General features: G+C 37.3%; 1 protein-coding gene and 1 pseudogene across 1 annotated transcript in view; both read left to right on the top strand.

Moving 5' to 3' along the window:
• LOC123629090 (ubiquitin-like modifier-activating enzyme 1) overlaps positions 1-6,995 on the top strand; it is a 15,011-nt gene extending 8,016 nt beyond the window's left edge. Inside the window, 12 exon segments of the mRNA XM_045539048.1 lie at positions 1-63; positions 182-378; positions 1,905-1,969; positions 2,276-2,471; positions 3,124-3,198; positions 3,311-3,500; positions 5,161-5,249; positions 5,498-5,590; positions 5,714-5,905; positions 6,390-6,491; positions 6,592-6,692; positions 6,860-6,995. The exon segment at positions 1-63 is cut by the window's left edge and continues 103 nt beyond it. Of these exon segments, the coding sequence (XP_045395004.1) occupies positions 1-63; positions 182-378; positions 1,905-1,969; positions 2,276-2,471; positions 3,124-3,198; positions 3,311-3,500; positions 5,161-5,249; positions 5,498-5,590; positions 5,714-5,905; positions 6,390-6,491; positions 6,592-6,692; positions 6,860-6,995 (1,499 nt within the window).
• A 5,729-nt stretch (positions 6,996-12,724) lies between these two features.
• LOC123629036 lies at positions 12,725-28,667 on the top strand (annotated as a pseudogene).
• Positions 28,668-72,089: the final 43,422 nt, after the last annotated feature.

Genomic DNA, 72,089 nt, shown 5'->3' with positions numbered 1-72,089 from the left:
ATGATGATGACTTCTTCCAAAATCTGGATGGTGTGGCCAATGCCCTGGACAACGTCATTGCCCGTGAGTTGGGAGGCGCGTGAGGACACGGGCAGAGTCATTTATGTGTATGTTGGTGGTTCCTGTCCTGTCTATCCTAATGTTCTTTCCCAGCTCTCACGCCATTTCTCCCATCCCCCAGGCTTGTATATGGACTGCCGCTGCGTATACTACCGTAAACCTCTGCTGGAGTCAGGCACACTGGGCACGAAGGGCAACGTGCAGGTGGTTATTCCTTTCCTGACAGACTCTTACAGCTCCAGCCAGGACCCACCTGAGAAGTCCATTCCCATCTGCACATTGAAGAACTTCCCAAATGCTATCGAGCACACCCTGCAGGTGATCAGCCTTTAGGGCAGTGGGAGGTGAAAGAGACTGGCTGGCACTTGAACTGCCTTTTGGTTATCAAGCCCCTGTGAATTCTGATGCTTAAGGCCTTGGGATAGCATGTGTATTTTCTCTAAACTTCCTTCCTTCATTTTATACCGAGCAGCCTAAGTTCAGAAATGATTCATTTCTTTCTTTTTATTTTTTTTTTTCTAACTTAAAAATTTTTATTTTGGAAACATACAAGGATAGAGAATGTGATTTATTATCTGACAAGTGAGAATGTGTTCCTGTCTAAACATCCTGCTATTTTCTTACTGAACAAAATTAATTTCTTAATATTCTAGTTTTTAAAATTATGTCTAATATTAAGTGCATATTTAAGTTTCCCTGCCCGTTGCCCAGAATGTGTCAGGATGCTTCTGTTTGTATAGTAGAGAATAATGCACATATCATCTAGCAGCTGGACAAAGTGAACATACCAGGGTAACTGGCACCCAGAACCTAATCCTAATTCCGCCCCCCCTTCCAACTCGAGAATAACCTTTGTGTTTTCAGAATGATTCTTGTGCAGCCTTGAGGCCTTGTTTAAGAGTATGAGAGGCGGAAGAAGGAGGGGAAAAAAAAACCACAATTCCATTTGTCACTTCTCTTTCAAACCCAACAGTTAACAGAATGAGTATGTTTATGTTTGTGCACTAACCACTGTCTGTTTCTCTCTCATATGTGACTACATAAATCTGTGTCACCTTTACTAGGCTGTGATTCTCTTACTGTCTCCTAACATGGAGGGAGGCCTATAAAACAGGTTTGGAAACATATTTGCTTTGTAACCTTGGACTTAATCTCTCCTTGCCTCAGATTGCTGATCCATAAAATGTGCATGATGGTAGTATATCTCACAGGGTTTGAGTTGACTTAGCACTCAGTATGTACTGGGCACACTGTTCTAAGTACACATTAAATATACTTGTGTTTGCTCATTCCTTTTTAGAAATTCCATAAGATGTGGGTATTACGGTTGCAATATCCCATATTGCAGAAATGATGAGGCAGGGATATAGGTGTTACTTTGTGTGCCTAGAGTTGCAGAACTAGGTATATATGAAAGAGCTGGGGTTTGAATCTGAATCTTCAGTGTCAGGATGCTCCAAATGAATATGTATACAGACCTCATAATTCTCAGGGAACAAAAATAAAACAACAGTCCTTATGCAGATCTGTCTTATTTTCTGCCTAGTCCTGGAGATCTGCATGGGAATCCTTGTTTTATTTCTGGTGTTATTTTTTTCTTTTCATTGAAGAAAATTACAGTTAGAGTAATGACGTGTTAAGGATAAGTTTTCACAAGTTTACACTTACGTAACCACTTTGCAGATGAAGGCTGTTGATTTTTAAAGTTGAGGTGGGAAGTTAGAGGAATTTAAGGGGCCATATTTGGGAGCAGAGCCACCATGCTCTTCCTGCTTACTGTATTCACAAATTCCTACAGAAACCCACAGTGTCTACCATTGTAATTTTATTTGTTCAATCTGCAGTGGGCTCGGGATGAGTTTGAAGGCCTCTTCAAGCAGCCCGCAGAAAACGTCAACCAGTACCTCACGTGAGTAATTTAGATGCTCTCTCACCGTAAAATCTGTCTGTTAGCCAAGGCATCCTATCTACTTTCCTAACCACTCAGCACCACGCACACTTTTTGAATGAATTAACGAATGCTTGAGCCTTGCCTGAGGCAGGTGAGGACAGTGGTAGAGTTCTGTATGTGTGCATTTAGGGGAGCTTGTCTTTCTGTCTGTCCCTTCCTGTTGGAGGTCAGGACTGGCCTACCATAGAGGAAACGGGCTTGGCAAGAAGCTGCTCCTGGGTCTGCTGATTAATCGTGTGCTTTACTTCCTTGGATTTGTTACAGAGACCCCAAGTTTGTGGAGCGGACACTGCGGCTGCCAGGTACCCAGCCATGGGAGGTGGTGAAGGCCGTGCAGCGCAGCCTGGTGCTACAGCGACCAGAGAGCTGGGCTGACTGTGTGACCTGGGCTTTCTACCACTGGCACACCCAGTACACTGACAACATCCGGCAGCTGCTGCACAACTTTCCCCCTCACCAGGTAATGCATGCTTCCTAGGTCTGTTTGGCATTGCATGCTTCCTAGGTCTATTTGGCGCAATGCATTTTCTGGAAATACAGAGCTTGCTGTAGACTTTTGACATGGCTTATTCTAGTTAATCCAGCTAGGGCAGGCACCTAAAGGAATGAGGAATGTCAGAAAAATAATTGGGCCAGTATTTTATGCAAACTTCTGTTCTTGCCACATTTCCTCAAGCAAGGTTATTTGGTTTCTTTTTCCTTCTCCTATGGTGTGGGCTGAGTTATACCTGATTTCCCAGTCAAGGCTGTAGAGATTACAGGGGGAAAACGTTTGGAGGTAAGAGCACAAGAACCAGTGTGGGTTCAAGTCCCTCTTCCTTTTGACATAAAGGCAAGTCACACATTTTCTTCTGCACCTCAGCATTCTCATCTGTGAGGTATGAATAATGGTGACTCATCTCATCAGAGTTTTGTGAGGGTTCATTTTTGTTAGTGTCAAATTAGTAATAGTGCCTGATAGTCCATAAGAGTTTGTTACGTTGCTGTGTATCTGGCACAAAGTTGCCAGGGATAGTGAGTTTACACCTCTGGGACTAACGTGAGGAGTCAGGATTGCCAGAGAGTCCTTTGCTCTCAGATCCTGCTCCCTCAAAAGCTTTTCATTTTCTTAGCTCACAAGCTCGGGAGTTCCATTCTGGTCTAGGCCAAAACGCTGTCCACACCCACTCACCTTTGATGTCAACAATGTAAGTCTCCTGCCTGGGATCTGGTGTCAGGTGGAGAGCAGATGGGGTGGGAAGTAGGCAGAGGGTTCCCAGTGAAGGGCTGGTGTTCACCCTTCCCTGTCCTGTCTTCTAGCCCCTGCATCTCGACTATGTGATGGCTGCTGCCAACCTGTTTGCCCAGATGTATGGGCTGACAGGCTCTCAGGACCGAGCTGCTGTGTCCACACTACTGCAATCTGTGCAGGTCCCTGAGTTCATCCCGAAGTCTGGTGTCCAGAGCCGTGTTTCTGACCAGGAGCTGCAGAGCACTGGTGCCTCTGTTGGTGAGGGTGTTTGCCTAGGTGACTGGAGTCAGCACTCTGCTCATACCCTGTCCAGCTAAGCCTCCTTACTAATCTCCTTACTGGCCTAGGGCAACCCTAGGCCTAGCATCTACCCACATCCCATCCACTAGGCTTCACGTCCTATACGGAATGAGAATGGTTGGTAGAGACGTAACACTTTTCACTCCTTTCTTCTTTTCACTTTGGCTGTCAGGAGAACTAGTTGTTCATCCCTTTTCCTGCGTGTGTGACTTTGTTCTCTTTCCTCTGTTTCTTCTTGATCTGTTTCTGTATGGGTGAGAGAGACCATGATCAGCACTCACGGTCTCTCTCCCTTTATTAACTTAACCTGCTTTTATCTCCTAGTTCTCCCCTATCTCCCTATCCGTATACCTACCCAGCTTCCCTGTGTGCCTCCTTGCCCTAGTATTACCCTCCATATATCTGCTCATCTGCTCAAATCTCCTCAGCAACTCCCATGTCCTCCTTTTTCCGCCCTCTCCTGTCTCATCCTCTTTATCTCCCCCTCAGTGTTTGTCTTTTCTCTGAATGTCTTTGTGTGTGTCACCCCACCTCATGTATTTTCCCATTTCCCTTTCTAAATACCTGTCCCGTTGTGTTCCTCTTTGCGTGTTTTTCCTATATGTGATGTTTCCCCTTCTCGTGTATTTTCCTGTCTTACCTTCCATACATACCTTTAACTCTGCAGTTCTTCTTCTGTATCTCCCTCTTCAAATATCTTCCAATTTTTCCCTCGCAATATTTCCCCTCTGTTTTCCTGTATGTGAGTTTGTCCTCAAGTTCCCTCATGTCTCTTTTCCCCCCAACTCTGTCTTTCTCATATTTCTCCCCCATGTCTCCTCAGCTTCCTCTCATTCTTCCTCAAGATTTTCTATGCTATCTTGGTCTCTCTGCCTACAACTTCCGTGTCCTTTTTTTTTTATTGTGGTAAAAAATTCATAAGATTTACCATCTTATCTATTTCTAAATGTGCCACTCAGTAGTGTTAAGTACTTATACATTGCAGTGCAGCCAATGTTGAGAACCTTTTCATGTTGCAAAATTGATGCTTTATACGCATAAACAATTCCCCGTTTTGTATCCTTTCAGTCTCTGGCAACCACCACGTACTTTCTGTTGTCTGTGAATTTGATTATTTCAGGTACCTTATGTAAATGGAATCATGTAGTATTTATCTTTCTGTGTCTGGCTTCTTCACTGAGAATAATAGTGTGCTTAGGGTTCATCTCTGTTGTAGCATGTGCCAGAATTTCCTTCCTTTCTAAGGCTAGATAGCATTCCATTGCATGCATATACTACATTTTGTTTATCTATTATCATCCATTTGTGGATGTTTGAGTTGCTTCTATAGTTCGGCTATTGTGAATAGTGCCTACATCTGTCTTACGTCTACGTCCTGTCTTAATATCTTCATCTCTCTTCTTGCTTGTCTCCAGAGTCATGTTTCTTTATGTTTCTCACGCTTGCATATTCTCCATTTTGGGGGGTGTTTTCTCTCTGTCTCTCCTGTTTGTCAGATGTCTGTCCTTTTCACATCTTTTATATGCCTAACACTTTCTGCCTCATGCTGGGCTCCTGCTTTTACTTCAGACACTGGCTTGGGATCTGAAAGCTGATAGTGTTTCCTCCTTTTCTGCAGATGACACCCGCCTAGAAGAGCTCAAGGCCGTGCTTCCCAGTCCAGACAAACTCACTGGGTTCAAGATGTATCCCATTGACTTTGAGAAGGTGCTGGGCGGGGTTTTTGGGCTGGAGAGGGGCATGGTCTGAGAGTGGCTCAGCTCTAGGCTGTTGTCAGGATTACAGAGGAGGGAAGGACAGTGGGGAAAGGGTCTGAGGAGCAAAAGGTTTCCTGGCTACTGGAGAGTCTCTCAGGCAATTGGGGTGAAATATACTGTGTCTCCAGTAGGCAGGAAACCTTTTCCTCCTCTGACTCTCTCTACTGTCCTTCTTTACTGCCCCCTCACTCACAACAGGATGATGACAGCAACTTCCATATGGATTTCATTATGGCAGCATCTAACCTCCGGGCAGAGAATTATGACATTGCCCCTGCAGACCGCCATAAGGTAATGGCAATGTAGATCTGACCCTTAACTCTTTCCCCAGGCTTGAGTCTCCCATACTGGAACCATTCTGTAGACCTTAACTCTGTCAACAGGTGCCTCTGTTGTTTATCTTCTGTCTCACAGAGCAAGCTGATTGCAGGGAAGATCATCCCAGCCATTGTGACAACGACAGCAGCTGTAGTTGGCCTCACGTGTCTGGAGCTGTATAAGGTGGTACAAGGACACCAACAGCTTGAGTCTTACAAGAACAGCTTCATCAACTTGGCCCTGCCCTCCTTCAGCTTCTCTGAGCCACTTGCTCCACCCCATCACGAGGTGGGGTGGAGCATGCATGAAAACTTTTGATACTACCCATTAGTTAGGCTGTATATGTGGGTAAGGGTTGTGTGTGTGTGTATCTAAGTACAGCCAGCTCTAGTCCTCATCGTACCCTTTGAGGCTCTCTGTAATTGGGTAACTGCACTGTCTGTGTACCCCTGTTGATGTGTCATACAGTTTTTTGTACCTGCGCAAAGTTGGGAGTGTGACTGGCACGTTTGAGAACCAAAAAGGAGAGGCCCAGTGTACTTAGAGGACATTATATAAGAAAGTAAAGGAATGCAAGGTGAAAGAGATAGCGAGGACTAAAGGGTATGTGGCTTGGTCGGTCCTTATAAGCATTTCAGCTGCTTACGCAAAATGTGATAAGACCATGAGAGGATTTTGAATACAAGGAGGGATCTGAGTTTAATCCAACTAGACATACCAGGTTGACGCCCTGTATGGCCCCTGTTGTATTCTCCTTTGATTTGTCCCTTAGTACCATGACCAAGAGTGGACATTGTGGGATCGCTTTGATGTGCAGGGACTGCAACCTAATGGGGAGGAGATGACCCTCAAGCAGTTCCTAGACTACTTTAAAGTAAGGCCCTTTTCTCCATCACTCATCGTACCTGGAAATGGTGTTTATGCAGGTGAATAGTGCTGTCCATCTCATGGACACCATTGTCCCCCCTTTCTAGGCAGAGCACAAATTGGAGATCACCATGCTGTCACAGGGTGTGTCTATGCTGTATTCCTTCTTCATGCCAGCTACCAAACTTAAGGAACGTTTGGATCAGCCGTGAGTTGGCCACTGGGCAGGAAAGCAGGCTTGGGGAAGCCCTGAGTGGCATGGGGATCCTGTTTCCAGCAGTATGCCTCAACAGTCACTTCCCTTCCTGTCTTCTTTGTCCCGGCAAGTCCTTTCTCTTGTTTTCTGCTTTTTTGACTCTCTGCTCTTTGTTTCAGGATGACAGAGATTGTGAGCCGTGTGTCAAGGAAGAAACTGGGCCGCCATGTGCGGTCCCTTGTGCTTGAGCTGTGTTGCAATGATGAGAGTGGTGAAGACGTCGAGGTTCCTTATGTACGATACATCATCCGCTGATCCCTGGCTACTCCTTTATGTCAGCCCTTGTCAATCTACTTCCATATACCTTCTAGTCGTGACAAAGGCTGAGTTCAGCCAGGCACATTAAGCCTTACTTTCTTCTAAGAATGTTTTCTTTTTTTTTTTTTTTTTCCATTTTGTTGCTGCATTCTAATGTGTTTATAATTGTAATTCAAATAAAGAGTTATCCATAAGTAGCATTTCGTTGTTTATCAAAGGCCAATGCCCTGTCATCTCTAGGGTAGAATGGGCTCCTGTATTTCCCATAGGTTAAGGCAGTAATGGAAAAGATCCATCCCCATCCCAGCAGCATGGAACTGGCCCATAAAGGATTATAGGACAGAGAAGATGAAATCTGACTGTTTTTACAAAAGTGGGGCTTGCTAACTATTTGCCCGCTCTGCTTATAAAAATAATAAAGACACCAGCAAGACTATAGAGCAGGTCCACTCTTGGCCCATGTGTTAAATCTTTGAGGTTCTAATTCCGTCTTTCCTACTTGCAACTACCTGCCATACTGATTTGGAGAGGTAGTAGACATTCTCAGTCTGGACTGTAGATGTGAATCCTAAATTTTGCTGGGGGGTGGGGAGGGGGGATAACCTTTGTCACATCTTTCAATCGTTTTGTTCCTCAAATTTCTGGTGGGTTTAAAAAAGGAACAAAGGGTAAGGAGGAATAAAAGGGATTTAATATTTGTAGAGTGCTTAGTACTTGGCACATATGTGTTGCACATGCATTTACTACAGTGTGCCCCAAAGGTCGCCATACATAGGGAAAATGGGGAATTTGTAGCTAAGTGTGCCATTTAATTTTATTATTTTGTTTTAGTTTTTTCCTTTGAGACAGAGTCGCACTCTGTCAGCCTGGCTGGAGTGCAGTGGCATCATCATAGCTCACTGCAACCTCAAACTCCTGGGCTCAAGCCATTCTCCTGCCTCATTCTCCCTAGTAGCTGGGACTAAAGCCAAGGGGCCACATAGAGCCGATTATCTCTATTTTTGGTAGAGAAGAGGTCTCTTGCTAAGGCTGGTCTTGAACTCCTGGAGCTCAAGCGATCCTCCCGCCTCAGCTTCCCAGAGTGCTTGCATTACAGGCGAGAGCTACTATGCATCCAGCTAAATGTACTTTTATTTACAAAATAATCTTTACAAAAAATTTTTTTGCATGGAGAATTTTGGGACATCCTGCATTATTTGAGCAGGTACTTTAGCTTCTTGAAACCTTGTTTTCTGCTAGCACTTGGTTTTATCCCGCCTTACTTGATGTGTTCATATTCTGGCCAACTCTTTATAACCGTGGTTCTCTGCTGTAAGGAGGCCATAAAGTTTTGCTGGAATGAGAAACACCAGTGCCTTCAGATGGATGTCATGTCTATCAAATTATTTGCCGGGGAACATCTGTAAAAGAAAAGGCTCTTTCAAGCTCCACCTTGCCTTTCTAAAGCTCAAGTCTGCCGGTGCTTACTTTCAGTATCGTCAGACCTACCATCAAGGAAAGAGCACGTTGCAGAGGGTAAGGGGGCTTTATCTGCTCAGCAAGAGGCTCACCATTGGCCCCAAACGGACTGCCAAGACCTACCCTGGGTCTTGACGGCTCTCCAGAGAGCTGAAGGCACCATTGTTTTCAGTCACCTCCACATTGTGCCTTCCCCATTGGTAGCAGCTTGGGGTGCCTGAAAATAATATACCTCTGTATGTATCTCACCCGGCAGAACTTCGTTCCTCTCCCACTTAGAAGTCTTATTCCTCCCCTCAAAGCTGAGTGGCAGCCTGGTCTCTGAACCTGTCTTCTGGTCTCTGAACCTGTCTTGACTTAGCCTGTCCCAACCCCTTCTGGGCCAGCCCAGGCACACTGTATGTCTTTGCACACCTCCTTGATGACCACATTATTTCTGTCCTCCTTTGGGTGACCTCATTCTCCCATAGTTCTTCTTGTTTGTTTCTAACAGGAAAGTGAAACATTAGAGACAGAAGTCTCTGACTTTACAAAGTCAGATATCTTTATTTAGTGGTGATGTTAGCTGTCTAGATCAAGTTGAGAGGTTTTGCCAACCAACATTTTTCCATCATTACTGCTCTGGAGTACCCGTGACTCTGGCCTCGGTCCACTGTTTCCACCGTTATAGCATCTGAGACCTGTGTACAAATTGGATTTTTCTGCCCGTTTCCTCCTGCCTCTACTATCACAGCTCCAAAATTCTCTAATCTAGTACTGTGTAGAACTTTCTTTTTAAAATAATTTTTATTGACACGTAATAATTATTTATGGAGCTCACTGCAGGATTTTGAGACATATGCAATGTACAATTATCAAATTAGGGCGATTAGCATATGCATCACTGCAAACGTTTATCACTTCTTTGTGTTGAAAACAAAATCCTCTCACTGAGCTATTTTGTTTCTGCAGAGGAACTCACACTGAATTTCTCTAATTATATCTGACATCACCACAGTTCCTGAAACCTTCCTCAGCCTGCTTTCTTAAAGCCAGAGAGCAACTTCTGTGTTTGCCTACCATCATTACTCTTGAGTGTCTACTCTGAAAATATTCTAATTCTCTGTTATAGCTCCCAAATATCCTTGAAATACAATTTACCCTTCTGTTCCCTTTTTCTTTTAGTCTGTGCTGAATTCATGTGCATGCACACAGAGAATGCAAAGCTCTAAAGTGAAAATTTAACAGGGAGTTTTATATTTTATCCGGCAATCGCACGTGAAAGAGAAGCTAATAAAAAATGAGGTTTAACATACATCTGAAAGGAACACCAGAAGAGGAAATACATAGCAAGGGGTGATGGGCAGAACGTAATTTCTACACAGAATTTTATTCCAGATAAATTATCATTTAATAAAAGAACATTTTCCAACTCAGATGAAGCAAATACTAACGACTTATAAAAATCCCAAGGAAAATAGCACGAAAACCATTTTTTTGAAAGAAGAAAAATAAATCTCAAAATGAGAAAAGTATGTTTCAAAATGTTACGGCTTTTTTGAAGGGGGCTAGAAATAGATTTCACTCTGTTGGAAAAATGTCAACTAACTGAGTACTTTTGAGTAACCACCAAAAGTGTGGAAATAAAATGATTAACCTCGAAAGTATAAAAAATTAATATCACTCAGAAAACAATCATCACAATAGAGAAGAAAGGATAGGAGAACAAGGAAGCAAAGAAAAACAGAGCAAATAAAACTTTCCAATAAGATGTTAGAAACAAATAAACGTAACGAGTACTCATACTAAATGCAAATTGTTTAAGCTCGTGTATGGAAATATAAAATACTCTAGATTAAGAATTTGTACACCTGTGGGAATAATCACCCTGAAATGTTGAAAATAAAGGTTTAGAGGAAATTACATGCATATATTATTTATCAAAAGAGGAGGGTGCAAATATGGTTATTAGATAAAAGAGAATTTAAAGGAAAATGCAAGGAATAAAGAGGGGCAACAATAAAGAATTACTCAAAGGGAATATAAAAATGACAAATTTGCATGCCCCAATAACATTGTGCCAATTGTACACACGAAGCAAAATTGATAGTAAAGTGATGTTGTCAAATGTGCAATTGTAGTGAGAGATGTTTTTAATATATCACTAATTTAGACTGATAGATAGGCAAAAATAGTAGTAAATAGGAATACTTTGCCATTAATTAATAAATGTGACTTTTAGATATGTACAGGAACTTGGCTACACTTACTCCTAAGTAGCAACTTATTTACTGTATACATCCTGTTCACACAGGGAACATCAAAAACAAAAGATTACCTAGCCCCAAAATAATATCTCAGCAGATATCATCAAATAATTCCATGTGATCTAGTTTTATGGCCACGTGCAATCAACTTAAAAAAATTCAATGACACTCTCCCCGACACATTTTATCAGGCCAGCATTACCCTGATAATGAAACGAGACAAAGACATCAGAAGAAAAGATTATTAATGACCGATATCCCTAGTGAATACAGACAAAAATCCTTACATGCCATGACCCAGGAGGATTTTTTCTAGGAATGCAAAGTTAATTTAACATTCAAGAACCAGTTGTGCAATGCACCACAAGAATGGAATTAAGGATTAAAAACCACGTGGTACTCTCAATAGATGTAGAAAAGGCATTTTATAAAATTTAACACCCTTTCATGACAAAACTACTCAACAAACTAAGAATACAAGGAAAATATCTCCACCTGATAAAGGGCATACACAAAACCCCCACATAACATCACACTTAATGCTAAAATTCTGAACGCTTTCCCTAAGAGCAAGAATAAAAGTAGGATGTCCACCATTGCCACTTCTTGTGACATTGTACTGGGAGTTTGCCCCAGGGCAATTAGGTAAGAAAATGAAACAAAAGGCATCCATGTTGAAAAGATAAAAGTAAAACTGTCTGCGCTTGCAGATGACATGATCTTATATATATATAAAACCCTGAGAAATCCGCTAAAAAATTATTAGAACTGGTAAATAAGTCCAGCTACCTTGCAGATAACAATGTCAGTGTACAAAATCAGTTATATTTCTATAATAAAGAATAATCCAAAACATTAAGTTAAGGGAAATAGTTTACAAAGGCATCAAAAGAATGAAATATGTAGCAATAAATTTAACAAGTTTATGAAAATTATACTGTAAGAACCATAAGATATTGCCAAAAGAAATTTAAAACCTAAATAAATGGAGATATGTCCAGTATTCATCTATTACAAGACAGCATTAAATTCTTTCTGAAGAATACAGATAGAATACAGATCTCATCCAATAAGAATACAATAGACAACCGGTTTAATTTTTTATTAATACTGTCACTTTTCCAGTTGATCTATTTTAACAAACAACCAACATCATCTCGGGAAAATTTGTCTTTTCTTTCTAGAAACTTGCTTTGGGTTCTTAACTCATTTTATGGGTTTTCATTTTACTAATCAGCATTTTTAATTAGAAAAAAATTCAAAATTTTTACTTGCTATCAGTTGCCTGTTTCATTTTCCTCCTTTTTCATTTTGTTTTATATCCCTTCTTAAGTTACTAATAACTAATGTCAGTATGCTCTTGCAGTTTGTATAGATAAAACCTAAAATAAACTACTTTTCCAAGTAAGTACATTTGGATCTGTTAGCACTACCTTGAAAGCATCAGATTTTCTATTTAAATTGAAACTTGACTTGATTAATAACTTGTCATAGAGTTGGATCAAGCAAAGAAATTGTATTTCAAATGCAAAGTGACTAAAATCTAACACTAAATGGAATTTAAAGGGCTTGTATCCCTCTCCTTGTTCCAGAGTAGCTACTGAATGGTTTTCCTGGTGTCATTTTGGGTAGACTTGGCTTAGATCCTGCGCCACGTTGTTCTGGTGACTGTCAGCATCAGACATTGGCTGAAAGGCATAAAAAGGACAAGGCATGAGAAACGAGTAGTTCTTTCATACGACTTTGAGATAAGACTATCATGTAGGTGTTAATGACTCACAGAAATTTGATTGTCTATTTGTCTATTCTGAGGAAGCAATATGTCAAATTAGAAATCGTGGTTCAATATTCTCTAAACCAGAAGTGGAATTCTGTTGTCATTAGGGATCCCTGTTTACCAGTTATCATTGTCTGTGAATATTGAATTATACAGGAAGAACCTTATTTTCTGCTGTTTGTACTGGATACTAAACATCACTGGATTAACTGACGAGAAGAATTTGAATCTTCAGGATCCCAAGAATGGAGACAGTGTTAGAAGAAACTCACGAAGAAAGTGCAGGCAGAGGTTCTTCTTTGGAAGAAGGGATGTTCCTTGGCCGCAGACCTCAGATAAACTTTCCGTTTAGTATTCTCTTCTCAACTATTCTCTGCTGTGGTGAGGCTGCCTGTGCTTTGTATAGGTTTGAAACTTGTCGAAATAATAATGATAAATTCTGGATGTCGTTTACCATTGGCTTCATTATTGTGGGAGCAATTTTGGATCAAGTTAGCCTCATGTTTTTCCACAAAGGCTTGCTCAGAAATAAGGCTGCATTATTGTTTTGGCACCTTCTGTTTTTAGGGCCTATCGTGCGGTAAGTGACACTAGATATTTCTCAGTCACTGTTTCCAACAAGTAAATTGAATGAAAACATTAACAAGATTAAAGATGTTACCATCATTGTTTCTTTTCTTTTCTCTTACTTAGGCATACTGTGGGGATACAAAAGTTTAGGTTACGTATATTGCCATTCTCCCCGCTCCCCCAGTCAGAGCTTCAGGCCCGTCCATCCCCTAGACCATGCACATCTCACTCTTTATGTATGTATATACTCATCCCCTCCCCCACCTGCATCAGCCTGACACCCGATCAATGTTATTCCTAAATGTGCGCTTAGGTGATGATGAGGGAAACCAATTTGTTGGTGAGTACATGTGGTGCTTATTTTTCCATTCTTGGGAAACTTCACTTAGTAGAATGGGTTCCAACTCTTTCCAGGAAAATACAAGAGGTGCTATATCACCATTGTTTCTTTAATGGAATGTTTCCCTTTTCATTTTTTTTTAGTTTTCGTATGTTTGAAATTATTAGAATGTGATTGTCATCAGTTACAAGGCAATAACAGGTTTTAAAATCAAATAGGAGAAATCAATTATTTCTTCTGGTTTTTTAATGTACTTACTGCCTTCCAGTCTTTATCATTTTTTTCTTTCAGCCCATCAGGCATTTTAAATGATTATGAGAATGGCGTGAGAGAGAAAACCTTGAAAAGTAATTTTACAAATGTTCCTGAAACTGAAGGCTTTTAACTTTTGAACTGTACATTCTTAAGACATCATTGAAATTGTGGCTGAAACTTGGAATATTAATACATTGTTAAGCAGTTCATTTCTATGTCACCTCTGTTACTGTACTGATTGCACAAGCACTATAAATTTTATAAGAGTTAATTTGCGCCAGCTTTATAGTTCAGGTTCAAAGATACTAAAATATATAGAAAAACCTGAAGTGTAATAAGTCAGTAAAAACTTCTTTAGTGTCAAAAAATTAATTGCATTGACAGTGTACAAAGTGATTTGGGGTCCTTTCCTTGAGCTAATTCAAGTTTAATAGACTATATCTCCCAAAAGAAAAGGACTCACGCATATACAACAAAAAAGGAAAAACACGTTAGCCACAAAACTCAAATAAAACCCCTGACAACATTAGGAGCAATAATCTGTACGTAATAAAACATATAATTTTTAAAAGATCGTAATCATATTTTATGGACTTTGAACCAATAAAAAAGTTAAAACAGAAATAGTTTGTAGGAGTATGCCTAGAGGTGGCATAAGTGAAGAAAATGGATTGCCCATTTCCCAATTCCTTCGGAAATATCCAAATTAATGTGACTATAATCCAAATTTTCACAGTTCTTATATTTGAGGTATTATTTTCTTATTAAAAATATTGAAAATTTACCCTTAAACTGTGATTAATGAATTTTTTAGACATATTCTCAGTTTTTTACTTTTGACTTTTCCATCTTTTTATTCCTGTTTTTTGTTGTTTTTTTTTTTTTGGTCATATAATTTGAACTGATAAGTAAGTTTATCTGTTTATTTGTTTATTTTGAGATAAAGAAAACCTCCACTGGCTTAGGATTTAAACTTTCTCTTTTACTTTCGTAGGATAGCTCTCCCTGTAATTTTACACTACATTCAACCAATTATGGACTGCATTTTTAATAATTAAAGCTAAATATCTTAATTCCCTTCACAAACCATATTTTAAAAAGCCTAAACCTTTAATCGTATATTTTTAAAACAACCTTAAGATATAATATATTTACCACTCCTTTCACCCATTTAAAGTTTTCAATTCAATTATTGTTTTGTATTTATTTTTTTAGAAATTCAAAGAGTTGTAAGTCCATCACCAGAATCAGTCCTAGAACTTTTGCATTACCCCCAAAGAAACCTTTTCTCTCTTAATGTCAACCCACAAATCCCAGGCAACCACTAATCTGTTTTCTGTTTCTATCTATGTACTTTCCTATTCTGGACATTTCATATACATAGAATAACAAAATTTGTGATCTTTCACTACTGGCTTCTTTCTTATTTTTACTTTTTGCCTCCTCTTATAAAGGTTCACATACCTGTGTCATTCACGAGTACTTCCTTTCTTTTTATGGGTGGATAATATTCCATTTTATGCACATACCACATTTTATCCATTCATTTGTTGATGGATGCTTGGGGGGGTCACTTTTTGACGATTATGAATAATGCTGCTATGAACATTGTATACATTTTTCTGTGTGGACGTATATTTTAACTTCCCTTGGGCATAGAGGAAATAGTTGAATCAGATGGTAACTCTGTGTTTATCTGAGAACTGCCAGACTGTTTCCAAAGTGGCTGAACCATTTTACATTGTTGCCAGCAGTCTCCATTTCCTTCTCCCCCAAACTTGTGATTTTATAATAGCTCCTAGTGGATAGTAAGTAAAGTCTTGTCGTGATTTTGACTTATGTTCCCTCTTGGAATGGTCTTGGCGGCCTTGTTGAACATCAACTGACTGTAAATATGGGGGTTTATTTTAAACCCCTAATTCTAGTCCATTGTACCTATCCTTATGCTACTACCACATGCCCTGAAGAATATAGCTTTGTAGTAAGTTTTGAAGTGGAAAGTGTGAATTAATAAATTAATTCAGGATTTGTTTTTTTCAAGATTGGCTACTTAGAGTCCTTTACATTGCCATATAATTTTAGGGTCAGTTGTCAATTGAACACTTGTCAGGTTCTTCAAAAAAAAAAGGCAACTGAAATTTTGATAGGAAATGAACTGAATTTATAGATCTCTTTGGGAAGTATGTTCACTTAACAAAATGAAGTCTTCCAACCTATGGCTGTGTAACGTATTCCAATTTATTTAAATCTTTAATTTCTTCTGTTGATGTTTAGTATTTTCAAGTGTTACAAGTCTTGCACTTTGTTAAACTTATTCCTAAATCTTTTCTTTTCTTTTTTTTTAAGGCTATTGTCAATGGAATTTTTAGCATCATATTTGATTGTTCATTGCTAGTGTTTAGAAATACAGTTAGTTTTTGTTTACTGATAATACAGTCCTTGATAAACTCGCTTATTAGCTCAAAGTTAGTATGTGTGTGAGAGAGGATTCCTTAGGATTTTCTATATGCAAAGTAGTGTCATCTTGAAGTTAGATTCGGGGTCTTCTTTTACATTTCTGAAGATGTGGATGACTCGATAAAATTTCATTTTAAAAAGCAGATAAAATCTCTTAGCTAAGATAATGGAAGTGGGACAGGGGAAAGAGATGCTTTTATGTTGTCAGAAGCAAAACTGACAGAGAGATAACATTATTGATACTGTGTACTTAAAGGTCAAAAGTATCTGAAGCATATAATGATAATGATCTTATATTTAGTTTATCTTATATTTAATAGCTACTAAGGAAAAGTTATTTAATACGGTGTAGTGAAATTATAAGTTACTGCCTTTGGTTTATGTGGTGAGAGAGAGATCCAACAATGGAGAAAGATTGGAGGCTTTGGCGATGCTTTTTTTACATTAAATTATGCTTTACATATTGTTTTTTGACTGTAGTTGTATGATAACAGAAAACTGTCATTGTACTGTACTAGAAAATAAGCCCTACATAGTAAGATGCTCTGAAATTAATTGAGATACTTTAGTATCTAAATGGTTATATATTTGTCTTTCAGATTTAAAAGGTGGATTTGTTCATTTTTCTATGATTTTGGGTGTACAGAATTTTTTAGTGATAAGTTTTCCTGACAAATTAACACTCTGTTTCTTGGCTCCTTTTATTGCTAATGATTTCTTTTTTTTTAATTTTTGCCTTAAGATCAATTTATCTGATTTCGTAAAACTGCTGACAGCTTTTCCTATTATTGGTTTAATGTGGATTTTGTTTTTATTGCATTCTTTCTTTGCTTTCATTTTTTGTGCCTCAGCTTTAGTTATAACTCTTTCAGAAACATGTATCTGACAATTTATACCTGTTAACACATAAGTTAAGTATATTTATGCTCACTGAATTATTTTTAAAATGTACAGTTTACCTTTTGTATGTCTTTTCGACTTGGGATGTATAAGACTTCCTTAATCTACAGATTTATGATTTTAAAAATTTGGAAATTTTCCAGTCATTTTTTTCTGAATATTGTCATTTCCTGTCTCTTTTTGAATTCTGATTAGAAGTGTTAATTTTTTCATCGTTTTCTTAAGTGCCCTAAGCTATCCATCTCACGTTTCCCACCTTTTTCTTTCTGGATTACCTTTTTTAGAATTTTATAAAATTTACTTTCAATTAACAATATTTAAAGTATTTAATCTGCTCCATTTTTTTTACTTCAATTATTATATATTGTTTTCTAGAAGCTTTCTTGATTCTTTTTAATATTTGTTTCCTCATTGTTTTTTTCTTTTTTGTAGTTGTGAAATGCTCTTTTAGTTCTTTAAAAATATTAAATATCTCTTTTTCTTGGTTTCATAAGTTTTATTTATGAAATGTTTGGGGGTTTTTATACTTCTTGCTCATGATACCATGTTTTATTTGGTTCTGTAATTTTTTTTACAAGGATCTACTCATTTTCCAAGAATTTTATTCGTGGAAATTCTTTGAGGACTACTTTTGAATTTAAATGCCACCGGAGAGTGTTCGTTTTTGTTTTTGTTACTTACCTAGTGAGACTGCTTTAACTTTTAATGGCGGTTTTTTAGCCCACAGTGTTTGCATGGATGCTAAGTGAGCTACAGTGCATCACTAGAAAAAGTAATAAAATATGTGACTATGAAAATTTTGAGTCCCTTGAGGCAGTCAAAATTAAGCTAGATTTATATCATGGGAAAACATCTAAAACATTGATATTTTCAAAAAGTTGTCAGAACAATATGTAGAATAACATTTCTTCTTAGAAAAATACATATGTGTATAAGAACATAAATGCATGGAAAAATACTGGAGTGTTAAATATCAATCTGAAAATACACACTAACCTTGAATAGTCAAACTGAATTTTGTATGAATGAAGGGATCTTTGGTTTTATATCTTTCATTTGAATGTTTCTATAAGAGGGTAGTTATGTGCAATTTTAAAGAGACAGAACTAAAATAAATGATAAAATGAGAAACTACGTAAGTTAATGTTTATTGTATTTAATAATATGATTAGAGATTCATCTAATAAGTAACCTTCAAAAATTTCTACACGTCTGTCACCAAGAAATGTTAATCTTGGATGCTATTTCATGTTAAGAGGTGTTTGCAGACCATGATAAGTTACTCTAAATTGTTGATAAAACTTAAGCAGAAGAAGAAAGAGGCCCAAGCTACCATCAGAAGGACAAAGATGATGCTGGGAACGGAGGTTGTTCTCTCGAGCTGGGATATTTTCATGGAGCATGAGGCTTTCAAGTGCATATCAGCGATCCAGGCCTTTCTTACTTCTTTTCCACAATCAGTTTTTCAATGATATATCACTCTCACTATAAAAGAATGGCCGTTTGGTAGAGGTAAGTTGGCTTATTTAGTGCTGAAAGCCAGTTTTACAAAGGTAGGTAGGGCATAATAATTTGGTAACAGAAATTGAGAACTTGAAATATTTATTCCCAAATCATGACTGCGTTAACTTTTGATAAGATTGATTTTATTAATTCTTTCGGTTACTAAATTGTAAATGGGCGATGGTGGAATCTAAAGGAAATTAATATGAATGAAATTAGCATCAATATATTTTATTGATTTTTAGGGGTTAAATTAAGCTTGGCGTATACTATTTTAGGGGCCTGGTGGAGGTACAAATTTTCATCTGACACCAAGTTTGTTACAATCTGTGTTTTAGAAATAGCAGTACTTCTAGTAGAGTTAGAAACTGTGAAAGAGAGAAAATTACAATGTGCATAAGATTATAAAAGTTTATGAAGGTCACCAGGCAAATAATTTTGTACCTTTATTGTAGTGGCATTTGCATGAATCTACACACAGAGAAAATTTATAAAACCAAACACACTCCTTAAACCAATGTCAGTTTCCTCTTAACTGTATTGCGCTATAATTATGCAAGATTAAGAGGTAATCTTTCGGGGAAATTGTAAATGTGCACAGGACCTCTTTGTACTTACTGTATTTGGCACTTAGAGAATCTATGATTATCATTATTATTCTTTTTTTAGTGCTAGGGGTAATAATCTTTATTTAAATTTTTTTTTATTTCAGCTTATAACGGGGGTACAAATGTTTAGGTTACATATATTGCCTTTGCCCCACCCGAGTCAGAGTTTCAAGCATGTCCATCCCCCAGATGGTGTGTACTGAACCCATTCGGAGTGTATATACCCATCCTCTCCTCCCCCTCCCATCAAATTAAAAAGCTTCTGCACAGCCAAGGAAACCGTCACATCAGCAAATAGAATGGGAGAAAATATTTACATGTTACGCATCTGATAAAGGGCTGGTAACTAGAATCTATATAGAACTCAGGGAAATCAGCAAGAAAAAAAATCAAACAACCCTATCACAAAGTGGGCAAAGGCCATGAACAGAAACTTTTCAAAAGAAGATAGACTAATGGCCAACAAGCATATGAGAAAATGCTCAACATCTCCAATCATCAGGAAATGCAAATCAGAACCACAATGAGATATCACTTACCTCCAATGAGAACGACCTTTATCAAAAAGTCCCAGAATTTATCATTATTTCAAACAGAAAGTTTTTTAAAATGTCACCAGCAATGTGTACATTTTATATATATATATATTCTTCTAATAGATTACCTGAGTAGATGAAGAGAGATGTGATCAAGGCAAGAGAATGACTGGCTAAATAGATGTTGATTAGCTGTATTTCAAAAAGGTAAGTAACCATATTCAAAATTGATTAATGCACACGAGTTAAACATCCCTAGCAGATACAGAATTTATAGTAAATTATTACAAAGATGGCATTTGACATTATCAGATGTCATTTAAAATATAAATATGAAAGAAATCCCGATAAAAATATTAACTACTTTTTTCCTTTCTCTTTCTTTTCTTTTCTTTGTTTGCACATGGAAAGTTGGTTTCAGCACTCACCTGGACAAAAAAGTAGGAAGGAATAGCCACAGTTTTGAAATGATAATAGTGAAGGTAGCCTGTATTTATCACATGCAAAGCCTATATTTAGTCTAAAAAGTTGAGTTTGTGAAAGAAGTAGTTGACACATGGCCCCTGAAACCAAATTAAAACAAATTAGATACACATTTTTATCTATATTCTAAATCATTTAATTATATAACCTTCAGTGGTAAAACAAACGTTGACTAAATATACCTGTAATTATGCAGCATGTGATACATATTTATGTTTAGGATGGTATGATCTCTAGTGGACTCTACAGTGGGAATACATTTCTACAGAAATTTAAAATATGTAAAATAAATGTAAAGTAAGTTTACACATGTAAATGTCAATGCGGACTTTAACTTCTGACTTTGTGTGTTATTTTCTTTTGTGCTATTCTTAGTAATTATACTTCTAAAGTTGCACTAGCTTCACGATATTAGAAGCAGTGTAGTTACACAAACAGATCTGTAGACAATCTGTCTGCATTTCTGTATTGACTTGCCCTCTTACCAACGAAATAAGTTTTTGACACATAAAACTTATCTGTTATTGTTATTTGTTTCCTTGTCTGGCAAAACGTTGATAACTATTTTTAAACTTGTTCTGAGTATGATATTTTCGGGGTGTGGCTGCTTGTCTCCATTACTTTTCATTTTTTACATTTACTCTACTTACATTGACAGACAACATTGTATGTTTTTATCCTGTGCCCCACAATGCTTTGAAATGTATATACACTGGGGAATAGTTAAATAAAGCTAATTAACAATTGCATTTCTTCACATAGTTTCTGTTTCATGGTAAGAGCATATCACATCCACTCTCTTTATACATTTCAATATATTAATATTAATACGTCATCATTTCTATAATCATCCTGCTATACAATAGATCTCTTAAAACTTATTCCTCCTAACTGTACTCATGTATCCTTTGACAAAACTTTGCCTATTCTCACTTTCCCCCTAACCATCCCAACCACTGGTAATTACCGTTCTACTCTCTACCTCCACGAGATCACTTTTTTTGACTCTCACATATGAGTGAGATCATGTGGTATTTGTCTTTCTGTGCCTGACTTATTTTGCTTAACATAATGTCTTCTAGGTTAACCCATGTTGTTGGAAATGGTAGTATTTTATTCCTTCTTAAGGCTGAATAATACCGTGTATACGTACAACACATTTTGTTCATTCATTCATTGATGGATACTTGGGTTGCATCAATAACTTGGCCATGGTAAATGGGAATGCAAATATCTCTCGAACATAACTGGTTTTAATTTGTTGGGATATATACATAGTAGTAAGAGTGCTGGATAATATGTTACTTCTATTTTTTTTTTTTTTTTTCTTGAGACAGAGTCTCACTCTGTTGCCTGGGCTAGAGTGCCGTGGCATCAGCGTAGCTCACAGCAACATCAAACTCCTGGGCTTGAGCAATCCTCCTGCCTCAGCCTTCCGAGTAGCTGGGACTACAGGCATGTAACACCATGCCACCAATTTACTATACGTACCACCAATTTACTATAAATTCTGTATCTGTTAGTGATGTTTAACACGTGTGCATTAATCAATTGTGAATATGGTTACTTTCCTTTTAAATGTTAATTGAAATACAGCTAATCAACATCTATTTAGCCAGTCATTCTCTTGCCTTGATCACATCTCTCTTCATCTACTCAGGTAATCTATTAGAAGAATATATATATCTACCCGGCTAATTTTTTCTCTCTCTATATATATATATGTTTTTATCTGTCCGTGTAATTTCTTTTCTATTTTTTTTTTTTAGTAGAGATGGGGTCTCGCTCTTGCTCAAGCTGGTCTCAGACTCCTGAGCTCAGACAATCTGCCCGCCTCGGCCTCCCAGAGTGGTAGGATTAGGGGCGTGAGCCACCGCGCCCGGCCTACTTCTATTTTTAACTTTTTGAGAAACTTCCATACTGTTTTCCACAATGGCTTTACTAATTTACATTCCCACCAACAGTGTGCAACAGTTACTTTTTCTCCATATTTTTTTTTTTTTTTTAGTAACAACGATTTTAACTGGGGTGAAGCAGTATCACTGTTGATTGGGTTGGCATTTCCCTGATGATAAGTGATGTTGGGAAGTTTTACATTAATATATATCTACTGGTAATTTATATGTCTTCCTTTCAGAAATAGCTATGTAGACCTTTGCCTGTTTATTAATCAGGTTATTTGAGATTCTTTGCTACTTAGCTGAGCTCCTCATGTATTTTACATGTTAAACTATTGTCAGATGTATAGCTTGCAAATATTTTCTCCCATCCTGTAGACTGTCTATCTACTCTGTTGGTTGTTTCCTTTCTGTGAAGCTTTTAACATTGCTGTATTAATAATTCAATTTGTCTATTTTTGCTTTTGTTTCCTACTCTTTTGAGGGTTTATCCAAAAAATTCTTGCCTGGACCAAGGTCACGAGTGATTTCTCTAGGTTTTCTTGTAGCAGTTGCACAGTTTCAAGTCTTACTTTTATGTCTTTACTTCATTTTTAATTTTTTATGAGAGCCGGGGGTCTCGCTGTGTTAGCCAAACTGAAGTACAGTCCTGAACATATGCACTGAAGTCTTAAACTCATGGGCTCAAGTGATCCTCCTGCTTCAGCCTCCCAAGTAGCTGGGATTATAGGCACACACCACTGTGCCAGGATCTTTAATTCATTTTGAGTTCATTTTTGTATATGGTGAAAGAGAAGCTTCTAAATGTATTCTTCTGCATGTGGTTAAGTAGTTTTCCCACATCATTTATTGAAAAGACTATCCTTCCCCATTGTATGTTCTTGTCGCTTTTGTAGAAAATCAGTTAGCTGAAATTTTAGCTGTAAATGTTTTATTCTTGGGCTCTCTATTACATTTGGTCCTTTTACATTTTTTATTTCAGCATATTATGGGGATACAAATGCTTTGGTTATGTATATTGCCATTGCCCCCCCGCACCCTCCCAGTCATAGCTTCAAGCGTGTCCATCCACTAGATGGTGTGCATCACACTCATTATGTATGTATATCCCTCCCCTCCCCTCCCCTCCCCTCCTCCCACATCTACCAGAGACCCGATTAATGTTATTCCTAAATGTGCTCTTAGGTGATGATCAGTGAAACCAATTTGATGGTGAGTACGTGTGGTGCTTATTTTTCCATTCTTGGGATACTTCACTTAGTAGAATGGGTTCCAGCTCTATCCAGGAAAATATAAGAGTTGCTACATCCCCGTTATCTCTTATAGCTGAGTAGTACTCTGTGGTATACATATACCACATTTTACTAATCCACTCATGTATTGATGGGCACTTGGGTTGTTTCCACATCTTTGCAATTGTGAATTGTGCTGCTATAAACATTTGGGTGCAGGTGTTTTTGTTATAGAATGACTTTTGTTCTTTTGGGTAGATGCCCAGTAATGGGATTGCTGGATCGAATGGTAGGTCTACTTGAATCTGTTTAAGGTATCTCCAAATTGCTTTCCACAGAGGTTGTGCTAGTTTGCAGTCCCACCAGCAGTATATTAGAGTTCCTGTCTCTCTGCATCCATGCCAACATTTATTGTTATGGGACTTTTTGATAAAGGCCATTGTCACTGGAGTGAAGTGATATCACATTGCGGTTCTGATTTGCATTTCCCTGATGATTAGAGATGTTGCTGATTTTCTGTCAGGATGATCTGTCCATTGCTGCAAGCAGGGTGTTGAAGTCTTCTACTGCTATTGTATTGCAATTTATTTCTCCCTTTGCATATTTGCTTCATACTTTTAGATGTCTCAGCGTTGGGTATGTATGTATGTATTTAAAGACACATTCTGTGTCTTTTTTCAGGTTTTTTACTCAAAGTCTATTTTATCTGATACAACTATACCTGTTCCTATTCTCTTTTGATTTCCATTTCCATTGAATATCTTTTGCTATCCCTTCACTTGAATTTCATGTGCACAGGTGAAGAAGTGAGTCTCTTGTAAGCAACATCAAATAGGCATATAGTTGGGATTTTTATTGCAGATTTTTTTTTTCATTCAGCCACTCTGTATCTTTAATTTGAGAATTTATTCCATTTACATTCAAGGTAATTATTTTTAGGTTATTAATATGCCATTTTAATTTTTTAATAGTTATTTGATTGATCATTTTCCCCTTAATTCTTCTCTTAGTATCTTCTTTGTGGTTAAATGGTTTCACTAGTACTATGTTTTGATTACTTACTTTTTATTTTTATTGTGTCTATCATAGGTTTTTGCATTGTGGTTAACATAGGGCCTATAAAAACATCTTAACAGGGTATTTTGACATGTATTTTAAACTGATAACAACTTAACATTGATGGCACAAAAAGCAGGAAAAAGCTCTGTAGCTCCACTATTCCCCACTTTTTGAATTTTTGATGTCACAATAAATTTTTTCATATTGTATATTTCTTGAGAAATTATTCCTGTTATTTTATTTTGTCTCTCATCCTTTACACTAAAGATATAAGTGATTTGCACACCATTACATTATTAGATTGTTCAGAATCTGACTGTATACTTATTGTTCCCAATGAAATATATACCCTTCTGTCTCTTTTATGTTATCTATTAACATCCTTTTCTTCCATTTTAAAGAAATCTCCAGCATTTCTTGTCAGAGACAAGCTGGTGGTTATCTATTTCTTCAGCTTTCTTGGTCCAGAAAAGTACTTATCCCTCCAACTCTCCAGTTTTGCAGGACAAATTTCTGGGTCCAGAATTGGCATTTTTTGTATTTCTGGGTGTGTTTTGTTTTTTTTTTTTAAACCAGCATTTTGAATACATCATTACACTCTTTCCTGTCCTTTATGGTTTCTTTTGAGAAGTCTGCTGGTATTCACTGTTCCTGATACATTTTCTTCCTTTCTTATAGTGCATTCTGTATCCTCTCTTTGTCTATGGTGGTTTGGTTATAATAGGCTATGTGGTGGTTTTACTGGAATTGAATTTGACTAGGGACATTTGACTTTCCTCTACCTGAATATTTGCATTTTGATCCAACTTTGGAAATTTTTTTCTTATTATTTCTTTAAATAGGCTTTCTTATCCTTTTTTCCCCCTCTACTCCCTCTTAAACACCCATGACCCGTAGATTTACTCCTTTGATGTTATCCCACAAGTACCATAAGCTGTCTATGTTTTTTATTCTTGTTTCCTTTGTTCTTCTCTTGACTCTATATTTTCAATTATCCTGTCTTTAACTTCTCAGATTCTTTACTCTGCTTAATCAGTTCTGCTCTTGATGCTCTCTACTAAATTTCTCCTTTTTGTTCATTGTAGTTTTCAGCCTTAAGATTTCTGTTGTTTGTTTCATCTTCTTTTTTCATTATTTCATTCCTTATTAAATTTTTCTGTTATATTTTTGAATTATTCTATATTTTTTTGCTGAATTTTACTGAGCTTCCTTAAAACAGTTATTTTGAATTCCTTGTCAAGAAGTTTGTGCATCTCTGTATCTTTAGAGTCAGTCGCTGAGACCTATTTTTTCTATTTGGTGACATCATTCTTCCCTAATTGATTGTGATCTTTGTATCTGTGCATCAGTGTCTACTTATTGAAGTTGGTATCTAACCCAGTGATCACAGTTGACTTTGTTTGGGAGCTTCCTTTAGCAGTAATATTGCCCAGAGATTAAGAACAGGTAGACTGTTGCATTTTTTAAGGCTGTGATAGCGTCAGCCATTGCAGTGTTAGGGAAAATTCTAAGCCCGGACTGCCACAGCCAAAATTATTTGGTCTCTAAGGCTCACTAAATACTAGGTTGCATCTGTAGCCCACAATTGCTGAGATTAGCACAGCAGTCATATGCACTAATGTCTTGCAGCTGCTACAACCTTTCTTCTACTGAGGTTTATTCAGAGCCTAAATCCACTGTGGCTGACCAGTGGTGATATGAGCTGGGACTCAGGTTCATCTGTGGTGGACCGCAGGTTCCCATCTGGTGCCAGGATGGATCTAAATGTTTGTCCCTAGGTAAAAGCCTGGTGTGAGGAGACAGGGATTCTCTCCTGTGTTGGATTTTTACTGTTACAGTCCTCATACTGGGTTCCAAGGCAAAGTCCTACTTACGGAAACAGAGGATGTCTCTCCACACTGTGCTGCCTGGGTTGCAGCAGGGGTAATATGGGTAATGTAAATATGTCTTTCTTCTCCTCTTCAGTATACCTTTTCTTAATGTTATGCTAAAACCAAATACTGTGATCTCTCGATGGTTTCCTTAGCTCTTGTGAAGATTTGTTTGTACACTGACAGTTGTTCAGAATGATGTTTCTGTGGAGAGACAATTGCTGGTAAGTCCTACTTTGCCATCTTACACTATCTCCTTATGAGTTTAATGTATCTTAATGCTCAAAACATTGTCAAGATCATAGATACACTTACTTCATTATATTTGTTATTGTCTGTATAATTTTTAATATAGTGAAGTGATTTTGGGAAGTATACACTGGTTGGGTAGAATTCCTCCAAATGATGATCTGAACTTTTACAGATACATTTTTTTAAACTTCCTTTTAATTTTTACTTGAGACAATAGACTCATTTAGATCAATTTTAATATTTATATAGTTTTCTTACAATCAGAGATTCAATTAGATGTTATATATATTTGTATGAAATTTTACTACTGTTACTATATGATCTTGACTATTTCCTGTTGATGTTTGTTTCCCTTTTTTCATTCTTAAAGTTTTATATTAGAAATAGCCTTTTCTTATTATAGTTTTCAAATTGTATCTATAATTTATAGGCACAATTTTAGTAATTAACATGTGCTTTTTATCTTTAGTGATTTCTTCTGTTATTGTGGAATTTTAATTAATTTAATTTTACCTTCTAAAATAAAATTTTAAGGTCATTTTTTGCCCCTAAATGCAGTTAAGGAAGTTAATATTTTTACTTTGAATATTCCTCCAGGTATAAATGGTGTGTCAGTGTTCATTTTCTAAATGGTGTACAAATTGAATTATGATTTTCTCATTCATCTCAATTTACATGAAGGATAACTATTTGGTTTCTCTTTTCTGGCTTATTTATATTATTCATGGAGACTGAATGAGTATCTTGGATATGTGTATATTTAAAAAGAACTTTCAATGTCTCAACTGAATTTAATAAAAATTATTTACACAGATTATCTAGTTCCTTTATATCTTTATGTCTCATGTGCTTACTTGTCTAATTTATGAGAGAATAATGTTGAAATAAAAACTTTGCTTATAGAAAATTGTCCTAGAATATTCTTTTTAAAAGTATATATACACACACACACACACACATGTATTTTTTGCCTGGAATTTGTTATCTTTCTGTTTCTGCAATACTTCCTATCCCATCACTTAGCTAAATCTGTCAGCTCCATTTCCAGAATTTATTTTAACCCCATAGCTTATTTTTCTTTTCTGCTATAACCCTAGTCTAAACTATATTTCATATTATATTAGTGTCCTACTTTCCACTCTAACCTTCTCCTAAGCTTTCTGTAAAGAACTGAGCTATCTTTTCAAGGTATAATTCAGATGATTTTTTTTATTTTAAAATTTCAACTTCTCCTTATATCCTACCACACCTTACAGTATCAGATCTGAATCTCTCCAGTTTCATTTGTGTTATTTTTTACTTAGAGAGAATGTGGCTATATATGTATAAATGCATATATGTGTCTATTTGCTTATTGCCTATTTTTCTCAGGTGGAATATGTTTTACATGCATGTGTTTACTATATCCCTGACAATAGAAGATTAATATATCCTTATTTCTTGAATAAATGAATGATTTTCCAATGCACATGCATAGGGATGGTATATATTAAAATGACAAGTTTAAAACAGAAGATGGTTATCAGTTGCCAATAACATACTCTAATACTTTTGTGTTGACTTTTAATAGCACTGCTGATGACATTTTCCCTAATATCAGTTACTTATGGGGCCATTCACTGCAATATACTGTTGATCCAGCTCAAGAATGACAATGCAACCATTAAGCTACCACCTATTGAGTTCATCTACATCATGATATGATACTGCTTGGAAATTACCTCACATGTAGTGACTCTAGTACTTTTTACCACATCTCTGAAACTGAGAGATTACCCTTTTTATTAATGTTATTTTCTGTACCATTGTTGGCACCATGGAGTTTTGGAGAAGTGGAGCTCATCTTCCTAAGAACACTGAAAATAATTCCAACCAAGTGGGTACAATTCTGATGTTTATCTTGATCACTCTACTACATGCTGCCATCAGCTTCTCCTGCTGGTCAGCAGTGAAAATACAGTGGTCAAATGAGGAAATACTTGACAAGACACAGAAGTGGGGACATATAATTCTACACTACATCTTTCAGTTTTTGGAAAATATAATAATGATATTGGTATTTAGGTTTTTTGGTGCACAAACATTATTGAGTTGTTGTGACTAATTAATTGCCATACACCTGATTGTAACCTACCTATTATCTATTGGCTTTATGCTCCTCTTCTACAAGTATTTTCAGCCAGGGTGGTCAGACAAGGAATTACCAGAAAATACTGAAAATTAGCATGAAGCAATGTGATATTATGTAAACACCTAGAGAAAAGTCAATTAAAAGAATAAAAACAAGCAGCTGAGAATTACTGTCATTGGGTGTTTTTTATTTAAGAGAGTGTATGCTATTTTTTTATTTTTTGAAAAAAGGACTTCCACGGAATAATGAGCAGAAATCCTGAATGTGACTTTATTAACATAATCTTAAGCAAAACAAATTGATTTCTCTTTTCATATACAGCAAAAGCTTGGAAGCAGTTGCTAATAAAATTGATTTTTCTCTTGTGAATGTACAGAACTATGATCTCTATCACTGCTTCAAAGGGAATAACTTCTAATTTTTGTTTTCTTAACCTAAATTACATAATTAGTAAGAAGTAAAACCAAAAATCCATCTGCATTCAGAAACTGAGCTGGAAAAAGATGTAATCCATTTTTCACCTTGTACACCTCTGGAGCCCTTGTCTTTAATTTGACAAATATTAGTTGTAATATATCATATCAGTTATAAGTTATCTGTGAACATTCACCCTTCAGAAAGAGTTCTACCACAGGTTTCATTTTAAGAACCTGGAAGAGAAGTCTTATGAGAATTCAAGGTAATTAAAGATTCTTCTCATTGAGCTTTGATTAGCAAAAAATGACACCATATTAATGCATCTAAATCTTTCTTATTAAACAGAGTCATATCACAAATATTTAAAATAGTAACTTACATTCCCACCAATAGTGTATAAGGGTTTCCTTTTCTCCACATTCTACCAACACTTGTCATTGTTCATATTTGTGATGACAGTCATTCCAACAGGTGTGAGGTGATGTCTGATGATGTTTTTAATTTGTATTTTTCTGATAATTCATGATAGTGAACATTCTTAGACTTACATTTGTTGGTGACTTGTATGTCTTCTTTTGACAAATGTGTATTGAAGTCCTTTGTCCACTTTTTAATAGGATTATCTGTTTTCTTGCTGTTAAGTTGCTTGTGTTTCTTGTATATTTTGGATATTAGCCCCTTACCATATATATTTGATTTTCAAATATTTTCTTCCAATCTGTGGGTTTTCTCTAAATTTTGTTAATTTTTTCCTTTGCTGTGCAGAAAGAAGCTTTTTAGTTTGAGGCCATCCATTGTTTTTGCTTTTGTTGCCTGTGCTTTGGATATTATATGTAGAAGTTTCCCAAAAAATTAAAAACTAGGGGGTGACAAGTGGCGGAGTAGAGGTGACCTCCTGGCTCTCTGGTCTCAGAGAAAAAGGTAAAGAACTTGGATGGCTAGGCATGAGTGGATCAACTCCCCCACACAAAGAGCTTTGTGAAACTGCAGAGAAACAGTGTGGGACGCACAACACAGGAGAAAAAAAGGTGAATAGTAGATATGATCACAAAGTCTGGAGAGTGTGAGACAAACGATAAGGGAATAGAGCCTGGGACAGCTGTGCCCACCTAGCCACGCAGTGCAGTGGGACCTGACCCACAGGAGAACATCCTGCTCCCCTACTGACCTCCACAGCCAGTCACACAGGGACATGCCTGAAGTTGGTGCAAAATCATGGCACAAAATGGTGGGCACTGTGGAGAAGGGACAATAGTGGGAAACATCTTGAACTCCTGGTGGTCTGTGCTAGGACTGCACTGGGTGGGGTAGGGACTGGGCTGAACTACCGCTGGAGGGAGTTAGGAGACAGGCACCTCACCTCTGGCAGTCAGCAGAACCAGAGCAAAAGAGATGAACACTGAAAAGAGGGCTCTACCCTGCAACCCGCTGATGATCAGGCTGGCTCAGGGTGGGTCAGAAAGAGCAAGACCTCCTGCTGGACAGGTGTCAAATTGAGGGACGGTGACACACACAAGAGTGGGCATCCTGTTGACTCAGCTCACTGATCTGGCATCCACCAACTCCTGAACAGTTGCTCCCAGCACCAGCAATCTGTGGGTTGGTGGCCACCACTTTAGGGGTCCACAACCCAGACAGTGTGGCATGGTATGGTTTGGGGCAGCACCCCTCCCCCAGCCTGGGGACTCTCATGCTGGGCACAATAGGCTCCGCCTTTCCATGACCTATTGTCACCTAGCCGGGCCTGTATCTATGGGTGAATTTTGAGTGCTTCCCCACAATGGTAGCTCCCCAGCAGTGGAAGGACACCACCAGGGGGATTCCCAGGCACTGGGTGGTCTCTGGCATCACCTCTCCCCTGGGATAGGGACTTTTGCACCAAGCATGATGGGCTCTACCCTTGAAGGCAGGGAGGGGCAGAAAAGCCATTTCCCTGTGCAACTGGAATGAATCTGTGGGGCCTTGGCACAGATCAATAGTTTACAGCCCAGTGACTGGGCCTGTCACACAGGCTTAGGTCATCTAGTAGGATCATAACTCTGGGGTCTGCTCTCCAAGTCCAGGCGGCTGCCAACAGTGGGGTTCATGGTCAGGGAAGGAAATCCTGGCCAGAGGTCCCAGCAGGTGCACCAAGTAACCCATCCTAACAGGAGCACTCTCACAAGTGTGGTGGAAGAACCCTGAGTGACATATTAGTGGCTCCCCCTAGCTGCTGATCAAGCAACCAGAGAAGCACACACATCCAGGCTGATAGGCAGCTGCTGATATCGGCCTTGCTCCTACCACTACTTTAAGGGAGAATAGGGTCCAAGTAACCCTCGAGAGTGGCAAGATCCTTCCTAAAGATCAGGGCATTAGTGTTCCTCACTCAGGGATCAGAAACCAGAACAGAGGCGACAGATTACCTCGATAACTGGCTCCTCCACTCAATCTACAACCAACAACAGAGAGGGTAACCCACAGCTCACTCCTTCACAAAGTCATGGAGATTAAATGATCTATTGCTGAATGACTGTTGGGTCAAGGAAGAGATTCAGATGGAGATTAAAAAAATCTTTGCGTCAAATGATCATGGGGACATAAGCTATCAAAATCTGTGGCATACAGCAAAAGCATTCCTGAGAGGAAAACTAGTAACATTAAATGCTCATGTCCAAAAGACAGAAAGCTCACAAATCAACAAACTAATAAACCATCGCAAGGAACTGGAAAAGGAAGAGAAAATTTTAAAAAAACCTTGAGAAGGACGGTACCCTCCCCAACTCATTCTATGAAGCCCATATCACCTTGATAGCAAAGCCAGGAAAGGATGCAACAAAAAAAGAAAAAACTACACACCAATATCCCTCATGAATATAGATGCAAAAATCTTCAACAAAACCTTAGCAAACTGAATCCAACAACACATCAAAAAAATAATTCATCATGACCAGGTGAGCTTTATCCCAGAGATGTAAGGCTAGTTAAACATATGCAGATCTGTAAATGTAATTCACCACAGAAATAAAAGCAAGAACAAAGACCAAGCGATTCTCTCAATAAATGCAGAGCAAGCATTTGATAAAGTGCAGCACACTTTTGTAATAAAGAACCCTTAACAAAATAGGTATAGATGGGACATTCCTTAAAATTATTAAGGCCATATATGACAAACCCACAGCCAACATCATACTGAATGGGGAAAAATTGAAAGCATTCCTGCTTAGACCTAGAACCAGACAAGGTTGCCCACTACCCCACTTTGATTCAACATAGGAATCCTAGCCAGAGAAATCAGACAAGAGAAAGGAATTAAGGGTGTCTGAATGCAAGCAGAAGAGGTCAAACTCTCACTCTTTGCTGATGATATGCTATTATACCTAGAAAATCCCAAGGATTCAGCCAAGAGACCTGTGGAATTGAGAAACGAATTCAGTAAGGTCTCAGGATACAACATTAATGCACACAAATCAGTGGCAGTCATATATGCCAGTAACAGTCAAGCCAAAAATCAAATCAAAGATGCAACACCTGTCACAATAGCATCAGAGAAAATTAAATATTTAGGAATATATTTAATAAACGAGGTCACAGAAATTAATAGGCAGAACTACAAAGCACTGAGAAAAGAAATTGTAGACAACGTGTACAGATGGAAATCTCTGCCATGCTCATGGATTGACAAAATCAATATTGTTAAATGTCCATTCTACCTAAAGTGATCAGCAGAACTAATGCAATACCTATCAAAATTCCACCATCATTCTTTACAGATTTGGAAAAAAGAATTCTACACTTCATCTGGAACCAGAGAAGACCTTGTATAGCCAAAGCCATCTTAAGCAAAAATAACAGATTGGGAGGCATCAGTCCACCAGATTTCAATCTTTACTATAAGGCTATGGTAACCAAAACAGTATGGTCCTGGCGGAAGAACAGAGATAGACCTTTGGAATAGGATGGAGATCCCAGATACAAAACCATCCTCATATTGTCATCTAATCTTTGACAAAGCAGACAAAAGTATACATTGGGGAAAAGAATCTCTATTCAATAAGTGGTGCTGGGAAAACTGGATATGCACATGCAGAAGACTGAAACTGGATCCCCACCTCTCAGCTCTCACAAAAATCAACCCACATGGATAACAAACTTAAACCTAAGGCACAAAACCTTAAGAATTCTCAAAGAAAATGTTGGGAAGACTCTTTTAGACATCAGCCTAGGTAAAGAATTTGTGAAAAAGATCCCCAAAGCAATCACAGCAGCAACAATAATGAATAATGGGACTTGATCAAATTAAAAAGCTTCTGCACAGGTAGGGAAACTATCGTTAGAGCAAATAGGCAACCTAAAGAATGGGAGAAAGTATTTGCTTTCTACACATCTAATACAGGGCTGATAACAAGAATCTATGTAGAAATTAAGAAAATCAAAAGAAAAAATCAAAGAACTCCATCAGTAAATAGGCAAAGGACATGAACAGAAACCATCCAAAAGAAGACAGTCTAATGCCCAGCAAACATACAAAAAAGTGCTCAACATCTCTAATCATTAGGGAAATGCAAATCAAAACTACAATGAGATACCATCTAACTCCAGTGAGAATGGCCTCTATCAAAAAGTCCCAAAATAACAAATGCTGGCATAGATGTGAAGAGATTGGAACATTCTTACACTGCTGGTGGGACTGCAAATTAGTGCAACCCCTGTAGAAAGTAATTTGGAGATACCTCAAAGTGCTAAAAATAGAAATGCCATTTGATCCAGCAATCCCACTGGTAGGCTTCTATCCAAAGGAAAAAAAAGACATTCTATAACAAAGACATCTGCACTCGAATGTTTATAGCAGCACAATTCACAATTGCAAATATGTGGAAAACAACCCAAATGCCCATCAATACTTGACTGGAGTAATAAAATGTGATATATGTATACCATGGAATACTACTCAACTATAAAAAAAAATGGTGGTCTAGCATCTCTTCTTATATTATAATGGATAGAGCTTGAGGCCACCCTTCAAAGTGAAGTATCACAAGGATGGACAAACATGCACCACTTGTACTCGCCATCAAACTGGTACTAACTGATCCACACTAGGTGCTCACATGGTAGTAATACTCACTGGGTGTCAGTCAGCTAGGGGGTGGAGGGGAGGGGCTGGAGCAAGTTGTGGGATAAACTCCCAGTTAATGGAGACAGGGCAACTGTATGGGTGAAGGACACGCTTGTGTCCCAGCTTAAGGAAGCCAAATGTATTTCATGTAACCAAAATGTTTGTATTCCCATACTATCCTGAATTAAAATAAATCCTGATCATCTTAAATGATAACATGATAATGTACAAGAATAAAGTTAGTTTCAAGATGATTGGGCACCTAGCTCAGAAAAAAAAAAAAGATTCAACGAAGAAATTAAAAGAGAAATAATTTCTTGAGACAAATTAAAATGGAAACACAATATACCAAAATTCATAGGATAGAAAAAACTGGTTCTTACAATGAAGTGTATACCATCACAAATAAAGAAACATCTCAACAACTTTATCAACAACAAAGATAAACAGCTTAGTGATAGCATCTCAGGATACAGAACCAGAAAGACACACACAAAGTATACTTTCACCACCGCAGCTGGCTCCCACATGCAAGAGCTACTAACTGGCCTGAATGTTGATAGGCATAACCCTTTACAATATCTAATGACACGGCACCCAACATTGGGGCAAGAGACAGGCTTCTTGCAATCTCTGCTACTATCATCACCCATCCCACCCTGCCTACCCAGGAGGCCATGAGCCTGCTCACCTGAACATTACACTGCTACTAACACCAACATTTGAGAAAGCCACAACACAACATAAAACTATCTCTGGAATACAATAAAAGTGGTTCTAAGGGAAACATTTAGCACATTAAATACCTACATGGAAGAGATCACAAATTAACAACTTGACATCACACGTAAAGACAATAGAAAAACTAGAGTAAATCAGAACCAAAACTAGCAGAAGAAAAGAAATAACAAAGATCAGAGTAAAGCTAAATGAATATGAGACCATAAAAACAATAGAAAGGATGAATGAAATGAGAAGTTGATTTTTTTTAAAGGGTAACAAAATGAATAGACCACAAGCTAGACTTACCGATAAAAGAGGGAATATCCAAGTAAAATTAGAAATGAAAAACATGACATTACAGCTGTTGTCACAGAAATTCAAAAGATTGTCAGAAAGCATTATGAACAACTATACATTCAGAAAACAGAAAACCTAGAGGAAATGGGTAAATTCTGGCAAAAAAATACAATCTTCAAAGATCAAACCAGGAAGAAATAGAATCCTGAGCGACTAATACCAAGTAATGAGATTGAATCAGTAATAAAAAATCTTCCAACAACAACAAAAGCCTGAAACCAGATGGATTCACAGCTTAATTCTATCAGACATACAAAGAAGTGGTATCAGTCCTACTGAAACACTTAAAAAAAAAATCAAGGATGAGGGAATCTTCCCTAGTTCGTTCTATTATGCCAATATCACAATGAAACAACAGCCAAGAAAGAACAAAACAAAACAAAAGAAAACTATAGACCCATGTCCATGATGAACTTAGTGTAAAAATCGTCAACAAAATACCAGCAAACTGAGTCCAAGGGCACAATCCTCATAGCCGCCCCCCCCCCCCCCCGCCCCGAGTCAGAGCTTCAAACATGTCCATTCCCCAGACAGTGTGCATCTCACTAATTATGTAGGTATACACCCATGCCCTCCCCCCTAACATCTCCCCAACACCCAATTGGTGTTATTACCAAATATGCAGTTAGGTGATGATCAGGGAAACCAGTTTGCTGGTTGAGTACACGTGGTGCTTATTTTTCCATTCGTGGGATAATTCACTTAGTAGAATGGGTTTCAACTCTATCCAGGAGAACATAAGAGATTCTATAACTTGTTTCTATGGCTACTGTTTGTTTTAGATCTTTAATCTCTACTGTTGTCATTATAGATTTATTTTTATTTGGGGGGGGGCAGGGATCTCTGCTTATAGGCAGAGAGAGAGTCCCTTTCTGGGGTTTAAGGAATTGTAGTTTAAATTTTTTGATGAGAGTTTTTTCCTGTTACATTAACCCCTAGACCATAGACACTGGACAGTGTGGGGGTCTGGTCTAGAGGGGTAGGACTATTAATGGCTGTGTGTATTGGGTTACCGTGTAGGGACTGACAATTGGAGCTGGAGTTTCCCGGGTGAAGTGTAACTTAGGTTTTAATGTAGAGCATCTAGAGCTGGAGGTCCAACCCTAAAACTCGGTAGTCCACAGGATATTAGTCCTGGACAGTCATGGCTGGGCATAGATCTTTGGGCAGCTTCCTTCTTTACTAGTTAGAGGAGGCCCATCATTATCTGCATAGTTCCCAACCCCAGCCCCCTCTGCAGTGAAAGGACAAAGATATTTGACAAATGAGGAAAATTGTCTCTGATTTTGTAGGGAGTCACAGGATAACACTTGACAGGCATCAAAACTGAGTACTAGTGGGAAAGAAGACATAGTTATATTAATAATAATTAGTGCTTCGGCTATGTTTTTTTTAAATGATGGAATAGAAACATCTCTAATAAACCTAGTCCCAGTCCACCAATTCCTAAGGGAATTAATATATATTTCTTCGCCAAGAGCATCCTCAGGCTTCAGTGGTGTGTAGGCCAGTCAGCTTCCTGGATGTGACTGGAGCAGTACCTGATGAGCTCTTCCTTTTCAGGTCAGTTGTAGTAGATCCTCAGGGTGTAAGTGGTCTGCCAACCCAGATCTGGAGCTGCCTTTTTAGCTCACCTGTGGTGAATCCACATTGTTATGTCTTTGCATTTTACTTTGAGGGCTGTTGGGGTAGTAAGTATAATAGTGAATGGCCCCTTTTTCTTGTCTTAAGTGGGATAGAATTTAAATCTTTTACCCGTATTTGATCCCCTAGTGAGAAGGGATGTATGGAAGTTGACAAGTTAATGGGGGCCCTCTCTTGATATCACTTAAGGCATTTTATGTCTTCCCTAGTCTCTCTATTACCCTATGAACTTCTAGTTCTCCCCATTCTTTCAGTGATCCAGGCAGGGACCTAGGGATGGCAAGAGGCCTAGTATATATCACTTTATAGGGTGAGTATCTTGTTCTTTTACTGGGGGTCTATCTGATTTTAAATAGGGTCATAGGGAGAGTTTAGACTCAGGTAAGGTTTGATGTTGGTATGTTTTTCCTAACTTTGCCTTTACGGTTTTGTTTATTTTTTCTACCTTTTCCAAACTCTGGTGCTTATAAGTGGCCTGTAGCTTCTAAGAGATTCCTAATTCCTTTGGAGGTCATCTGGACTACATCTGTTATGAAGGAAGTCCTGTTGTCTGAGCCAATCTGTAAGGGGAGTCCATACCAAGGGACTATTTTCCTTAATAGGACCCTCACTATCCCTCAAGTCTTTTTAGTCCTGTAAGGGAAAGCCTCAACCTGTTGTGAGTAGGTGCACACCAGTGCCAACAAATATCAATGCCCATTGTACCAAAGCAGCTCAGCAAAGTCTATTTGAAGGTTTTTGCATCACACAGTGCCCACTGTCTGAATTCCAGGAGGCACAGCTGGGCCTTGTTTCACATCGTGTTGATTGTAAATGGTGTTCTTTCAGTGACCATTTTCTTTATGAAAAGGACACTGACCTCTTCGTGATTTAGTCCATTTCCTCATCTCTGGTTCTTATTTTTGATTTCTCTTGTGTGGCCTGAGGTTCCCTACAAGGCAGCTGTGATCAGGCCAGCCTTTTTTTCTATCTCCCTCTTAGCCTCCCTCTTCTCCTCAACATCTCTGTTCACAAAAACCTTGTTTGTGACCTCTAAGAGCTGAGTGGCATCTATTCCTGCAAAGCCTTCCAGCTTCTGGAGCTCACAGTGTAGAGCTTTTCCAGCATCTCTACAAGTGTCAGGGCACAATGAAGAATGCTCTAGACCACAATCTCAGGCTGAAGGAAAAGGACAGACTCTTTTCATTTCAAAGAGCTCTCAAACCTCTCCAAGTCTCCATATTTACTATAGAGAAAGGTATTTGTGTTTATAGTAAAGAACATATAGATAAAATCTTTGGTGTCGTACAGTAAGCATATTGTTGTAAACAAGTCTATTTAGTGACATACATTAAACTTATAATTATTTTGTTATTTCCTTGTTTTTCCTTAAGATCATAAAAAAATGGGCAGGGACCCAACACCAGTCACGCTTCCATACATTCCAAAGCCTGCTGTGTGCAGCCAGCTGATGACAATCATATCCCAAATCCTGTTTGCAGAACTGTCAGATATCCACCTTTCTCGCAGTCCCTTCATCCAGGCCTTTATGCCTTTTCTAATATCCCCTGCACGTGGCACACATCACTTGCACTCTGACTCATGAAAGCAGTGTTGATCATTTGCTGAATTTTGAGGATGTCAGGGTCAAAAGGAGTATAAGTTTGATGGGTCTCACACAGTCTCATACAAGTTTCCTGGACACTCATCTGGCCCCTGTAGTATCTCAGTGATCTTGACTATATTTGTGACCTGCTGCCCCCCTTTGTGGATATATTGTAAGAGGGCCTCCCAATAGTCCCTGAGCTGTCTCATGTCATCACTATTGTTTGGGTCCCAAACCAGCTCTTCTGCTGGGAGTCGTTTTTGAGCATAAGTCTCAGGGTTTAGGATCCCCGGAAGGGTATTTTCTTATACCCACTTAGTAGTAGCCTGTAAGACACACCACCGTTATTTTGTGTTAAAAAGGGTCAGAAGGAGCTGTCTACATTTGGCCCATGTGAAGTTATGGGTCTGGAAGATAGACTGCACCAAATCTATCATCCCCTGGGGGCCTCTAAGTGTAGGGCAAGGTGTGATGTTTCCAATTTAACAGGTTAGTAGTTATGAAGGGTTGGTAAACCAAGGTGGGGTGACCCAGTTGAATTTGACCATCTTCTCTAACCTGTGCAGGACCTCCCTCAAGGGATATTGACCTCGTGGGTCGAATCCTGGGATGTAGGGCAAGAGTATTGGTGGACTAGGGGTTCCTCCAGAAGGAGGCGTCAGCATCAGTGGTCTCAAGCCATTGCTTAGAGAGAAGGGCAGAGCCTCTGGACTTAAACAAGACTGTTCCTTAGATTCTCCGAGGGCTCGCTACTGGAGTCTGAGCTCCAGGGTCCGAACTTGTCTCCTCTAGTGAGGGAGCCTGAGAAGAGGCCGGAGGGGTCAACTGCTTGGATGGCTGACGTCGGCTCCCCAGAGCATAGGGTGGAGGGAAATCAGGGGGTGAATTCCTCCAGGTCTCCTACGAGGATGGGTGTGCCTGAGGCCCCTTTTACTGGCCCTGGAAAGTCCCTAGTTAGCTTTTTTCTTCTTCCCTTCTTTGCTACTAGTACATGGAAAATGGGATTCTTAAGTCAAGGTGGGGGGTTCAGTACTAGTTGCAGGCAAGTATCGATATAGGTAATTGGTCGGGGTGACCTGGGTCCCCTGTCACTACGGTTCACACTGCCCGAGTGATATCCTTGTCTGGGGTGCCCTCTAGTGGCCACTCCACCCCCAAAGTAGGCCATTCTGCTTCATACAGTGTCCTCAGCTTGGGGGCGGGCGGGGGGCCTGTCATTTTAACCCCATAATCTCCAATAAATCTTCTCTTAAAGTTCTTAATCATGATCTCTGAGAAAGCGGGCTTTCCCTGACTTTCACCCATATTAGTTTCTAAAGTCCAGCTTTTACTGAGGCTCCTCAACACAAAGAGAAAGACAATTTCCGCTTCGTTCATCTCTGATCAGTCCCCTCGCGAGGATGTTTCAGGCCTCTCTTAGCATTGGCAGGCCGGTGATCCCGGCTATTACATTTCGTGCTTCCCTAAGCCGTGTGAGGTGGCCCTGGAACCGCGGATCAGAACTCAACACTCACTTAGACCGTATGAGGGGAAGGTCGGGACCCGCCCTCCGTGTCCATCTCATTTACACTTCACCCACTCACCATCCACACACTCTCTCCCAAACCTAAAGGAGATCGGTTGGTTTCTTGCCTCAAGCCATACTCGATACTCGGGAGTCAGCAGGCAGGGGGTCGGTGGCGTCGATCAGGAACCCATTTCCATTCAGTGAAATGGCTCTAAGGCCCCGGGGCTCCCTACGATGGTGCAGACGTCTGCCGAAGAGCCTTGTTCCTCCCCTGGTCCGAGCCCAGACTGGGTGCTTCTGGCGGGGGCTCTCGTTGTTGCAGTGAAACTCTCACTCGGTAGCAACAGTAGGCCTCAGGAGCGCTCTCAGTGGCAAGCGTCACCCAGGGTGGAATCCGGGACCCCCGCGGTGCAGCCAACTGGTAGGCAAGGCGCCCTGGGGCCCTTCAACCGAAAGCACTCCTGGCTGGCTCGCCAAAATGTTGCAAGATGAGAAGGGTCCCCTTACCCTAATGACTGACCCAGAGACCAGGTGAGGTAGAAGATCAGCATTCATTTATCAGTGAGGCTCAGAGGACAGGGTCCAAATTCTGAGCCACGAACAGAGTATAACAGACTTTTATGCATTTTTAGGAATGGTGAGGTGCACGCTTACAATGTTGCCATCTCTATTCCTAGTTGGAGCAGGGTCCTGAGCAGGTATATATGTCGGCCTTGAGTTTTTATCTTTTTGGTGTCAGTCTGCTGTTTATAAATAAATAAATTATAAAATTCATAAAATAAATTAGTAGTTTTAAAATCTAGATCCCTCTGTAACTTTCATGACATTACATCTTTTGTCCCTAGTACACAGTTGCCACAGAATTTTTCTCTGTTTCACAGGTCCCGGGGACTGCCACCACATTCTGTTTAAGAAGAGTAAAGCTAGAATCCCATTCTCTTCTGGACTGTAAGGCTTATGCTGCGAGTTTGCTGTTAGACTGATGGGTTTTCCTTTGTAATTTACTTGATCTTTTTATCTTACTTCCAAGATTTCAAATACCATCTTTTGTGTGGATCTAAATCTCTAGCAAATCCAGGGTAGTTTTTCTTCACCATTCCCCCCAGAAAGTTTTCCATGCTTTTTTCTTTCTCTTTTTCTCCATCAGGGATACCAATAATTCTTATATTTGGTCATCTTGAATGATGCCGTTATTCTTGAAGAATTTGTTCATTCTTCTTAATTATTTTCCTTCATTTTTGACTGACTAGGTTAGTTCAAAAGACTTGTCTTCAAATTCTGAAATAATTTTTTCTGCTTGGTCTAGTCTGTTGTTAAAACTTTCCACCTTTTCATTATTCTAAATTATTCTTTCATTTACAGGACTTCTGTCATTTTTTTTAAATCATACCTTTAGTAAACTTCTTTATTCATGACCTGAATTATTTTCTTTTTCTTTCTTTGTGTCAGTTTTCAACTTTTTCATTGATCTCACTGAGCTTACTTGTGATCCATATTTTGAATTCCATGTCTGACATTTCAAAATTTATTTTTGGTTGGAGTTCACTGCTAGAGAGCTGCTGTGATCTTTTGGGGTTTTGAAATAGCCGACATTTTTATATTTCCAGAATTCTTATGCTGGTTCACTCTCATCTGGACCATTGTCAATAAGCTCAAAACAGATAGCTGCAGTTCACCTATTTTCTGAAAGGACCTCTACCATTAATGTGGAGAAGCAGAGATACACTGCCTTTTCACTTATGCAGGTAGATACTGCCTGTGGTATTGCTGGTAATTTGGGTTGATTGGACCTCAGACCCTTAGAACTGTCTGTGTTCAGGTGCCATGATTGGTGGACTATGCTAAGTAATCTACAGATCCCAGGCCCTGAATGGTGTACTTGAGTTTGGGGTGGACTAAACTGAAATAAAGCTGCAAAACTGGCTTCAGCAGGAAGGATGTGGTTGTATTAGGAACTATCCTTCAAGGAAAGTAGGCTCCTTATAGAAGAAATAGGCAGCCCGTAGCTCAGGGAGATAACTGCCAGCCCTGCCCTCCTTCAGAGGAAGTCATAGCTTTGGTCCTTGGGGAACATGAAAGCACTTGCTGCTTCTTTATAGTGGGAAGGGAGTGAATCCCAAGCTTTATGGAATTCTGAATGTGGTAGGTGCTGTGTCATAGGAAGAACAGCTACTCTCAACTGCTCTGGCTAAATCATTTCCTGTGGACCTGATTCTGAGCAGACTCAGCCAAACTGTGTGTGTTTGGTGCCCTGGCAGAGTCAGAACAGTTGTTCCCAAATTCCTTGGCTTAATGGACTCTGTGAAACACTTATGAGTCCTGAAATAAAACTGCTATCCTGGGTGTGATAGGGGCTGTGTCAGAGGTGGGGTGGCATCTCCCAGTTGGCCTGACTTAATCATCCCCTATTACAAACAGTTTTTTTTTTATCCATTGTTGCCTCTATGGCAGTGGGCGGGAAGGAGAAGAGGGGGGAAAGTCTCCAAATACTGAGGAGCATCTCCACTGGGTGGGGTATGTACCACTTCAGATCATGAGCCATGCACTCTCTGGTGTGGGGCAGTGTGCATTCTGCCTTCCTCCGTCCTATAAAGCATTTATGGCACTTCCTAGTTCTCTTGGAGCATCCTGCCCCAGGAGTCAGAATTTTGAGAACACTGCTACGGTCCCGTGTTTCCCCATTCTTTTGTGGTTTTCACAGTCAAAGCAGGTGCTGTGGAATGTTTGTGTGGGATCCAGTGTCAACAAGACAGAGGGACTGAGACTTCCTCATTTGGATCGAGGCATCTAGCATGTATGCAGGCAATATGACACCTGTCATCTCAGCTTGGGTCCATGGAGAGGGGAATTTATCCTGCCTGGACCTGCAGCCCAATGCTCTTTTCCCAAGAAGCTCTCAGTTTGTCAGTGGCAGCAGTGCCTGGATTTGTCAGGACATAATGATCTCTCCTGTCATAGGTGTGACTGTCATAGATATGAAAGAAGGAAACCTACACTTTTTCTCAGGCTTTGAATACCTTCAGTAACCGTCTCCATTAGAATTTTTCTCCTTTTTCTGCTCTGCTACTTCTTTCCATAGGATTTCCCATAAGGGTAAGTTTTGTGTCCTTTTGCTCAATACTTTACCCAGACTATGCTTTCTCACCTAAGATTACTTTCTGTATTTGGGATGAACTGGAAACTGATGTCTTTAGTTGGCCATCTTGCCTGGCTCCCCACATTCTAGTTACTATTTTTTTTAATTGCAGCCATTAAAGTTTTCAACCTCACATTTTCTAATTGGCTCCATTTTATAATTTATAAGTCTTTGTTAATATTATATATTTTTTGTGACATTGTTCTGGTCACCTTTTGTTCTTTCTCCTTGTTTTTCTTTAGCTCTGGGAGAATAGTTAAAAAAATATTTTAAACTATTTGTCTAGTAAGCCCAATGCCTGTGATTTCTCAGTGATATTTTTTGTTACCTTTTTTTTAATGTTATACGTGGGTCATACTGTCTTGTTTCTTTGAATATAGTGGGTGCTGGTCAAGTAAACTTGACTGCATTACGGAATGCCCAGATTAAGTATTATTTCTGGGTGTGTCTATGAGGGTGTTTCCAGATGAGTTAGCTTTTGAATTGATAGTTTTAGTAAGTAGATCACCGTTCCCAAAATGGGTGGGTATTATACAGTTCCTAGAGGGCCTGATTATATCCTTTTAGCTTCCTGACTGACTGACTGAGTTGAAGTATTTGTTCTACTCTTGGACTGGAACTTACACTATTGGCACCTTTGGTTCAGGCCTTTAAATTCAGACTGAAACTGCATTACCAGATTTCCTGAATTTCCAGGTTGCTGGTGGCAGGCTATATGACTGCTTGGCTCCCATAAGTATGTAAGCTGATTTGTAATAATTAATATTGATATTATATATTCATATATATGCATATATTTTATCGTATGTGTGTATCTGTGTATATATCATATATACATTCTGTTCTGCTCTATTTATATATATACTATTTGCTCTATTTCTTTGGAAAATGCTGAGTAATACACATATATTGTAAGTTGTTGCTAAAGGCTAGACACGTTATTTTATTTTTTATTCAGGTAGAGCTGACAAATAAAAATTTTATATATTCATGGCATACAAGGTGTTGTTTTAATACATAATATGTATACAGTGTGAAGTGGTGAATCAAGCTAATTAATCAACTCATATATTTAAACATTTTTTGTGAGAACATTGAAGATGTACTTCCTTAGCAATTGTGAAGTATTAATTTATTAGTATTACATCTAGCCCCCATAGAAAACAATAAATTTCCTGAATGTATTTTTCTAACTGAAACTTTATAACTTATTTAAAGAATTACACTGTGGCAAGTCTAGCCATTAGCTTTGTTCCTTTCCCACAAATTTGTTTCTTCTTGTGAGTTGTAGTTTGTGTAATTTGTTTGACAAGTGACTTTTCTAAATTATTTTTGTAAAGACAGTAGACTTTCTTTTGTAGTTTTGAAGGCTTTGTTCCATTAGTTTAATGGACAGTACGTAAATTGACAGAAATTACTAGAACCAAAACTGAGGAAGAGAATTTCTCCCAATTATTTAAGAATGGCTCTCTGCTGGGCACTCCTTCCATACTTAGCCTATTTATCTACAACTCTGGTTTGGCCTACACTTATTTTATTTTATCATTTCATTTTATTTTATTTTAATTAATTAATTTTTTATTTTTGTGCAGCCTAAAGATTAGCTAGAGATGCAAATTTAAGTCATCTTAAATATTTTCTGAGTATGCATTTTAACCCTTAGATGTATATGGTTTTCTAGGTTCTTCATTATATGTGACACCTTTTCAAATTTCTTATTTCCCAAAGGATCCATATTTCCTTCCCAGGCTTTCAGTGTGTTTGCCAAAGTGCTTTTTTTTCTTTTTTCTTTATTTCCAAAAGCAGCAGAGGCTTGTTCTTTTAATATTTCTGTAGAATGTCCTCTACTTAGTTGATTTTCCAGCCTAAGAAAATTCTGAATTGGGAAAAAAGGCAAGTTTTCTGTCAGTCCTCCAAGAAGCCCATAAAACAGGTTAAATCAGACAAACTCAAGTCCTGATTAGAGAAGACCTATTTGCCCCACTTTAGAACCAGGCCTACACTGCAAACAAAAGTTGCCATATGGAAGACCATCTACTGCACTGGACAGCATGATGGGACAAAAGTAAATTAAATTGTCACAAAGTTCTCCTACCATGTTTTAATCACTTTGTTTTTCATTAACAATTTGCTTACTTTCTATGAATTTTTGACTATGTTTTAGAGTTCTGACAATGTTGAGTCTGGAAGTGTTTTTAGTGTTTTTTTAGTGTTTCTGTGAGGAGATGGGCCCTTGGAGTACTTTACTCTGACATTTTTACTGATGTCTTTCTGAATTCACCAGTTATGATCTTAAAATATTTTTAATGTTGTAAAATACACATAACACAAAATTTACTATGTTAACTATTTTAGGTGTGCAGTTAAGTGTCAATAAATACCTTCATAATGTTGTGCAACAGTTACCACCACCATCTCCATAACTCCTTATCTTGCAAAATTAAAACTCTTTATCCATTAAATAATAACTATTTCCCCTCCCAGCCCCTGGGAATCAGTGTTACACTTTCAGATTCCACCCATTTTTTTAGAGACAGTGTCTCACCATGTTGCCCAGGCTAGAGTGCACTAGCTATTCACAAGTGTGATCACAGCACACTATAACCTTAAATTCCATGCTTCAAGTAATCCTTCTGCCTCAGCCTACCAATTAACTGAGACTACAGGCATGCACCTGGGCCCAGCTTTCACCTATTTTTAATCCACATCCAAAAAATGCCTCATGTTCCTGAGAACAGAGGTGTCAGCTTACTCAGGTTCTTATCTCCAATTCTGAGCATGGTATCTGGCACTTAAAGGTCTCTGAATGATTACTATGAGATCTATGCAGATATCAGTGAATGGATAGGTGGACAGATGGACAGCTAGAAGGACAGGTGAACCAGTGGACACAGAGGTAGCTTATCAGTGTGGCCCTGATGACACAACAAATTGATATTTTGAGGAGAGAAATCAGATTCCTTTGTAGTATTTTGTTCATGAAGTTTGTCCAGAAAAAAAAAAAAAAAGAGTAAATCAAACAGTGATAATCTTCAAGTGAAAAACAAATACCTATGATTCAGAATAAACCAGAAAGGCCCAACACGATAAGGAGAGAAGGAACTCTGTCTGAATGATTCAAGTGTCCCAAGGTCCTTGTGATTTGAAAGGGATATGTGTAGAGACTGAGATAGTTTGATAGGACTAGCATGAACAAAGCCACTGTCACATGTTCCACATAAGAAGACATATATGTAAGACTACCAGTCGGCATGATTACACCAATCCGCATGGAGCTATAATTCCATAGTGATAAGTTGGCTTTCTGTGTATACCCTTCTCTATTTGTTAGGTTAGGTACACTTATTACTTTCAACCAGATATTATTGATCAACATCACATCTTCAATGTGGTTATGGGGTAACTTGGAGTGAAGGAGAGTGTGGGCATCACATTTGTAACTGGACTTTTTACTCAAGTGGATAGAATTACTCAAACAGAGATGACCCTTTCCTTCTAATCCACCCAACCTGCTAAGCAGGGCAATTTAAAGTAAAGAAAAATATAAATAAGTGCTGGTAGTCCTCTGCATGTATGCTGTCAAAACATCCCCTTTCTGAAAGCATTAAATTTTACTTCTATGATCTTCACAGAGGTCATACAGGCTTACTATTTTGAGACATGCTGCTGAACCACAATCACTTGGTTGAATACTCACTATTCATTAAGTTTCATCCACAAGGACATTTTATTCTTCTTTTATCAGCTTACTATGTAGGAACTTGGTACTTATTCATATATTTGCCTGGAATTGTCCAATTTCAGGGCTCATATATAAAACTTCACCTACAACTCCAATAATTATATCTATCAGTTTTTAGAAGGAAAAAAGAAATGCCAGAAAATGAAAGTGAAGTAGGGAAGACAGAGTGTCAAAAAAAAAAAAAAAAAAAAAAGACTGGTTATTTCCAATTTGAAAATGTGGTGGTGTAAAGTTTTGTGTAGACACAATTTTGTGAAAGGGACATATATGCAAAGTAATCTTGAAATACAGAAGGAGACAAGGAGCCAAAGAACAAGGCAGACAAATCCAGTTTGTTGGTAGAAAGTGACTTATTAGGGAATGTATCAACAAAAACCTGGTGTTAAGCAGTAACAATACAGGTTTATCTCACCACTGTTACCCTCCACCCACCCCATACCTACAGCTTATAACTGTAGGGAAAGAGTTAACAATTAAAGCCTACTTCAGAGCAGGCAAAAATGATATTTACACAATAGCCTGTAAATTGTGTGCACATGAAGATTGCATTGATCTAAAAGCAGGATTTATTGCAAGTACATGTTTTTCCACTAAAGAGAGTAAACAAACTATAAATTAAGAGACATTCTCAGGACTGGGTCTTATCAGAAGTCAATATGGCAGGTTAAAATCCAAGATGTAGTCACTTTTTAAAAATTTCAATAGATTTAGGGGGCACACATGAAGTTTTGTTATGTGGATACATTGCACGGGGTGAAGACAGAGCTTTTGGTATAGCTGTTATCCAAAAAATGTACATTGTACCTACTAGACACTGTTTCATTCACCATTCATTCATCATCCCCTCCCACACAGTCCCCTTTTAAATTTCCCGTCTCTATTACTCTATACCATGTGTCCTGTGTAGCCATCGTTTAGCACCCACTTACAAATGAGAACATACAGGTTTTTGATTTTTCACTGCTAAGTTACTCTACTTATAATTGTCTTCAGTTCTGTCCAATTGATGCAAAAGACATTATTTCATTCTAGTATTCCATATTGTGTGTGTGTGTGTGTGTGTATTGAGAGAGAGAAAGAGAGAAAACAATCACATTTTCTCTTTTTTCCTAATTTCAAAACACTAAGGGGGTACAAATGTATTTTTTACATGAATAGCTTTTATATTGCTTAAGTAGGAGCTTTTTTTGTGCCCATCACCCAAATAATGTTCACTGTGCCCAGGAGATAAGTTTTTAATCCTCCACTCCTTCCCCTCCCATTTCTTGATTTCCAATGCCCTTTACATCTCTTTGTGTCCATGTGTACCCATTGATTAGTTCTCAGTTATTAGAGAGTACATGTGGTGTTTGTTTTTCAATTTCTGAGATACTTCACTTACTATAGTAGTCTCCAGTCCCATCAAAGTTGTTGCATATGACATTATTTCATTCCTTTCTATGGCTGAGTAGTATTCCATGGTATACCTATAATAATACCACATTTTGTTAATCTATGTATGAATGGGTGGGTTGATTCCACATCTTTGCAATTGTGATTTGTGCTGTAATAAGCATTCAAGTACAGGAGTCTTTCTGACAAAATCACTTCTTTTCCTTTGGATATATACACAATAATGGTATTGCTGTGTCAAATAATAAGTCTTCATTTATTTCTTTTGAGGACTTTCCATTATGTTTTCCATAGAGGTTGTGCTAATTTGCAGTCCCACCAATAGGGTATAAGTGTTCCTTTCTCTGTGCATCAGTGCCAGTATCTATTGTTTTATGACTATTTAAATAATTGCCATTCTGACAGGAGTAAGATGATATCTCATGTGGATTTCATTTGCATTTCCCAGGTATTAGCAATCACATTTTCTTTATTCATAGATAGGTTGCTGGGTACTTAGATCGATTCTATATGTTTGCGATTCCGGTTTATGCTGTAACAAACATATGAGTGCAGGTAACTTTGGGATTTAATGAGTTTTTTTTTCTTTAAGTAGATGCCATTAGTGGGATTTTTGAATCAAACGGTAGATCTACTTCTATTCTTTGAAAAACTAATATACTGATTTCCAAAAAGGCTGCATTACAACAAATAGTATAAAGTATTTATTCAGTTTTCACTATGTTTGCAACAATTTATTCTTGTTTGAGTTCTTAATAATGGGGATTCTGACTCAATTGATGATTTTATTAATAATTTGATTCCTCTGATGTAAAAATTTGTAAATATTTTTATATCTTCTTTTGCAAAATGTCTACGTGTAATTTTCACTGTTTCAGTTAAGGTATTTTTTTTATCTTTTAGTATATTACATATTTTATTTTATTTTTTGGGGGGGTTTTTGTTTTTGTTTTTGTTCTTTATTTCAGCTCATCTTGGGGGTACATAAGTTCAGGTTATATACATTGACCATGTCCTGCCCATCCCCCTGAGTCAGAGCCTCAAGCGTATCCATTCTCTAGACAGTGCGATTGGCACTCACCATGTAGTCATACCTCCATCCCCTCCCCCCCGACTTCCCACCCCCCACTTTCCCGAGGCAGCACCTTCAAACATGACCATTCCCCAGAGGGTGCGCAATGCACTCATCATGTAGGCATACACTCATCCCCTCCCCCCACCTCCTGTCTCAGTGTGATATCCAATTGGTATCCTTCCCCAATGTGCATTTAGGTGATGATCATGGAAATCAATTATCTGGTGAGTACATGTGATGCTGGTTTTTCCATTCTTTGGATACTTCACTAAATATAATGGGTTCCAATTCTCTCCAGGAGAACCAAAGAGATGTCGTATCATCGTTATTTCTTATAGCTGAGTAATACTCCATGGTATACATATACCACAGTTTACTAATCCATTCGTGGATTGATGGGCATTTGGGTTGTTTCCACATCTTTGCAATTGTGAATTGTGCTGCTATAAACATTCAGGTACAGGTGTCTTTGTTATAGAATGACTTTTGTTCTTCTGGGTAGATGCCCAATAAAGGGATTGCTGGATCGAATGGTAGGTCTACTTGAATCTGTTTAAGGTATCTCCATAATGCTTTCCACAGGGGTTGCACTAGTTTGCAGTCACACCAGCCGTGTATGAGTGTTCTTTTCTCTCTGCATCCACGCCAACATGTGTTGTTTGGGGATTTTTTGATAAAGGCCATTCTCACCGGAGTTAAGTGGTATCTCATTGTGGTTTTGATTTGCATTTCCTTGATGATTAGGGATGTTGAGCATTTTTTCATGTTTGTTAGCCATTCTTATATCTTCTTTTGAAAAATTTCTATTCATGTCCTTTTCCCACTTTTTGATAGGGTTGTTTGATTTTTTTCTTGCTGATTTTCCTGAGTTCTAAATAGATTCTTATCAGTCCTTTATCTGATGTGTAGTATGCGAAAATTTTTCCCCATTCTGTAGACTGTCTGTTTATTTTCATGACTGTTTCTTTGGCTATGCAGAAGCTTTTTAATTTAATCAGGTCCCATTCGTTTATTTTTGTTGTTGCTATGATTGCCTTAGGCGTTTTCTTCATAAATTCTTTGCCTAGACCAATGTCTGTAAGAGTCTTTCCTACATTTTCTTCTAGAATTCTAATAGTTTCACACATTAAAGTCTGTTAGCCACCCTGATTTGATTTTTGTGAGATGTGAAAGTTGTGGGTCCTGTTTTAGTCTTCTACATGTGCCTGTCCAGTTTTCCCTGCACCATTTATGAAATAAGGAATCTTTTCCCGAGAGTATGTTTTTGTCTGCTTTGTCAAAGATTAGATGGCTATATGAGGATGGGTATTTGTTTTTTTTCATTGTGGAGTAGTTCGAGTTCCTTGCAGATTCTGGATATTATTCCCTTTTTTTACACATAGTTTGAAAATATTTTCTCCCATTCTGTAAGTTGTCTATTTACCCTGCTCATTATTTCTTGTGCTTTGCAGAAGCAGTTTAGATAATTGTGTCCAATTTGCCCTTTGCAATTTTTTTTATTTCAGTATATTATAGGGATACAGATGCTTAGGTTATGTATACTGCCTTTGCCCCACCCGAGTCAGAGCTTCAAGGACATCCATCCCCCAGACAGTGAGTGCTGCATCAATTAGGTGTATGTATACCTATCCCCTCCTCCCCCTCCCATTTGCCCAGCATGCAATATGTGCACATAAGTATTGATCAGTTAATACCAGATTGATTGTGAGTACATGTGGTGCTTGGTTTTTGTTTTGCTTTTCTTTTATATTTCAGCTTATTATGGGGGTATAAAAGTTCAGGTTATATATATTGCCAATGGCCCCCATCCCCCCAAATCTGAGCTTCAAGCGTGTCCATTACCCAGACAGTGCACATCACACTCATCATGTAGGTATACACCCATCCCCTCGCCCCACCCCCCACCTCTGTGTGATACCCAATTGGTGTTATTCCCAAGTTGCGCTTAGGTGATGATCAGGGAAGCCAATTTGCTGCTGAGTACATGTGGTGCTCATTTTTCCATTCTTGGGATACTTCACTTAATAGAATGGGTTCCAACTCCCTCCAAGAGAACAAAAGAGATGTCATATCAACATTATTTCTTATAGCTGAGTAGTACTCCATGATATACATATACCACACTTTACTAATCCACTCATGAATTGATGGGCATTTGGGTTGTTTCCACATCTTTGCAATTGTGAATTGTGCTGGTATAAACATTCGGGTACAGGTGTCTTTTTCATAGAATGACTTTTGTTCTTCTGGGTAGATGCCCAATAATGGGATTGCTGGATCAAATGGTAGGTCTACTTGAATCTGTTTAAGGTATCTCCATAATGCTTTCCACAGGGGTTGCACTACTTTGCACTCCCACCAACAGTGTATGAGTGTTTCTGTGTCTCTGCATCTGTGCAAAGATGCATTGTTTTGGGACTTTTTGATAAAGGCCTTTCTCACTGGAGTTAAGTGATAACTCATTGTGGTTTTGATTTGCATTTCCCTGATGGTTAGAGATGTTGAACATTTTTTCATATGTTTGCTAGCCATTCTTATATCTTCTTTTGAAAAATTTCTATTCATGTCCTTTTCCCACTTTTTGATAGGGTTGTTTGATTTTTTCTTGCTGATTTTCCTGAGTTCTAAATAGATTCTTCTTATCAGTCCTTTATCTGATGTGTAGTATGCGAAAATTTTTTCCCATTCTGTAGGCTGTCTGTTTATTCTCCTGATTATTTCTTTGGCTGTGCAGAAGCTTTTTAATTTGATCAGGTCCCATTCATTTATTTTTGTTGTTTTCATGATTGCCTTAGGGGTCTTCTTCATAAATTCTTTGCATAGGCCAATGTCTGTAAGAGTCTTTCCTACATTTTCTTCTAGAATTCTAATCATTTCACACCTAAGGTTTAAGTCTGTTACGCACCATGATTTGATTTTTGTGAGAGGTGAAAGCTGTGGGTGTTGTTTCAGGCTTCTACGTGTGGCTATCCAGTTTTCCCAGCACCATGTATTGAAAAAGGATTCTTTTTCCCCAGAGTATGTTTTTATCTGCTTTGTCAAAGATTAGATGGCTGTATGAGGATGGTTTTATATTTGGATTTTCTGTTCTGTTCCACTGGTCTGTGTCCCTGCACTTGTGCCAATACCAAGCAGTTTTAATAATCACAGCCTTGTGGTATAGTTTAAAGGCTGTCAAATTAATACCTCCGATTATGTTTTTATTGCTTAAAATTGTTTTTGCTAAACGGGGTCTTCTCTGGTTCCATACAAAGCATAAAATTATTTTTTCTATATCTGTGAAAAATGATGTTGGTAATTTAATAGGGATTGCACTGAATCTGTAGATAACTTTGGGCAGTATAGACATTTTAACAATGTTAATTCTTCCGATCCACGAGCATGGTATGGTTTTCCACCTATTTACGTGGTCTGCAATTTCCTTCCTCAGTGTTTCGTAGTTCTCCCTATAGAGGTCCTTTACCTCCTTAGTTAAATATATTCCTAGGTATTTTATTTTCTTTGTTGTTATTTTGAAGGGTATTGAGTCCTTAATATGATTCTGTTTGACTGTTATTGGCATATACGAATGCTTCTGATTTGTGTGTATTGATTTTGTATCCTGAGACATTACTGAATTCATTGATCAATTCCAGGAGTCTCTTGGTTGAATCCTTGGGGTTTTCTAAATAGAACATCATATCATCAGCAAAGAGTGAGAGTTTGATCTCTTCTTTCTCTATTTGGACTCCCTTGATTCTGCTTTCTTGCCTGATACCTCTTGCAAGGACTTCCAATACTATGTTGGAAATTAATGGAGACAGTGGGCAGCCTTGTCTGGTTCCCGTTTGAATTGGGAATGCTTTCAATTTTTCCCCATTTAGTATGATGTTGGCTGTGGGTTTGTCATATATGGCTTGTATCATTTTTAGGTAGGTCCCATCTGTGCCTATTTTGTTAAGCGTTCTTATCATAAAAGGGTGTTGAATTTTGTCAAATGCTTTTTCTGCATCTATTGAGAGGATCATACACAGACCAGTGGAACAGAACAGAAAATGCAAATATAAAACCATCCTCATATGGCCTTCTAATCTTTGACAAAGCAGACAAAAACATACTCTGGGGAAAAGATTCCTTATTCAATAAATGGTTCTGGGAAAATTGGATAGCCACATGTAGAAGACTGAAACAGGACCCACAACTTTCACCTCTCACAAAAATCAAATCACGGTGGATAACAGACTTAAATCTAATGTGTGAAACTATTATAATTCTAGAAGACAGTGTAGGAAAGACTCTTACAGACATTGGCCTATGCAAAGAATTTATGGAGAAGACCCCTAAGGCAATCACAGTAACAACAAAATTAAATAAGTGGGATCTGATTAAATTAAAAATCTTCTGCACAGCCAGGGAAACATTCATGAGAATAAACCAACAACCTACAGAATGGGAAAAAAATTTTTCATACTACACATCAGATAAAAGACTGATAACAAGAATCTGTTTAGCACTCAGGAAAATCAATAAGAAGAAATCGAACAACCCTATCAAAAAGTGGGCAAAGGAGATGAATAGAAATTTTTCAAAAGAAGATACAAGAATGGCTAACAAACAAATGAAAAAATGCTCAACATCTCTAATCATCAGGGAAATGCAAATCAAAACCACAATGAGATATCACTTAACTTCAGTGAAAATGGCCTTTATCAAAAAGTCTCAAAACAATACATGTTGGTGTGAATGCAAAGAGACAGGAACACTCACACACTGCTTGTGGGACTGCAAACTAGTGCAACTCCTGTGGAAAGCATTATGGAGATACCTTAAACAGATTCAAGTAGACCTACCATTCTATCCAGCAATCCCATTATTGGGCATCTACCCAAAAGAACAAAAGTCATTCTATTAAAAAGACACCTGTACCTGAATGTTTATAGCAGCACAATTCACAATTGCAAAGATGTGGAAACAACCCAAATGCCCATCAATTCATGAATGGATTAGTAAACTGTGGTATATGTATACCATGGAGTATTACTCAGCTACAAGAAATAACAGTGATATGGCATCTCTTTTGTTCTCCTGGAGAGAGCTGGATCCCATTCTATTAAGTGAAGTATCTCAAGAATGAAAACATAAGCACCACATGTACTCACCAGCAAATTGGTTTCCCTGACCATCACCTAAGTGCACATTTGTGAAGAATACCAATTGGGTTTTGGACTGTGTTGGGGGGTGGGGGGAGAGGATGTGTGTGTACCTGCATGATCAATGCATTGTGCACTGTCTGGGGAATGGACACGCTGGAATGTTCTGTCTCGGGGGGATGGAGGTGGGGGGAGTCAATTGGAGCATAATTACATGATGAGTGTGATGCGCACTGTCTGGTGAATGAGCACGTTTGAAACTCTGACTCGGGGAGATGGGTGAGACATGGGCAATATATATAACCTGAACTTTTCTACCCCCATAATAAGCTAAAATAAAAAAAAGCATCCTGAAATCATAGAATGTACCTTTTTCAACAAACAATATTATAAAACTAGAATTCAGTATAGGAGAAAAGTTGGAAAGTTTACAAATCACTGGAAATTAAACAATCTAATGGAATAAAAAATGCTTCAAGAAAGAAACAAAAAGAAAATTAAAAAAGTAGGAAAAATGAAAATAGAAATATAACTTAACAAAACTTATTAGGATTCCTGATCCTAACTCACAGAAGACAAGACCACCTGGAAATCTGGTAGCTAACTCTCAGGTGATGGTCACAGGTTAGTAGAAGCTCCCAAGTAATATTTCTAATCTAATCTCAAGGGGGGGATGTACCCTCAAGGCCAGAACCTACAGGGTAGTGAGAGGTGGGATAGCATTTAAAAGAACCAAGCATTATGTTATGATAAAAACCCTCAACAAACGAAAGATAGAAGGAATAAGCCTCACAATTATAAAAGCCTTATATGAAAAATCTATAGCCAACATCATACTGAATTGGGAAAAACTGTAAGCATTCCCAGCCTAAACTGGAAAAAGACAAGAGTGCCCACTACCACAACTTCTATTTAACATAATGCTGGAAGTCCTACCCTTATCTATTAGGCAAGATAAATATATAAAGCATATATCTACATCAGAAAAGAGAAGGTCAAACTATCACTTTTCACTGAAGATATTATCTTGTATATAGAAAACCACAAAGACCCCAGTAAAAGACTACCGGAATTGATAAGTAAATTCATCAAAGTCTCAGAGTATCAAATCAATGTACAAAAATCAGCACTGTTTCTGTACACAAGTAACAGTCAAGCTGAGAGTAAAATCAAAGACCATTCACAACAGCTGAAAAGAGTATAATATAAATAAGAATACACTTAACCAAGGAGGTGACAAATATCTACAGAGTTAACTACAAAACACTGAAGAAAAAAATTGCAGATAATACAAACAAATTGAAAAGCAGATCTTGCTCGTGGATTGTTAAAATCAACATTGTTAAAATGTCCATAATACCCAAACTGATTTATAGATTCAATGCAAATCACATCAAAACATTAGTGCCATATTTCCCAGATGGAGACAAAATAATTATACACCTCATTTGGAACCAGAAAAGAACCTGAATAGCCAAAACAATCTTTAGTAAAAGGAAAATATCTGGAGTCATTATATTACCAAACTTCAAATTGTACTATGAGGCTATAGTAACAAAAACAGCATGGCGTTGGTAGAAAAATAGAGACACAGACCAATGAAACAGAGCAGAAAACTCAGATATATAACCATCCACAGGCAGCCAACTGAAATTTGACAAAGCTAACAAAAATATACAGTGGGGAAAAGAATCTCCATTCAATAAATTGTGCTGGGAAAATTGGATAACCACATGCAGAATAAAAGAGGATCCATATTTCTTACCACTCACAAACATTAATCACAATCAATAAAAGACTTAAATCCAAGGCATGAAACCCATGAGAATTCTAGAAGAAAAAATTGGAAAAACTCTTCTATACATTAGCCTAGGGAAAGAATTTATGAAGAAAACTTCAATGATAATCACAGCAAAAACAAAAATAAATAAATGGGGATTGATTAAATTAAAAAGCTTCTGCTCAGCCAAGAAACAATCAACAGAATAAATAGACAAATAGGAGAAAATACTCACAAGCTGTGCGTCTGATAGAGTTTTTAATTAGAATCTACAAAGAACTCAAGCAAATCAGCAAGAAGAAAACAAACAACTCCTTTAGAAAGTGGGCAACAGACCTGAACAGAAGCTTTTCAAAAACAGATTAGCAAATGGTCAATAAACATATGAAAAAATACTCAATGTTACTAATCATCAACGAAATGCTAATTAAAACCACAATGAGAAATCACCTTACACCTGTTAAAATTGTTTTTATTTAAAAATGAAATATAACATGCTGGCATGGATGCAGACAGAAAGGAACACTTCTACACTGCTGTAGGACTACAAATTAACACAATCTCTATGCAAAAGAGTATGGAGACACCTCAACAAACTAAAAGTAGACCTACCATTTGGTCCAGCAATCCCACTACTGTGCATTTATCCAAATAAAAAGCAGTCATTTAATAAAAAGGACACCTGTGCCAGAATGTTTATTGAAGCACGATACACAATTGCAAAGACGTGGAATAAACTCAAGTACCTATCAATTCATTATTGGATTAACAAAATGTTGTATATGCATACCATGGAATGTTACTCAGCCATAAAAATGGTTCACTTAATGTCTTTTGCAACAATTTGTGTGGAACCAGAGACCACTATCCTAAGTAAAGCATCTAAGAATGGAAAAACACATATCACATGTACTCACTATTAAATTGGAACAAGGTGATTAGCACACATGTGCATTGAGGGAAGCAAAACTGAACAGAAATCAAGTATGGGGAGTGTGGAGGAAGAGATAGGCAATAACCTATTTAATGGTTACAGTGAAAAATATCTTGATAATGGACACACGGATAACCACAACTCAAGCATTATGCAAATAATCCACGTAACCAAAAATATTGCACTTCAGTGATACATTGATATCATAAATAAAATAAAAGAAACATTGTTAATATGTTCATAGTACCCAAAGTGGTTTACAGATTACTTTGCCATCCCCATCAAAATACCAAAAGCATATTTCACAATTCTAGAAAAAAAGAATCCAGCTTTTTTTCTTATGAGCTAGAGAAGAGCCCAAATAGCCACAGCAACCTTAAGCAAAAAGAATAAACCTGGATGTATCACAATAACAGACGTCAAGTTAATACTACACAGTTACAAACCAAAACAGCATTTTATTATTATAAAAATAGAGACATAGTCCAATGGAATAAATTAGAGAACCAAGACATAAAACCATTTACCTACAGCCAATTAACTTTACTTTTTAATATTCTTTTTTTCCCATTTCAGCATATTATGAGGGTACAAAAGTTTAGGTAACTAATTAATTTTTGACCAAGCAGACAATGGATTCTGGAAAAAAAGAAGTCCCATTCTATAAATGGTGCTAGGTAAATTCGATAGCCACACACAGAAGAATAAAACAGGACTCTTGTGTTTTGTCACTCACAAAAATTCAAGATGTGTAAAAAAATTAAATGTTAATCTTTTAAAATGTAAAACATAAGAATTCTTGAAGAAAATGTAGGAAAAAAATCTTATAGACATCAGTCTAGGCAAAAAGAAAACAAATAAAACAAAAGTATGACTACTTCCCAAATTTCAAATACAGTGGCAATAAAAATAAATAATAGGATTTGATTACATTATATAATTTCCCCTGAAGAATGGTAAAATATATTCACAATCTGTACATCCAATAAAGAGTTAATATCTAGAATCTACAAAGAACTAAAAAAAAAAAAATCAGCAGGTAAAGACCTAGCAACTTCATCAAAATGTGAATAAAAGACATTAACAGAAGTTTTTCAAAAGAATCCAGATAAATGGCCAGCAAATACATGCTTAATATCAGTAATCATCATGGAAATTGAAATTAAAACCACAATGATATACACCTTACTACTGTTATAATTGCTTTTCTTAAAAATTCCAAATCAATAGATGCTGGCATGGGTGGACAGAGAAGGAATGCTTATACACCATTGATAGGACTGCAAAATAGTACAACCTTTATGGAAAGCAGTATGGAGATACCTTAAACAACTAAAAGTAGAACTACCATTTGATATAGCAACTTAACTAGTATTTATTTACCCAAAGAAAAGTAAGCCATTTTCTCATAAAGTCACCTGCATTGAAATGTTTATTTCAGCACAATTCACAATTATGATGATATAAAATCAACTAAAGGGCCCATTACTTATGAGTGGGTTAACAAAATGTGGTATATGTATAAAACGGCATACTGCTCATTCACAAAAGACGGTAAATTAATGCCTTTCACAGCAATTTGGAAGAAACTGGAGACCATTATCCAAAGTGAAATATCTCAACAATGGGAAAACAAACACATATACTGTAATAAATTAAATCTAACTTGTCAGCACACAAGTGCAGAAAAGAAATTAAAAGTCATTGAAAATCAAGCAGGGGGAAGTGGGAGGAGGTGAGAGTTTAAAACTTACCTTATTAGTACAATGAATATTATTTGTGTGATGCGCATATTTATAGCCCTGACTCAAACATGTATCAAAAATGTCTGTTCCTCCTTGATAGTTTTAATTATGAAAAGAAAGTAAAAATATTAGAACCAACCAATGACCACACTTGTGGTTTGAGGGAAGTAACACTCAGCAGAAGTGAAATAGTGGCAAGGGAAGAGGAGATGATATGCAAAAGTCTACATAATGTGTACAATAAAAGCTATTGGCCTGATGGGTACACTTACAGACATGACTCAGTCTTTACAAATTGATCCATGTAACCCAGAACATTTCAATCCTCTCAATATATTAAAATTAAAATAATAAGTAAATAGAAAGAGAGATAGATGATAGATAGACTGATAGATAGATATAGATGAAATAAAGAGAAAAAAGAAATTAAAAAGAGAGGGTGCAGATTTTCACCCAGGTGGCAGACCTGCTAATTGTGCTACTGGTTCAAATTTGGAAATGTTTCCATTTTCTAAAGGGATTTTCTATATCACCAAAGCCTTTAGCCTGAAATCAAAACTATCTCCCAAAAACTTCACAAGGATTCACATGCACTAATGCCTTTGCAGACAGGCTCATCTTCCCGCTGATACTGGTCTCAGCATTGGACCTGAAGGTTATCCTGCAACTTGACTCCGGCCCCCCAGAGTTTTGACCCCAGCATTGTACGACTTATATGAGGATCTAGAAGGAGACTTGTCCATCTAAGTCATTAGACAGACGTGCCAGCCTCTGTGTCACAGTGGAATCTGAAGGGGTTGAGATATGACTTCAGCCCTTCTTTCTGAAGTTGGGAAGGCACAGAAAACTACTGGTAGATTTGCTCATCTAAACTACAAGGACAGGCTTGCTGGTCTCCCTTCTATAGCAGATCTGGAGAGGCCTTGTCTCAACTTGCTGCCTATCTCCTGCAGCCTAGGGGTAATTTTTTCCATGCAAGAAACTGTTGAGACTATTAAGTATTATCCACCAGCACACGAGTGCCAGCCTCTTTATTACAGAGAGAACCTGAAGGTAGAACCTAGAGGCAATCTAGCTCAGCACCAGCCCCTCTCTATTAAATACCTCATAGCCAGGGAATATCTGAAGGCTCCTACATTTGTGCCACTGTAACAAGTTTTGTGGTCTTCATCCAACAGCAGATTCTAAAAGGTCCTAAAGTTTGACTTCAGCTCCTTTAGGGTATAGCCTGAGAAGAATCTCAAAGACACAGAAAACTCCTGGAGAAAACACAAATCTACATATAATTAGAAAAACATGACACCAAGTAAACTCATACAGCTCTAATAACTGTCTCCAAAAAATAGATATTCAAATTTCCTGAGAAGAAATTCAAAATAATTATCTCAAAAGAGCTCAGTAAGATACATTTACTGACTCAATCGTAGAGGATGTGGTTGATTCACATCTACAAGCACCTCCTATTGACTCAGAGATTAAACTAAACATGTCATTATCTAAACAAAAGAAAATCCAAAAGTATGAAGCAGCATCTATTCCAGATGAGAAGATACCAACGTAAGAACTGTGGAAGTATAAAGGGTCACACACAAAAGGAAACACCAGCTCCTTGGAAATGGATAGCTAATAAACTCAGAATATTGCAATGACAGATACAGAGATTTTGAACAGTGATTGTAAAGAAGCTTACTGAAATACAGGCAAAATAGAACAGCCACAAAAGTGATGCATGTGATGAAAAATCCTCTAAAGAAATAGAATTATTAAAGAAAAATCAAAGAGAACTTCTGAAGATGAAAAATCATTCATGAATTACAAAACCCAGTGAAAAGCCTTAAGAACTGGTTAGATCAGGCAGAAGAAAGAATCTCAGACATTGAAGACAAATCCTCTCAAATTAACAAATCAGTCACAGAGATAGAACAGAGAAATAGGAGGAGCAAGCAATGGTTACAAGAAACACTGGATTATGTAAAGAGGTCTAACATAAAAAATCATAGGTATCCCTGATGTTGAAGAAGAAAATTTCCAAGGATTGATAATTTATTCAAATGTATAATTTAGGAAAATTTTTTTGACCTTGCAAGAAACTAGACATCTAGTTACAAGAAGCTCGTAAGACCCCTAAGAAATTTGTCCCAAAGAGGAAAACACCACAACACATAGTCATCAGGCTGGCCAAAATAAGCATGAAAGAGGTGCTCTTATGAGCCATAGGGTGAAAGTAGCAAGTAACTTACAAATGGAAATCCATCAGATTAACTGCAGAATTCTCAGCAAAGACCCTATACACTAGAAGGGATTGGGGGCCCATTCTGAGTCTTCTCAAAATGAATAATGCCCAGCCTAGAATTCTGCATGCTGCAAGCTAAGTTTTGTATAAGATGGATAAATAAAGTCTTTCTCAGACAAGGAAACACGGAGGGAATTTGTCAAGACAAGACCTTCCCTGCCAGAAGTACTCAGAATTGTGTTAGTCATGGATCACCACAATAAACACACATGAAGGCAAAATTACCCAAAAGATACAGGTCAAAGGCTAGACACCACAATGGCTCAACATATAAAATAAAGCAACAAAGTTTAACTCAACAGGATGAAGAGAAATCCACCCCTCCTATAAAACCTTTCAGTAAATGTGAATGGCTTGAATTGTCCACTGAAGAGGCATAGGATGATCGAATGGATAAATGTATGCAAGTCAAGTACCTGCTGTCTTCAGAAGACACATCTAAGCCACAAGGACTCATCCAGCCTCAAGATCAAGAGATGGAAAACAATATTCCATGCTAATGGAAAGCAAAAGAAAGTTATCCTAGTAGTTCTCATGTCAGGTAATTTAGTCTTTAAATCAACAAAAGTAATGAAAAACAAAGATGGTTGTTATATAATGGTAAAGAGAACAATTCAACAAATAGACATAACAATCTTAAATATCCATGCACCAAACACTGAAGTGCCCAGATTCATAAAACTATTCCTCCTTGAAGTAATGAAGATGAAAGACAGCAGCACTGTAATAGCTGGGAACTTCCACACCTGACTGACAGAACTTGACAGATTCTCCAAACAGAAAAGAAAAAAGAAAACAAAAGACTTAAGTGGAGCAGTAGAGTATATGGGAATAACAGAGATTTACAGAAAATTCTACCCCCAAACCAATAAATATACATTCTTCTCTTCAGATTACAGGATCTTCTCTATGATTAATCACATCATAACCCACAACACATGTTTCAAAATTTAACAGAATAGAAATTATGCCAGGTATCTTCTCAGACCAAAGTGGAATAAAATGAGAAATCAACTACAACAAAAACACTCATCTCTATAAAACATCATGGAAAATGAACAAGCTACTGTTGAAATATTAGCAGGCCTAGGAGAAAATTAAGATGGAAATAAAAAGAAACTTTTAAGAAAAATGATAACGGTGACACAAGTCATCAAAATCTGTGGGATGCAGCTAAAGAAACCCTGAGAGCAAAATTCATAGACATAAATTCCTACATCCTGAAGACAGAGATAACAAATCATAGTCTAATCAATCATCTCAAAGATCTGGAAAAGAACAATCAAACCACTCCAAAACCAACAAAAAGAAAAGAAATAATCAGGATCAAAGAAGAACTAAATGAAATTGATAACAAAATAATTATATTAATGATTAAGAAAACAAAAAGTTGGTTCTTTAAACAATGAACAAAATGGACACACCTCTTGATAGATTAACCAACGAGAAGCAGAAAAGTCTCTCATAAGCTCAATTAGAAATGATCAAGAAGAGATTACTACCGATAGCACAGAAATATAAAATATGACCTCTGAATACTAGAAAAATCTCTATGGACATAAACTTGAAAAGGTGGAGGAAGTGGACAAATTCTTAGAAACACACAGCATTCCTCAACTCAGTCAGGAAGACATAGAACTCCAGAATAGATCAATATTGAGTACCAACATAGAAGTAGTAATACAAAACCTTCTGTAAAAAAAAAGTCCCAGACCTGATAGTATCACACACAAATTCTACTAGACCTACACAGAAAAATTGGTGCCTATTCTGCAGAAATTATTGCACAACACCAAAAAGAAAAGGAATCCTCCCCAACAATTTTTACAAGCCTATATCACCCTGATTCAAAAAACAAAACAACAATAAAAAAACTACAGACCAATATCCCTTATGAATAGAGAGGCAAAAGTTCACAGTGAAATCTTAGCAAATTGAACCCAACTGCTCATTTAAAAAAAATACGCCATAATGATAAACTGGGCTTCTTCCTCCCAGATATGAAGGGATGACTGAACATACGTAAATCAATAAATGTTATTTACCACATAAATAGAAGTAAAACCAGAGACTGCATGGCTTCTCAATAGATGCAGAAAGAGCATTCAACAAAATTCAGCACTCTTTTGTTATAAGAATGCTTAACAAAATAGGCAAATATGAGACGACTCAATATTATAGTGGCTTTCTAAGAGAAACCCACATCATACTGAACAGGGAGAAATTGAAAACATTCCTGCTTAGAACTGATTCTAGACAGGGTTGCCCTCTGTCAACACTTCTACTCAATATAGTGCTGGAAGTCCTAGCCAAAGTAATCAAACAAGGGAAGGAAATCAAGGTCATCCAAATGGGGGCAGAAGATGGCAAATTATCACTCTTTGCTGATGATATGGCTTTATATCATTCCATGAGACTACTGATGTTGATGAACAAATTCAACAAAGTCTCAGGTTACAAAATCAATGCACACCAATCAGTAGCATTCCTATATGCCAACAACAGCCAAACTGAGGCTCAAATCAAACATGCAATATCCTTCCCAATAGCAAAAAGGAAAATACAATACCTAGGAATATATTTAACTAAGAAGGTGAAATATTTCTACTGGGAGAATTTTGAAACACTGTGGAAGGAAATAGCAGAGGATGGAAGCATATTGGAAAGCATACCATGCTCATGGCTTGGCAGAAGCTACATTGTTAAAATGTCTATATCCAAAAAGGATCTACAGATTCAATGCAAATCTTTTAAAATACCAACATCATTGTTTTGTAGACCTAGAAAAAATAATTCTATGTTTTGTATAGAACCAGAGAAGAACCCATATATCAAAAGAAATCTTAAGGAAAAAGAAGTAATTGGGATGCATTAATTTGCAAGGCTTCAAGCTAAACTACAAGGCTATAGTAACCATAATAGCATGGTACTGACACAAGAACAGAGACATAAACCAGTGGAAAAAGACTTCAAACTCAAACATAAAACCATCTTCTTATAGCCATGTGACTTTTGAGGAAGCAAACAAGAACATAAAATGAGGAAAAGAATCCCTATTGAACAAATGGTGCTGAAAAAATTGGATAGGCACATGTAGGAGACGGAAACAGAATCCACACCTCTCATCTCTCACAAAAATCAACACATGGTGGATAACAGACTGAAACCTAAGACATGAAACCATAAGAATTCTAAAAGAAAATGTTGGGAAGACTCTTATACACATTGGTATAGGCAAAGAATTTATAAACAAGACCCCAAAGAAATCACAGCAACAACAACAACAAAAAATAAATAAGAGGGATATGATTGAATTAAAAAGCTTTTGTGCAGCCAAAGAAACTATCCTTGAAGTGAATAGACAGCTTACAGAATGGGAGAAAATATTTGCATGCTATGCATCCAATAAAGGGCTAATGACAAGAATCTACACAGAACTCAGGAAAATCAGTAACGAAAAATCAAATAACTCTATTAAAAGGTGGGCAAAGGTCACAAACAGAAAATTTTCAAAAGAAGATAGACTAATGGCCAACAAATGATTGTAAAAATGCTGTAAATCTTTTTTTTATTCTTTTTATTTTATTTTATTATTATTATTTTTTTATTTCAGCTCTTCATGGGAATACAAAAGCTCAGGTTATATACATTGTCCGTGTCCCACCCATACCCTGAGTCAGAGCCTCAAGTGTGTCCATTCTCCAGACAGTCCGCCTGTCACTCACCATGTAGTCATACCTCTATCCCCTCCCCACACCCCCAACCTCCCCGAGTCAGCACCTTCAAGCATGACCATTCCCCAGACAGTGCGCAACGCACTCATCATGTAGGCATACTCCCATCCCCTCCCCTCCCCCCGCATCTTAGTCTGATATCCAATTAGTATCCTTTCTTGATGTGCATTTAGGTGATGATCAGGGAAACCAATTATCTGGTGAGTACATGTGATGCTTGTTTTTCCATTCTTTGGATACTTCACTTAATATAATGGGTTCCAACTCTCTCCAGGAGAACCAAAGAGATGTCGTATCCCTGTTATTTCATATAGCTGAATAATACTCCATGGTAAATCTTTAATCATTAGGGCAATGCAAATTAAAACTACAGTGGATTATCACTTAATTTCAATGAGAATGTCTTTTATCAAATAGCCTCAAAACAGCAAATGTTGGCATGGATGTGAGAGATACAAACACTTACACGCTGCTGGTGGGACTCCAAACCAGGGTAATCTGTATGGAAAGTAATAAGGAGATACCTGAAATAACTTAAAGTAGAACTACCCCTTGATTCAGCAATGCCACTACTGGGTGTTTACCCCAAAACAATAAATAAAGTCACACCATAATGAAGACATCTGCCTTCAAATGTTATGGTAGCACAATTGACAATTGCAAAGATGTGGAAACAACCCACGTGCCCATCCGTACATGAGTGTACTAACAACATGTGGTATATGTATACCATGGAATACTACTCAGCAACAAAAACAATGGTGAACTAACATGTCTTGTATTATCCTTGATGGAGCTGGAACCCATTCTTTTAGGTGAAGTATCACAAGAATGGAAAAAAATGCACCACATGTATTCACTATAAAATTATTTATGGTTGATCAACACTTATGTACCCATATGGAAGTAAAATACACTGCGTGTTGGGAAGGTGGAAGGGGGGCTGTGTAAATGCTTACCTAATGTGTTAGGTGTGCACTCTCTGTGATTTGCGCGCTTGTAGCTCTGACTCGGGCAATGCAAAGGCAATAAATGTAAACTAAATATTTGTGCTCCTCTAAAATTTTGAAAAAACATAAAATAAAAAGTAAAAACCTGGACAGATAAAAATGAATGAAAACATTGAATCAACAATTACAAAAATTCTTTTCAAAGAACATTTCAGGATCAGATGTCATGGTGTTAGAATTCTACAATACAGTTCAAGAACTAATACTAATGTTTCCAAAACTGTTTGACAAACTGTTTCCCTCCAACTGAAGTGGAGGGAAAACTGGTAAATTCATTTTAAAAGCTCATTATTATCTTACTCTAAATGCCATGCAAAGACTCTACAAATAAAGGTAATTATAGCCCTAAATCCTGAATTAATATATAAAAATGTATCTTCAACAAAATTTTAGCAACCTAATTCTACAGCACCTTAACAAAATGATTCACCATAATCAAGTGAGATTTATTTATTGACAATGAAAATTGTTTAACATATGCAAATGCATAAATGTGATACAGAGTAAAAATATATTAATAAAATGATGGGCAAAAATTTTATGATTATCTCAAAAGATGCAGAAAGGACACTTGACATAATTTAATATTATTTTATAATAAAAATTCTTAAGAAATTAAGCATAGAATGAATGTACCTCAACATAATGAAGATAATAAGTTAAATATAAAAATAAAAGTAAAACAGCTAACAACATTATCTTCAATAGGCAAAACCTGAAAAGTTTTTCTCAAAGATCTAGACAGGAACAATAAAGAAAAACTCTCACCACACTTCCAGTCAACAAAGTAATGAAATTTCATCAGAGAAGTTAGACAATAAAAACTTAAAGTATATTCAAATAGGAAGGAAAATAAAATTGTTTTTGTTTTCTATTCAAGTCATCTCATATATATAAAACCAAAAAAAAAAAAAAACACCAAAAAACTTAAAACTGTTAAAAAAATTAGTAAAGTTTCCATGTATAAAGTCAACAAACAAAAATATGTACCATTTCTTTACAGTAAAAACAGACTGAAAAAGAAATTAAGAAGCCAATCCATTCAGAAAAGCATAAAAAAAAATCTTGAGTAAATTCAATCTTGCGGTTGTAAAATTTGTATACTAAAAACTATGAAAGATTTATAAAAGACAGCATAGATGAAACAAATAATGAAGAAATATCCTGTATGCATTGATTGGGAGAATCAGTGTTGTTAAAATGCCCATACTTCACAAAATGATCTACAGATTTGATGTAATTCATATGAAACTTTTGTTTTCATGGAAATTAAATAACAAATTTGTTTTGTAACAAATGATAATGTAAAATTTGTTTGTAACCACAAAAAACTTCAAATAGGCAAAAAGCAATATTTAGCAAAAGAAACTAAGCTGGAGGCATCACACTATCCAACTTCAAAATATATTACAAAGCTACAATAATCTATACAGCATGTCGCTGGCATAAAAATAGACATATGGACTAGCGAAACAGAACAGAGAAGCATGAAATTAAACCACGGTTTTATGGTTAATTGATTTTTGATAAAACTAATGGAGAAATGGCAGTCTCTTTATGAACTTTTGTTGGGAAAACTGGACATTCCCAAGCAGATGAATAAAATTGGATCCTTGTCTCACACCACGTACAAAAATCAACTCAAAATGGATGTAATATTTCAATTTCACTTAAATTCAAAATAATCTTAAAATAATTAGTGAAACAAAAGTTACAAGTAGAATTGTCAATTCATCAGAGGGGTTCAAGAGCGGGTATAAGCAAACAGAAGAATGGATCAATAAACATAAATTCTCATTGATAATGAAAATAGCGTCAATGAAATTTTCTTTGACAAAGAGAATAAAAAAAATAAAGAGAACATAGGGAGCTCTTGGACACCGTCAAGCACACCAACATACACATTTCTTTATGAGAGTCCCTGCAAACAAAGAGATAAAGGTACAGATAAAAATATATGAAAAAATAATGGCTAAAAACTTTCCATATTTTATGAAACATATGAGTCTATACCTCAAAGAGCCTCAGTGAATGCCAAGTAAAATACAGTTAAAGATATTCACACAGAAACACATTGCAGTCAAACTGTCAAAAGATGAAGAAAACAAGAACAGCAGAGAGAAGTAAATTCTCTCCTACCAGGGATCCTCAACAATAATTTCAGGCACTTTTTTATTAGAGACCATGAAAACCAGGGGGAAATGGAGTGACATATATGAAGATCTGGAAAATATCAACCAAGAATAGTATTATCAACACAACGCTTTCAAAAATAAAGGAAAAATTAGGACATTTTCCTTAAAAGCTAACAGTTAGTTGCTATAAAGCAAGACGTGCCCTATACAAAATACTGAAAGAAGTACTTTAGGCTAAAATGAAAAAACATTAGAGAACAACTTGACCATGTGAAAAAATAATGAATGCCATTAAAGGTAACTATGTAAGTGTATATGTCAATAGTATTGTATTTTTTATTTTAACTTCTGTTTTTATTTTTATATGATTATAAGACAAATCCAGAAAAATTATACTAATTCATATACATAAATATATGTTATGACCACACAGGATATAAAACTTCTTTTTGTGGCATCAACATCTTAAAAGAAATGGAGGAACAGAGCTACATCAAATAATGTTTTGGTCTGTTAGTAAATCTAAGCTGATGTCAGTTCAAATTAGATTGTTATAAATTTAGGATTGTAATTGTAATCTCCATAGTAGTCCCCTCAAAATGCCTTTCAAATGTATACGCAAAGAGAAATAAGAAGGTAATAATAGTGACATACTATGAAAATCAATTAATACAAAAGAGACCAGTAACGGAGATAATGAGAAAAAAGAGTATCACATATATTTAAAAAAACAAAAAAATGGCAGAAGTCATGTAATTCCTCGTAAATAATTACTTATATGTCAATAGATTAAACTTTATTTTTCTTTCTCTTTCTTTTTTTTATTTCAGTGTCTTATAGTGGTATAAAAGTTTACGTTCCATATATTGCCCTTGCCCTCCCACCCTGAGTCAGAGCTTCAAGCATGTACATCCCCTAGATGGTGCTCTTCACACTCAGTATGTATGTATACACCCATCCCCTCCCCCGACCCACATGTGCCCGACTCCTGATTAATGTTATTCCTAAATGTGCTCTTAGGTGATGATCAGTGAAACCAGTTTGATGGTGAGTACATGTGGTGCTTATTTTTCCATTTTGGGGATACTTCACTTAGTAGATGTGAAGTATATACAAGAAGTGCTATATCCCCATTATCCCTTATAGCTGAGTAGTACTCTGTGGTATCCATATACCACATTTTATTAATTCACTCATGTTTTGATAGGCACTTCGGTTGTTTCAACATCTTCGTCATTGTGAATTGTGCTGCTATAAACATTTGGGTGCAGACGTCTTTGTGGTTAAATGACCTTTGTTCTTTTGGGTAGATGTCCAATAATGGGATTGCTGCATCAAATGTTAGGTCTACTTGTATCTGTTTACGATATCTTCCATATTGCTTTCCACAGAGGTGGCACTAGTTTACAGTCCCACCAGCAGCATATGAGTGTTCCTATCTTCCGTATCCATGCCAATATTTATTGTTTGGAGACATTTTGATAAAAGTCATTCTCACTGGAGTTAAGTGATATCTCATTGTGGTTTTGACTTGCATTTCCCTGATGATTACAGATGTTGAGCATTTTTTCATATGTTTGTTGGACATTCTTCTGTCTTCTTTTCAGAAATTTCTATTCATGTCCTTTGCCCAATTTTTGATACGGTTGTTTGATATTTTTCCTACTGATTTCCATGAGTTCTAAATAGATTCTAGTTATCAGTCCTTTATTGGATGTGTAGCATGTGAAATTTTTTTTCCCATTCTGTAGGTTGTCTGTTTGCTCTCGTGACAGTTTCTTTGACTGTTCAGATGCTTTTTTATTTAATCAGGTCCCATTTATTTATTTTTGTTGTTGCTGTGATTGCCTTCGGGGTCTACCTCATAAATTCTTTGCCTAGGTCAATGTCTATAAGAGTTTTTCCCACATTTTCTTCTAGAATTCTAATAGTTTCACACCTTAGGTTTAAGTCTGTTATCCAGCGTGATTTGATTTTTGTGAGAGGTGAAAGCTGTGGTTCCTGTTTCAGTCTTCTACGTGTGGCTGCCCAGTTTGCCCAGCACCATTTATTGAATAAAAATTCTTTTCCACAGAATATGTTTTTGTCTGCTTTGTCAAAGATTAGGTGGCTATATGAGGATGGTTTTATATCTGAATTCTCGTTCTGTTCCAGTGGTCTGTGTGCCTGTCCTTGTGGCAATACCAAGCTGTTTTAATAACCACAGCTTTGTAGTATAGTTTGACGTCTGGTAAATTAATACCTCCTATTTTGTTCTTATTGCCTAAAATTGCTTTTGCTAAACAGGGACTTCCTTTGTTCTATGCAAAGCATAAAAATATTTTTTCTATGTCTGTGAAAAATGATGTTGGTAATTTAATAGGGATTGCATTGAATCTGTAGATCACTTTGTGTAGTATATACATTTTAGTAGTGTTGATTCTTCCGATCCATAAGCATGATATGATTTTCCACCTGTTTACATGCTCTGCTATCTGTTTTCTCAGTGTTTCGTAGTTCTCCCTGTAGAAGTCCTTTACCTTCTTAGTTAAATATATTCCTAGGTACTTTATTTTCTTTGTTGCTATTGTGAAGGGTATTGAGTCTTTGATATGGTTCTCAGTTTGACTGTTAACGGCATATGTGAATGCCTCTGATTTGTGTGTATTGATTTTGTATCCTGAGACTTCAGTGAATTCATTTATCAATTCCAGGAGTCTCTTGGTTGAATCCTTGGGGTTTTCTAGATATAATATCATATCATCAGCAAAGAGTGAGAGTTTGATCTCTTCTGTCCTTCTGTGGACATGATTGATGCAGTTCTTCTTGCCTGACTGCTCTCACAAGGACTTCCACTGCTGTGTTGAATAGCAGTGGGGACAGTGGGCAACCTTGTCTGGTTTCAGTTCTAAATAGGAATGCTTTTAATTTTTCCCTATTCAGTGTGATGGTGGCTGTGGGTTTGTCATATATGGCTTGTATCATTTTTAGGTAGGCCCCATTTATGCCTATTTTGTTATGTGTTCTTATCACAAAAGGGTGTTGATTTTGTCAAATGCTTTTTCTGCCTCTAATGAGAGGATCATATGGTCTTTGTTTTTCCTTCTATTTATGAGGTGAATTACATTTATAGATTTGCATATTTAACCATCCCTGCATTTCTGGGATACAGCCTAGTTGGTCATGATGGAGTATTTTCTTGATAAGCACCTGGATTTGATTTTTTAGCATTTTATTGGAAATTTTTGCATCTATATTCATGAGGGATAGTGGCCTATAGTTTTCTTTTCTTTGTTGTGTCTTTTCCTGGTTTTGGTATCAGAGTTGGCATTATAAAATGTGTTGGGAGACTTCTGTACTTCTTGATGCTGTGGAATTACTTTTGTAGGATAGGCACCTGTTTTTCTTTGTAGGTGTGGTAAAACTCATGTGTCAAACTATCTGGTCCGGGGCTTTTCTTTTTGGGTAGGTTTTTTATTTCTGTTTTGATTACAGTTCTTGATATTGGTCTGTTCAGGAATTCTATTTCTTCCTTGTTGGGCCTAGGGAGGCTCTGTGTTTCTAAAAATTTGTCCATTTCCTTCACATTTTCCAGTTTGTGTGCATAAAAGTTTTTGCTGAATTCATAGACGATAACTTGTGTCTCTGTGACATCGGTTGTAATTTCTCCTTTTATGTTCCTGATGATGGATATTATTAGAGATTTTTCTTTTCTGATCTTAGTTAGTATAGCCAAAGGTGTGTCAATTTTGTTTACATTTTTCAAAGAATGAATTTTTTGTTTTATTAATCTCCTACATGGTTTTCTTGTAATTCATTTCATTTAGTTTTGACATGATCTTATTGGTTTCTATCCTGCTGAGTTTAGGGTTGGTCTGTTCTTCTTTCTCCAGCTCTTTGAGTCTATTCATTAGGTTATGTATATGCAAATTTTCTGTCTTTTTGATATAGGCATTTATGGAAATAAATTGTCCCCTCAGGACTGCTTAAGCTGTGTCCCACAGATTTTGATAACTTGTGTCTCCTTTGTCATTTTGTTCAAGGAATCTTTTGACTTCTGTCTTGATGTCCTCATTTATAAAATAATCATTCAGGAGAAG

Source organism: Lemur catta, chromosome Y (genome assembly GCF_020740605.2).
Source record: "Lemur catta isolate mLemCat1 chromosome Y, mLemCat1.pri, whole genome shotgun sequence".
NCBI classification, from domain to species: Eukaryota; Metazoa; Chordata; class Mammalia; order Primates; family Lemuridae; genus Lemur; species Lemur catta.
The sequence above is the reverse complement of the archived record's forward strand: the minus strand, read 5'-3'. Positions and strand labels throughout refer to the sequence as shown.